General features: G+C 37.4%; 2 protein-coding genes, 1 long non-coding RNA gene and 1 pseudogene across 3 annotated transcripts; 1 reads left to right on the forward strand and 3 right to left on the reverse strand.

The window, feature by feature from the left end:
• The first annotated feature begins 223 nt into the window (after positions 1-223).
• Positions 224-1,242, forward strand: LOC145776962 (uncharacterized). The gene is made up of 3 exons (XR_014290298.1): positions 224-371; positions 555-735; positions 1,096-1,242. It is a non-coding gene; the product is annotated as an uncharacterized LOC145776962 (long non-coding RNA).
• Positions 1,243-21,116: 19,874 nt separating this feature from the next.
• LOC145776714 (uncharacterized) lies at positions 21,117-23,334 on the reverse strand (annotated as a pseudogene).
• Positions 23,335-26,011: 2,677 nt separating this feature from the next.
• On the reverse strand, positions 26,012-26,731 carry LOC145776715 (uncharacterized). Its single transcript, XM_082587941.1, has one exon. The coding sequence runs from the start codon at positions 26,729-26,731 to the stop codon at positions 26,012-26,014; it is 720 nt and encodes a 239-aa protein (XP_082444067.1).
• Positions 26,732-41,194: 14,463 nt separating this feature from the next.
• On the reverse strand, positions 41,195-44,497 carry LOC145777601 (uncharacterized). Its single transcript, XM_082589026.1, has 3 exons — positions 44,288-44,497; positions 43,252-43,470; positions 41,195-42,699 (listed from the first exon to the last, which is right to left on the reverse strand). Exons 1-3 carry the CDS (start codon positions 44,419-44,421, stop codon positions 42,480-42,482), a joined length of 573 nt encoding a protein of 190 aa, XP_082445152.1. The 5' UTR covers positions 44,422-44,497; the 3' UTR covers positions 41,195-42,479.
• Between the last annotated feature and the right edge of the window lie 26,448 nt (positions 44,498-70,945).

The following is a 70,945-nucleotide window of genomic DNA, read 5'->3' on the forward strand; positions in this document are numbered from 1 at the left end:
AGAAATTGTTTTCCATAAGTTTACAATATGTATGCTGCCTGCTGGTATAGTGATTCCCAGCTACATGCACTTTTAGAACGTCCCATGTATAATTCACCAAGTTCATTAACAAAAAATGTTCCTTCATATATACATTGTTGTTTTCTTTTTCAGTTACTGGCTAGAAATGCACCCAAATTTGTACCCTGAACAATTCCTACCCCCAATTCGTACACTGAAAAGATCGAGAGAAATTTTTAAAAAAAAGCCGAAGTCATGCCAAACAGAAATGGTTACTTGTGATGCTGTAACACAATATGACGTATTAGATTTTCGTGCTTGTTCATCAAAAGGATGCCAAGCTGCCTTGAAGCCAATGAGTGCGGCGAAAGGTAAGAAACTTTGACTCTATAATATAACATATTATGAAATAACAGTAGTGTACATTCTAATAGCTTTGGAAAGAGAAGTGATGCCAAATAATACTGTAAAAGTTGCTTTTCTTGATTTGGAATATGTTTATTGCAGCAGTGCAGCAACTCAGGCTAATGCCCTGGTATTAACACAATCTGTAGATGTGACCTGCAACTTGCAAGAAAGAAAATGAATTCCACCAGATTACCTTACTTCCACTTCCAAAAAAGCAGGAATGGCTTTGCAAGACATATCTTTTGAAGATAATGAAATGCACTATCCAAATTTCTCAATAAATACATTTTCGGAGGTGTCTACCAATGAACGTAGTGAAAAGCCGGGGTAAGTTTGTAAAATTCCAAAACAAAACTTCGTTCCTAAACTTTTCATCAAATTTTCCTATAATTTAAGTGATGATCCACTGGGATGCACGGTGTGACAAAACATTTTAAATAAAGTAAACAATATCACACCAAATCAGAAGAATCGGTTTATTTAAATACAGAGCTTTCGCCACACAAGTGTGGCTTCATCAGTATAAACTTATTCAAATAGAAGTTTGTAAACAATGATATATCTGTTATAGATATTTTATGAATGCTTCCTGATGTATGGAAACACACACATACTGTAAACGGAAGTGCTCAATCTTTTCTTTAAAATAGTGTCATTGATAAGAATTTTTAATATGTCATTGAGCAGAACATTGTACTTCAACAATTGGAAGGTGATGGTATTGACCTCATGTTAGCAGGAGATGGAAGGGTAGATTCTCCTGGACATTGTGGGAAGCACGGCACATACACGATCATGGACACAAGATTGAATAAAATAGTGGATTTGCAACTTCTTCAGGTATGGACTTCAGCCAGTACATTTTATACTTTAGCTAGCAAATCCAGCTTCTTTTACATGACTCATTGAAAAGCCAGTGTGTCTTATAACAAATTTACGTTTATTTTACGTATGTTTGTACGTTATAGTTTCTCTGCTCGGCGCGCTTTCCATTGATTGTTTTCTCTGCAAGCCCATTTTCATAAGAGCTTTTCTTGCTGTGTTCAGTAAAAGGGACTTTTGTTACTTTAAGTTCTGATCGTGTGAGACTGGTTTAATTGGTTCGTTTTATATTGTTGGCTTGTGTTTTGCAGATGTTCTTCGTCTCTTTACTCTCTTACTTCATTTAAACCTAATAAATGGTCGTTTCAGTGTGAACATACCCAGATAACAAATCAGTCGCTTTTTACATTGATTCAACGTCTGCAGACGTTGAACCAATGTAAAAAAGCGACTGATTTGCTATTATGTGTACTTTTCTCAAAACTGCTCGTAAACAGGCCAACTTCGCCCAGAAAGCAACAATGTAATGATGATTTATTGATGCTAAGCTATTTCACTGAAAACAATTTCACTGAAACAAACTCACTGAAACAATACAAGTTGTATTTGGCTGTACAGTGTACAAATTGTACATGCTTCCCATTGCCAAGTCAAGAAAAATGTACGGCCATGGCCGTCTCCCATCAAATCGGCACATAGGCTACAACACTCGCGGCCATTTAAAAAGTATAGCTTTGGTAGAGAGGTACTTTTTAAAAACCATAGACAGACAAAAGTTGTTTTAAAAGTTTGTTTGTTTAAAAAGTTGTTTTGAATTTGAAGGAGTTACCGTAACAAGAGTAAATGTAACCAAAAGTTGTTTTTACAGACGTTATAGGCACATTGCCTATAGACCAGTGGCGGCTCGTAAAAGGGAGCTGTGGAGCTGCAGCTCCCTCTGCGATCTGACATCTAAATAGAACTTGTTGAAAATACCCTTACAAAAATTTTCCACAACGTCCACATGATGATTCAACTTACCTTCGCTGTTCTTGCACAGTCTCTATATTACTAGTCTGGAAGCTCAATGGCGTTGCTATGCAAGGGTATGTCTTAGGATTTGAGACAGCGCCTCAAGTGGAACGTTGGAACTTTGCAATTCGTAGCCAAAAGTCTAGGTTGAAACAAACTTGAAACAAACCAACCAGCATCTCTTGGACCCCTTGATAGAAAGAGGTTGAAACGCTTCACAAATTATGCAGTGAAGAATCGAATAAAGGTACTAAAGTATGATGTATGTTTATTCCCAGTATGCTTAACAACCCAATGATTTTTAAAGTAACATAGCTATTAATGTTTGATACGGATGCATAAACAAGACATTTTTTACGGATAAATGCAGATTCTCAGCCATCTACCTCAAGACTTAATTTCCTCTCCTCGTCATTTTCCCAATAAATTAAGTCGAATCTGCACTGAGAATGACGAGGAGAGGAAATTAAGTCTTGAGGTAGATGGCTGAGAATCTGCATTTATCCGTAAAAAATGTCTTGTTTATGCATCCGTATCAAACATTAATAGCTATGTTACTTTAAAAATCATTGGGTTGTTAAGCATACTGGGAATAAACATACATCATACTTTAGTACCTTTATTCGATTCTTCACTGCATAATTTGTGAAGCGTTTCAACCTCTTTCTATCAAGGGGTCCAAGAGATGCTGGTTGGTTTGTTTCAAGTAATTTAAGAAACTGTATATCTTCTGCCTTATCTTCTGGTAGCAATGTTTTGTTTTTGCTAATAAGATTTTCGGCATTCTTAGCAGATATCATAAATCGTGTTGTCAGAGTTTCTCGAAATTTAATTAAGGCAGCAGATCCCTTTTTGTCATGTTTGTATTTCTTGTATTTATCAACCAAACGAATAATTTTGTTTTGGATATTTTGTTTTGTCATCAGTGGAATGCAAGCAGGCTGCCATACTTTTGCTGGACATACTGCTGTATCCCAAGCTGCGAGCTTCCCACTCTGGTGGTTACGAGGATTTAATTGAAGATGATTTATGTATTTCTGAAGAACATCTCCAGTAGTTGGTCTAAATTGTCCTTCCTTAAAATGTTTTAAAGGCTGCAAATTACCAAGCAAACCACCATTGTTTATTTTACTCTTCCTCAGCTCCATGATGGATACATGAATACACACGGAATATCAGACAGCAGAAGTGTATGCAATACGTTATATAATCATACAAGATACAAGTAGAAAATGCTAACTGATCAATAGTGAAACCTGAAATGCATTACAGAAGGTTATTGTTAAGTTCAGCTGACTTAATCCATTTTTTGCCACATGATTTAGATACATAGACTACATTATGCTGGGTGAGAGATGCTATTGAAATTGTGGCGGACTGTGACCATCTTGCACTTGATCAGAGCTCTTTCCGAGCAATGTAGCGTGTATTCTAACATCAATTGCAATGGGTACCCAGATATTAGCTACATTGAGATGATCGGTTCCACGTTATACTGTTTATGACTCCAGGCATTTAACGTTTGTGGTGCCTAAGGAATACATCTCATTGTAGGAATGAAGCGACTGCGACAAAATCATTCATGCATGACTGTTCGTATCAATCTTTTAATAACTTTTTTTCTGTTGCTCTGAGACACTTTTTAATATATTTTTTGAACTCCTTACCCCCAAAAACCCCTTGACAGCAACTTTCACCATTTTTCTAGTATCATTTGGCAATAAATTAACAAAAATCAGTCATGCGTGACTGCATAATCTGGGTACTTAAACGGTCATAACTCTGGTACCGATTGTCCAATTTTAATAATTTTTTTTTTAAATTCTTCAGCAGAAGAAATGCTTTCAGATAATCTAGATATCAGGATACTAGGTTAAAAGTAAAGGGGTTTTAAAGGAGATTTTTGTAATTTTTATGAAAAGTTGTTGCTAAGCAACAGCAAATAACTTCCCAGACGTTGATCGAAAAAATTTTTTATGCATATTTTTGAAATCAGCATTGAAAACCCATGCAGAAAAGTCACAATATAGATGAAAACAAAAAAAAGTCCGGGGATTGGGGAGGTCTAATATATATATTTATAGACTTTGAATAGACAAAAGTAACCTACTGTTTAATCTTGAGTTTAGGTCAATTTCCATTGGCAACAAGTGCCTTCCTTTAAACTGACCAGTGCCTAATATTCCTGGCAGAAAAGTTTATCAACTAACCAGCCTTTCAACAACCTATGTTTTGGTCTTCTGCTGAAAAAACTCAAACTCACATCATCTTTTAACTACTTGTAGTCATGCTAACCTAAGCCTCAGAAAAGTAAACTAAACGAAATTTTCTAGATAAATACTGTAACTAACATCCTAAACATTCTACATTAGTTAAAAACAAGTCTGCAACAACAATATCTTGCACAATTTCACCATTGACAGTAGACAATATACCTGTATTTGCATACCTTTGCTGCTTTGCTTTCATAATATTCCAACGCTCCACTAGGGGCGCTGTTTCACGAGCGACGACAACTGCCTTTTTCGTTAGCCTTCCAGACTAGTAATATAGAGACTGTGGTTCTTGCATATTCACTCTTTAGCATTCTTTTTAAAAATTTGAATGGAAACTCTGCAGTGGAGCTGAGCAACAGTGCTTCCACTTTGAAGGATTTTATCCCGAAATCGGGAATTTTCAACGCTTCGAAGGATAAAAAAGGGATTTGAAGAAAAGAAGGATTTTTTAGGGATTTTTAACAATTTTACAAGGAAATTTTGTCTTAAAAAGGGATTTGTTCTTTTTAGCAATTTTAAAGAAAATTTTATTCATATTCCCTTTCAAAAGTTCTAAAAACGACTGGAATAACGATGATCAGCTGGTTTCCGTCGCCACTCGCCATCCAGAAACCCTCTCATTCTCTCTTCTTTCACCCATTCTCGCCCTTCCGTCGCTTCTCGCTTGGTTGATTTCTATTCTCGGCATTTTGGGAATTGGAGTTTAGTTAGACGCATAGACATCTTATTATAACTAGACCGCGCATCGTCACTTCTCTCGTTTACGATTTTTGAAGAAAGCAGGTTCAGACGTCAGCCATTATTAGTGTACCTATTCCGCGCGTTTGCCAATGCTTTTGTAGGGACCCGTAATGAATTTTCATTGTTTTGAATTCAATTCAATTTATTTTTCCTTGTCAGAATGCAAAACAAATGATATTGTGAAAAAGAAATACAGGAACAAAACCAACAAAAGGAAAAGGTGGCAAAACTATTATGGTTTAAGACGTGCATGAACGGATTTAATATTGCGGTATATGAATCGATAAATATACAGTAGTTAAGCACGGCCACCAAACCTGATACTTTAAAACAAGTAGAAGTAGATGAATTAATTAGTTAAGAATCAGTCGCCTCCTCGTTCCTGAAACAACTGGAGCGCCAATTCTTAAAGCAATGAGAACACGACTGAACACAACTTAACTTTCTACAAAATGTAATTCTCCTATAATATTTGCGTTTCTTAAAAAACTCAGTTGTTGTGAACAAATAATTGACAAAACAAATAGTTTTCTATGCAACAACACAACCGCAGCTTTTACCAGGATTCTGTTCAATAGAGATTGATGGCTTTCGATTTTCTCCGTTGTAGCAAAACGTTGCATTATGACGTAAATTCGTGTGATTTCATCAACAATAACTTTTAAAGAAATAGCTTCAGTTTCAAGTTGCTGTGAAATAACAACTAATAAATATCTCCGCAATTCACCTAGTATGACGAAATCTTTATATGATTTCACCTTTGCTGTTCTACAATCGCAAACATATTGTTAGAATTTGTTAATTTATGCTGCCAAAATGTGCGCAAAGATAACGTTATGTGCAAGGTGCCGCTTTGAACTGAGTTCACACACTTTACCTGTTCAACCCAGCTTCTTATCATTTAAAGATAGAAGTGGACTTTTTAAACCTTCTTTCAGTGTTGTATATATTTGTGAAGAAACTGAATTATGCATTAAACGGTTACTAACTACCACAGCTGGGAGATTACCTCTTCATCCAGGCATTGTGGAAGCTATTGCGGTAGCTGTGCTTGGAAATATAAACCATTCCAAGATATTTACTAATCTCACGGATCTTGTGTTTGAATGCACCGTTACCGATAATCACATTTTTACGCTAGTCAAAACTGTGTCCAAATGTTATTTAAAAATTAGGTTTTACCACATTGGTAAGGAAACCTGCAAGCAAATACAAGGCAAATTGGTTCGTAAAACGCTTAACAAAACAGTACTTTTCAAACACCAATAAACTACTTCCTTTCGACATCACATCAGTATTGGTGAATATTTAATTTGTTTTGATTTTGTTGAGCTATAGGCCTACGTTATAGCCGCTATAATATAGCGTATCATTTGCTTAGGTTTGATGTAATACACTGTTTGTTGCTGTTTTTACAATAGGCTAATCATCAGCTCAGCTGTAACGCCAAATTGAATACGGTAAGAGTTCTGCTGAACTGCTGGAAATGATGCATTCAGTGTATCGTATACGTGCTCTCGCATCGCAGTGTTTTTGCTTTATATTATAGACTGTATGTATAATTCTGTACAATTTAACACATGCTTTTATTCATTTCATAGATGAATAAAACCTCTATTACACCAAAGTTCTAAATTATAGTTAACAAGTTAGTTTTCTGCAGAAGCGCAACCAGCTCAGAAATGTTATCGTTAACAGCGCAGCTTTCACGCGAGTTTGAGACACTAACAATGGCCGCCGCCTTTTTTCAATTTCTTCAATCGAAATACGAGAAGCGCAGTCTAGTTATAATAAGATGTCTGTGGTTAGACGTAAGTTCAGTCAACGAGATAGTTCAGTGAGTGAGTTAGTGTTAGTTTTAATTCTTTTAGTTAAAATTTGGTAGTCCGTTGATTTACGGTTGAATTTGAATAGCAATGACAAAGTTTAGTGAGCTTCGACGTACAGTGGCATGATAAGCTTAAGCTAGTGGTATCCTTCCGGTTTAGAAAAGTTAGTTATAGCCTATGCTAATCTATTATGGCGTGATAATACTAGAGCTAGCTAGGCTGTGTGTAGGATATGTATAGTGTACAAAGTCGGACCGAGTCAGTATCATGAATAGGCCTAGTATCTTAAAGTTTTTCATCAGTCTCAGATGATTGTGAAGATGTTACTGACAAGGAGAAAAAAGAGATAGCCTAGCCTATAGAGTTGAACAAGTTAGCACATCAAGGAAAACCAAACTAGACACAAAAAATAAATTTATTAATGGATGGATATTGGATACGGTAATTCGTTACTGGACATTTACCACCTGTACATTTTCAGTGTTAGGGAAAAGTTAGGAGTCTGGGTGGGAAAGATTAGAGTGGTACCGGCATCGTAATTGGTAAATGATGTCCAGGACTCCGGGTGGTAAATGTCCCAGAACCGACTAACTGACAAGCAGTTTTTTGGCTGGACAGTGAACAAAGGAAATAAACCATGTTATTGTAAAATATGTGTAGCCTACTATTCTAGTAAAACAACGTTGCTTCGACATATTGAGCTATAAACAATAGGCATGAATAGGCCTAGGCCTGAATTTTCATCAGCTTCAGATGATTGTGAATATTATGTTACTGATGAAGACCGAGAAAAAAGATGTAGAGTTGATAAAGTTAGTGCATCAAATAAAACCAAAACTGCATACAAAAATAAATTTGTTAAAGGATGGCAAACTGACAAGCGGTTTTCAGGCTGGATATTGAATAAAGACAGCAAACCATATTGCAAAGTATGTGGCACTTTTGTGTACTGTACCAAAACAGGGTTAATTCGGTACGCTGCTACAGAAAAGCATCAAGCTAACTTTAATTCGGCAAGAAACACTGTAGGGGTCTCGGCAATGTTCGAAAGAAATAATGACACTAAATCTAATGACATTGAAATAAAATGATGCTCAGATTCCATCCTATAGCAGGCCTACTCAACAGTATGTTCTGATTCATAAAGTTATGAAATATGTGTAATTTCTTGTAATAACTAAAATGACAACCTTTATTCAGGTCATACTTTTGAAGGACCAGTCGGTAATAAATTTCATGAACAGCAAGGGCAACGCTGATGTAGAGTCAGTCTTAGAAATTTAATTTTGTATCAAGATTATCACCTATTCAGTCTGTTCCAATGACTATTGTTCCTCTGTAGCCTGAATGAGTGTAATTTGGTTCATTTTGCCTTTTTTTTTCACCACTTAGGCTACATATGCAGTGCCAGTGTTCACTGTTCACAATTAGTAGGCTAATGTTTTTAATAACTGAGTCTGAGTGTTAAGAGTATTAACTGAGTGTTACTGTGCTCCTATGATGTAATCACGTGGTGTTTATACTACAGCAGGTGTGAATGTGTTGAGATACTTCTTGTGTGGTGTATTATTTATATTTCCTGCCATAATGCCACTGGACATTAATATGTCAAATTTATGGTATTAGATTGGGTTTGTCAACTAAATCAGCCATGCTACTGCCTGCAAGGTGTTGTTTTTTGTAGCAATTTGAATAGCCTACCGTACCACTTCTTCAATTCATTGATTTTCTGTTCTTTCAGGTTAAAACGTAACTTAGGTGAGATTAAAAACTTTAAAGTTGTATTATTGGCACCTTTTTTAACTTAAATAACGTCAAAAATAGCATCGCCTATCAAGGAAATTTTGAAGGATTTCCGACTGAGAAAAAAGAGATTTTTCAGGACAAAAAAGGAAATTGAAGAGGATTTATCAATTGTCAGAAGTGGAAGCACTGCTGAGCAACCAAGAAGCTCCACGAAGGGTGTTCTTTCTATTATGACGATTTGGGAAAACCCCAATGACGCGAACACAAACGCAAGCAAAAGCGGTAACTCTTGATAGCCTCTGGGAGCTGTGCTCCCAACAGTTTGACTGTGTTCCAATGTTGCTCAGGTCAGCACGTACACTGCTGGTTTCGTTAGACAGCTTACCGGTCATTGACGATAGACTATAAAATGCAGAAAAGTTTTATTATTTGACATAACTTAGCCTATAATAAGCTGTTCATTGGCTAGATTTGCCTTATAGCATTTCAGGACTTTGTTATACCAGTCTACAGTGAGTAATTTTTAGCATACATGGTTGCAAGAGCAATAGGCAGGTAGGGCACTTAAGACTAACCTGTGGGATGTTGAACCAGTCTGAAGTAGGCTACTATAGCCTGAGCAGTAGCGCACCCAGAAAAAAAGTTTGGGGGGGGCTAATTCAGAAATGTCGGCCGAGAGATTTGCGACAATAGTGACAGTGACAATAGGCCAATACCCATCCCTTGATTAATATTTAAAGGCACTCACAGCCAGTAGCGTAGCCAGGAATTTTGAAGGGGGAGGAAGGGTTTGACGGCCGGCGGGCGAAGCCCGACGGCGTGTTCGCCTAAGACGACACCCAGCGGCGGGGAGTCTGGGGGGCCTCCCGCAGAAAATTTTGAAAAATTACTTTGAATTGGTGCATTCTGAGAACATTTTCAACAACAATGTGGGTATGAATATTCCTGTAAAATGGTGCTGTCTGGTGGCATAGCAAAAGGATAAAATCATGTTTTCTTCGGCATTTTTTCGAAATAAAACTAAGTCTCTATGTTTTCTTGTTGCTAATTCCTGGCTGAGATATTTGAATGTTTGGTATTGGCAAAACTCGCTCTTTTAATGCAGTTTCGCTTAAAATTAGGCAAACTTTGTTTTAAAGACATAAAGAAACTGAAAGCATCATTCTCAATATCGTGACGTAACACGCGTGCCGAAGGGGGGGTGTTGAAATCCCCCCCCCCTTGGCTACGCCACTGCTCACAGCCCACAACCCACCGGTTGCCGATACATCAGGATTCGTTCTCTCAATCAGATTAGAAGTTGGCCTAGTGAACCCCATGCTACTAGCACCATCAGCTTCCTCATCCCTACGTCCACTCTTGCAATCTTCTATAGATCTCGACGTTTTCGTCATGTATGACAAAATAGAATTAGATTTTCGTTTGCCAACACAAATAAGTGCGAAAACAACAACTAGCACGAAAACACTTTGAAACAAAACACTAAATTTGTAAACAATAAATTTGATGTGGACGTTTTTTCTACTTACAAAACATTCAAATTTAGTTCGTATTTTCAACTAAAGTCCCAGACGCCTTCGTCTCTCTGCTCAAACGTCGTAAACAGTTTTACATGTCCGTGTGATTCGGCATTGACGTACCGTACGGTACATCGGTACGTATGTCCACCAGACATTTGACCACGAGAGTACAGGAGCATCTGAACTTTATAGGGAGTTAAAGAAAAGTGCCATCAAAGACCATATCATGGAATGTTCTTTTTGCTCTGATCGAAAATTCTCTGCCGACTCATTTAAAATTTTACGCAAAGACAAATCCCAATTTGACACCAAAATTTAGGAAGCACTGTTAATCAAACGCTATAACTCAAATTTAAGCAAACAATTATTTGCTGGCCGAGTCCATTCTCTTCAACATTTAGCCTACTTGATGTATCACCTTCCCCGTGGAGCAAGTTTTTTCGTAGGTAGTTATTTATGTAGTTGCCTTTTCCTAATGTAATTTTACCTTCAAGAAGTTGAAATTTATTGCATTTTTATAAATATTTTCAGATTCTTGATGAGGGCTTAAGTTAAACCGAAAATGTTCAACTGTTAAAACTATTTTTAAGTTAAATATGTAAAATATATTGTTATAATGCTCAGCCCTGTTGTATTGTTGTGTCTTATTCATACTTAACCTGTAAGCAAAATGTATAGGCTAAATGAGGAACATACAAAAACTTAATTTTTGTGGCGGGTTTGGGGGGGGCTTGAGCCCCCTTAGCCCCATGCTGGGTGCGCTACAGAGCCTGAGTACCGTATTGATATATTCCTAGTTTCTACTGTCTTATCCCTTTTGAATTGTTAATTGTGTAGCCTACTGTAGACAGGTAGAACAAATAAGGGTGCTCTTCCACAAGACGCCCTGTTGGTCAACCAGACAAAATGATGACGTCACACACATTGGAATGGACTATTATGAAGGAGGAAGTGCGGGGTGGAAATGCAATGAAACACACCAGAAGGAAATTGTCTCCCATTTATTGATTTGTTGTTCAATTTAAAGAAATTTGCAATCGTTGAAAAGCACAAGCATAGATCTAACTAACTAAGTTAATACCAAGTCCCAAAATACTACTAGCTCCATCTGGTGGCCACTTAAACTTGACCAAATTCAAACCATTATCAAAAGTTTATTTGCAATGATAAAAACATTAAACGACAACCAATTAAAGAACATGTTACTGTTTATTGAAGTGCTAACTTTCATTTTTATATCTTATTCAATATGCGCGCAATCGTTGTTCGAAGACAGCCCCCCAACGAAGCTTTTGCCAAATGCATTTCAATGGCGAATCGATCGTCTTCCAGTTCACGCCCTGCATGTGCACGATAATTAATTGTCTCCCATTTATTCATTTCTTGCTCAATTTCAACAGATTTGCTATTGTTGAAAAGCACAAGCATAGATCTAACCAACTAAGTTATTACCAAGTCCCAAAATACTACTAGCTTCATCTGGTGGCCACTTAAACTTGACCAAATTCAAACCATTATCAAAAGTTTATTTGCAGTGATAAACACATTAAACGACAACCAATTAAAAGAACATGTTACTGTTTATTGAAGTGCTAACTTTCATTTTTATATCTTATTCAATATGCGCGCAATCGTTGTTCGAAGACAGCCCCCCAACGAAGCTTTTGGCCAATGCATTTCAATGGCGAATCGATCGTCTTCCAGTTCACGCCCTGCCTGATCACGATTCTTCTTCTTGCGTTTAAGATCACGATAATTAATTGTCTCCCATTTATTCATTTCTTGCTCAATTTCAACAGATTTGCTATCGTTGAAAAGCACAAGCATAGATCTAACCAACTAAGTTAATAATAAGTCCCAAAATACTACTAGCTCCATCTGGTGGCCACTTAAACTTGACCAAATTCAAACCATTATCAAAAGTTTATTTGCAATGATAAAAACATTAAACGACAACCAATTAAAAGAACATGATACTGTTTATTGAAGTGCTAACTTTCATTTTTATATCTTATTCAATATGCGCGCAATCGTTGTTCGAAGACAGCCCCCCAACGAAGCTTTTGCCCAATGCATTTCAACGGCGAATCGATCGTCTTCCAGTTCACGCCCTGCCTGATCACGATTCGTCTTCTTGCGTTTAAGATCACGATAATTAATTGTCTCCCATTTATTCATTTCTTGCTCAATTTTAACAGATTTGCTATTGTTGAAAAGCACAAGCATAGATCTAACCAACTAAGTTAATACCAAGTCCCAAAATACTACTAGCTCCATCTGGTGGCCACTTAAACTTGACCAAATTCAAACCATTATCAAAAGTTTATTTGCAATGATAAAAACATTAAACGACAACCAATTAAAAGAACATGTTACTGTTTATTGAAGTGCTAACTTTCATTTTTATATCTTATTCAATATGCGCGCAATCGTTGTTCGAAGACAGCCCCCCAACGAAGCTTTTGCCCAATGCATTTCAATGGCGAATCGATCGTCTTCCAGTTCACGCCCTGCCTGATCACGATTCTTCTTCTTGCGTTTGAGATCACGACAATTAATTGTCTCCCATTTATTCATTTCTTGCTCAATTTCAACAGATTTGCTATCGTTGAAAAGCACAAGCATAGATCTAACCAACTAAGTCATTACCAAGTCCCAAAATACTACTAGCTCCATCTGGTGGCCACTTAAACTTGACCAAATTCAAACTACTATCAAAAGTTTATTTGCAGTGATAAAAACATTAACTTAAATAACGTCAAAAATAGCATCGCCTATCAAGGAAATTTTGAAGGATTTCCGACTGAGAAAAAAGAGATTTTTCAGGACAAAAAAGGAAATTGAAGAGGATTTATCAATTGTCAGAAGTGGAAGCACTGCTGAGCAACCAAGAAGCTCCACGAAGGGTGTTCTTTCTATTATGACGATTTGGGAAAACCCTAATGACGCGAACACAAACGCAGGCAAAAGCGGTAACTCTTGATAGCCTCTGGGAGCTGTGCTCCCAACAGTTTGACTGTGTTCCAATGTTGCTCAGGTCAGCACGTACACTGCTGGTTTCGTTAGACAGCTTACCGGTCATTGACGATAGACTATAAAATGCAGAAAAGTTTTATTATTTGACATAACTTAGCCTATAATAAGCTGTTCATTGGCTAGATTTGCCTTATAGCATTTCAGGACTTTGTTATACCAGTCTACAGTGAGTAATTTTTAGCATACATGGTTGCAAGAGCAATAGGCAGGTAGGGCACTTAAGACTAACCTGTGGGATGTTGAACCAGTCTGAAGTAGGCTACTATAGCCTGAGTACCGTATTGATATATTCCTAGTTTCTACTGTCTTATCCCTTTTGAATTGTTAATTGTGTAGCCTACTGTAGACAGGTAGAACAAATAAGGGTGCTCTTCCACAAGACGCCCTGTTGGTCAACCAGACAAAATGATGACGTCACACACATTGGAATGGACTATTATGAAGGAGGAAGTGCGGGGTGGAAATGCAATGAAACACACCAGAAGGAAATTGTCTCCCATTTATTGATTTGTTGTTCAATTTAAAGAAATTTGCAATCGTTGAAAAGCACAAGCATAGATCTAACTAACTAAGTTAATACCAAGTCCCAAAATACTACTAGCTCCATCTGGTGGCCACTTAAACTTGACCAAATTCAAACTACTATCAAAAGTTTATTTGCAGTGATAAAAACATTAAACGACAACCAATTAAAAGAACATGTTACTGTTTATTGAAGTGCTAACTTTCATTTTTATATCTTATTCAATATGCGCGCAATCGTTGTTCGAAGACAGCCCCCCAACGAAGCTTTTGCCCAATGCATTTCAATGGCGAATCGATCGTCTTCCAGTTCACGCCCTGCCTGATCACGAAAATTAATTATCTCCCATTTATTCATTTCTTGCTCAATTTCAACAGCTTTGCTATCGTTGAAAAGCACAAGCATAGATCTATCCAACTAAGTTAATACCAAGTCCCAAAGTACTACTAACTCCATCTGGTGGCCACCTAAACTTGACCAAATTCAAACCATTATCAAAAGTTTATTTGCAATGATAAAAACATTAAACGACAACCAATTAAAAGAACATGTTACTGTTTATTGAAGTGCTAACTTTCATTTTTATATCTTATTCAATATGCGCGCAATCGTTGTTCGAAGACAATTTTTCAGACCTATGAATCATTTTGTTTACACACACGGATGCCTTTAGGAAAAAGACTTCGTGTGGTAATGAAAGAACACGAGAATGCAAGCCCAAGTCATTTCATTACGGTTTCGTTACTGACCTTTGATCCATATTTAAGCCTAGGTTTATTAGGCTTAGCCTAAGTGTTGTGAAAAAATTTCTTGGCTAAGCATTGAACAAAACATAAGTATCCGCACCCACTGTCTCGCTGGTTGTTGTTGCTTTTTATTATTTGCAGAGGTTTCTCCATCCAAATAGGCACAATTTTCTGGCTCCTGCACTTAGAGCTGACATCACTTGCTTCCTCAACCGAGCTTTTCCAGTTGATGTCGACTGCGGGCCGAGTGACAACAATTCTTCCACGACCTCCCAAATGATCAAAGTTCTACACCGCTCTAGAGCACACATCGCTTTCCTATTGATCAGTGTTTGTTACGTTATATGATTCGGACAAGCCATTACATCACCAATTAGGCTATTTGTGTGCCTGATCCTAATCCTTTCTATGACTTTAGCATTTTTTCTATATAAATGGGAGACAATTAATTATCGCGATCACGCAATGTGAATCCAGAAAGACGATCGATTCGTCATTGAAATGCATTGTGCAAAAGCTTCGTTGGGAGCCTGTCTTCGAACAACGATTGCTCATATATTACATAAGGTATAAAATGAAAGTTAGCCCTTCAATAACCAGTAACATGTTCTTTTAATTGGTTGTCGTTTAATGTTTTTATCATTGCAAATAAACTTTTGATAATGGTTTGAATTTGGTCAAGTTTAGGTGGCCACCAGATGGAGCTAGTAGTATTTTTTGGGACTTGGTATTAATTTAGTTGGTTAGATCTATGCTTGTGCCTTTCAACGATAGCAAATCTGTTGAAATTGAGCAAGAAATGAATAAATGGGAGACAATTAATTATCGTGATCTCAAAACAAAAAGAAGAATCGTGATCAGGCAGGGCGTGAACTGGAAGACGATCGATTCGCCATTGAAATGCATTGGGCAAAAGCTTCGTTGGGGGGCTGTCTTCGAACAACGATTGCGCGCATATTGAATAAGATATAAAAATGAAAGTTAGCACTTCAATAAACAGTAACATGTTCTTTTAATTGGTTGTCGTTTTAATGTTTTTATCATCGCAAATAAACTTTTGATAATGGTTTGAATTTGGTCAAGTTTAAGTGGCCACCAGATGGAGCTAGTAGTATTTTGGGACTTGGTAATAACTTCGTTGGTTAGATCTATGCTTGTGCTTTTCAACAATAGCAAATCTGTTGAAATTGAGCAAGAAATGAATAAATGGGAGACAATTAATTATCGTGATCTCAAACGCAAGAAGAAGAATCGTGATCAGGCAGGGCGTGAACTGGAAGACGATCGATTCGCCATTGAAATGCATTGGGCAAAAGCTTCGTTGGGGGGCTGTCTTCGAACAACGATTGCGCGCATATTGGATAAGATATAAAAATGAAAGTTAGCACTTCAATAAACAGTAACATGTTCTTTTAATTGGTTGTCGTTTAATGTTTTTATCATTGCAAATAAACTTTTGATTATGGTTTGAATTTGGTCAAGTTTAGGTGGCCACCAGATGGAGCTAGTAGTATTTTGGGACTTGGTATTAATTTAGTTGGTTAGATCTATGCTTGTGCTTTTCAACGATAGCAAATCTGTTGAAATTGAGCAAGAAATGAATAAATGGGAGACAAATAATTGTCGTGATCAGGCAGGGCGTGAACTGGAAGACGATCGATTCGCCATTGAAATGCATTGGGCAAAAGCTTCGTTGGGGGGCTGTCTTCGAACAACGATTGCTCATATATTAAATAAAGTATAAAAATGAAAGTTAGCACTTCAATAAACAGTAACATGTTCTTTTAATTGGTTGTCGTTTAATGTGTTTATCATTGCAAATAAACTTTTGATAATGGTTTGAATTTGGTCAAGTTTAGGTGGCCACCAGATGGAGCTAGTAGTATTTTGGGACTTGGTATTAATTTAGTCGGTTAGATCTATGCTTGTGCTTTTCAACGATAGCAAATCTGTTGAAATTGAGCAAGAAATGAATAAATGGGAGACAATTAATTGTCGTGATCAGGCAGGGCGTGAACTGGAAGACGATCGATTCGCCATTGAAATGCATTGGGCAAAAGCTTCGTTGGGGGGCTGTCTTCGAACAACGATTGCGCGCATATTGAATAAGATATAAAAATGAAAGTTAGCACTTCAATAAACAGTAACATGTTCTTTTAATTGGTTGTCGTTTAATGTGTTTATCACTGCAAATAAACTTTTGATAATGGTTTGACTTTGGTCAATTTTAAGTGGCCACCAGATGGAGCTAGTAGTATTTTGGGACTTGGTAATAACTTAGTTGGTTAGATCTATGCTTGTGCTTTTCAACAATAGCAAATCTGTTGAAATTGAGCAAGAAATGAATAAATTGGAGACAATTAATTATCGTGATCTCAAACGCAAGAAGAAGAATCGTGATCAGGCAGGGCGTGAACTGGAAGACGATCGATTCGCCATTGAAATGCATTGGGCAAAAGCTTCGTTGGGGGGCTGTCTTCGAACAACGATTGCGCGCATATTGAATAAGATATAAAAATGAAAGTTAGCACTTCAATAAACAGTAACATGTTCTTTTAATTGGTTGTCGTTTAATGTGTTTATCACTGCAAATAAACTTTTGATAATGGTTTGAATTTGGTCAAGTTTAGGTGGCCACCAGATGGAGCTAGTAGTATTTTGGGACTTGGTATTAACTTAGTTGGTTAGATCTATGCTTGTGCTTTTCAACGATTGCAAATTTCTTTAAATTGAGCAACAAATCAATAAATGGGAGACAATTTCCTTCTGGTGTGTTTCATTGCATTTCCACCCCGCACTTCCTCCTTCATAATAGTCCATTCCAATGTGTGTGACGTCATCATTTTGTCTGGTTGACCAACAGGGCGTCTTGTGGAAGAGCACCCAAATAAGTACCGGCAACTCATATTGTATTAACCCTTTGACCGCCACCAAAAATTTACCCTACCGTCACGCATGAGTGATCACGAGTTTGTTGGCCCTAAATTTCTCATGTATGAATCTTCCCTCAATAACCTTCACATGAATGTCGAAGAGCAATTCTTTCTCTTTTCAAAAATGTAAAGATTATTTTATACAGTTATATTAATTAATTTTTGACCTCGCAAAGTTATCTGCATTTTTTTTCATACTTTTCTCACTTCAACCCCAAATAAAAGCTAAATTTTGAGCTCTTTTGGTGTTGAAATTTAATAAAATGTTTGAAATATTATCGGCAACACTGAAAAAACAGTTTCTAGCGCGACGGTAACGCTCTCTCGTCTGAAGCGAGCGCGGAAAATCCAAGCAAAAATTTTTGTCCAAGTTTGGCAGTAAAAATCTCAAAAAGTCTAAATACAAACTATATTTTTTTTTAATATATATTTTACTTCTCCATTGCTTCATCTTTGATTTGAAAGGTCAACGAGCATCAACGATGCCACCGTTCGCAAGATATTGTGGTTTTTAGACTTGCACTCAAATATGAGTGCTGGCGGTCAAAGGGTTAACTAAGCTGCTAAATTGGCTACACTGCCTGACTATCTTTCATTTTACCTACACATAGCTTATGTAAGATTATTGTTTCAAATTGTGCTATCATCATTATACTGAATGTTAAAGCTTTTTTGATCTGATCATGGACAGCTCTGTTCAATATTTGCAAAGTACAACTTTCAATAGGTTATCATTACAAGAAAAGAACAATATTAAACTTGAAGGTAGGCCAACGCCTTCCCTTGAAATTTCACAAAGAGCACTATCCAGCAGTAGTAGGCTAAAGGTTATAGGCTACCCGGCATTTTAATCAACATTTATACAAAACTAACTTGTGGCTATGTGGCTGCAGTGCAAAAAATGCATTATTTTGCTTTCCATGCTTACTGTTTGGTGGTGATACATCATGGACAAAGTCTAGAATTAAAGATTTAAATCATATCAATTGAAACATTGCAAGACATGATAAATCACAATTTCATTTGAACAAAATGGTAAATTTACCTCTTTTAGGTACAGCTAATATTGCTTCCCAGCTTGATTCTGGATACAGATATAATCAATTGCTTGCCACAATGAGAAAGTGATAGAAAATCGGCAAATTTTATCAAAAATTATCAACTGCATCAAACTGTGTGAGAAATTTGAGTTGCCACTCAGAGGTCATGATGAGGTAGCGATCCATTATTGCAAAGAAGTTGCTTGCAAAGTGGTAGCTACACTAAGATTTAGGTTTTAGTTTTTTTTTCTTGTTAGGTTACTAAGCACCTTTTCATTATGTTCAGAGCCATTCTTAAGCTAATTTTTATTGCTACATACCATCTAACACTCATCCTTACAACGCTGTGATTTTACTTTTATGAGAGTTCATACCTGCTGTATTAACTGTTTTTAATTTCTCTGAAATCGCTTCATTCGCATGATGACTACGTATGAGTGGTGCAACGATCAATGCATTCCAGAGGTTAGTTGTAATTTTTGAAGTTTTGTACCATTAAATATACAATTTTTAGTAAATGCTATATCTCATAGTTTTATGCTGGAAGTTTCATTTGGACTTATACGGAGCTGGTATACAAGTCCCCCCCCCCCCCTGGTAACTCATGACAAAGACAGAACTCGACCAAACATATAGGGTGAAACTACTTTACCTAAGTTGCTTTACTGTTCACACACTTCAGTCCACATGTTTTGGTCAATTCCTCTTTGTCATGAGTTACCAGGGTGAGGGGGACTTGTATACCAGCTCCCAAACTTCTTATAAATCGTCTCAAATCAGATTTTGACATTACAGGAATGGCACTTGACTGGTTCTCTCATCTTTTTGACCGAACTCAGTCTGTAGCAATTGAAAACTCAATGTCTTCTGCAACATTCCTTTCTTCTGGAGTTTCTCAGGGTTCTGTTCTCGGCCCTGTCTGGTTTTGCCTCTACAAACCTCTGTTTGACATCATGAAGCGACATGGGCTTTCATACATAGAGTTTTACAACACTCATATGCTGATGATATATATACAATTGTATTTGCATGTTACTGATGAAGATTCATCGTGTTGTATTAAAAATCAAAAATGTTTGGTTGATATTTCAAATTGGGTGTTCTATAGCCTACTGTAGGCTAATATGTTAAAACTGGATCAAAAAAAATGTGAGTTTATTGTATTTTTTCCAAAACGGTGTATTTCAAAGTTTAACGACATGACCCTTACCCTGAGTAATATTATTCCTTCTTCTTCTAATTCAATTAAATTGCTTGGTGTATCATTAAATCAACATTTGTGTTTGGAAAAGTTTGTCAGTGACACTGTTAAATGTGCTTTTTTCATCTCAGAAATATTGGTTCCATCAGACAGTTCATAAATATTGATGCTTGTAAAACTTTAATTCATGCACATCCAGGCTTGTTTATTCAAATTCATTGTTAAATAACATTGTGCTATTTTGCGTCTTCAAAGAGTTCAGAATACTGCCGCTCGACTAATTACTTTAACACGCAAACATGAGCATATTACTCCTATACTAAAATCCGGGACTACAGAGAAGGGGACTTACGACTGAAAAACAGCATGGGCCTTAAGAGGGTTACTACCGCTGAAACGAAAATCGACAAAAGAAAACATCTAAACGTCTTTCTGTTTCATGTAACAACTTTTACGGGTACTCAGCACAAAATTGAGTAAGCTGTGGCTATATTTACACTATATAGTGTAATAATTACCTCAATAGTGTTGCCAGATAAGGAATTCTGCCCTAATTTGAGAAAAGTTTAAAGCTGTTGAAAACAAAAACTTGAATTTTGTAAAGTTTTTTAGTCCTGGGCAAAGATAAAAACGCTAATCTTATTTCTAACTCTAACCCTTACCTTAACCCTTCCTAACTTTAATCCTAACTCTGGCAACACCTGATTGTAACCATGGCATTAAGTGTGAAAAAATAGCCCCTTCCAATTGAGTATATGGTGAGGAAAAATATGCAAACACTGATAAAACGTAACTTTAGTATAAACATTTCACTATAACATTTAAAATCATAAGCCTACATGGAATCGCCAATACTATAAGATCGTATATATTCATTTTTTGGAAAATTAAACAAAGATGATGAATACTGCTGCAACGCCGACATTGCTAGGCCTATGTGTTTCCGGTGGCTCCAGGTCCCCTGCTGCCATGGGCAAGCATATTAACCCTTGAAAGGGGGGTGTCACGACTGCCAAGTCGCTCATTGTTGCCTGGTTTTGGAGGATGTTTGAAGTTCCTTGATTGGGGTAGGATTTCTACACAAACAGATAGAAAATAATGTAGTGCAGTCGAGCAGTGATACATACAAAATATACTAATCTGCATCGTATTTATGACCTCAGCACTCAACAGTAGCATTTGCTAAATTCTGGAGTTTTCTACTGCGGTAATCGTTAAAGCAGGCACGAATTTAAATAAGACATTATAAATTTATTACCTATCAGTTTAACTATTCACCTGCATTTACTTTTTGTTGCTTCCTCCACCTTGAAGTTTTCGAATTTTGCGGCTTGGAACTAAACTTGGAGGAGCATCTTTTGAAGAATTGAAACGTTTTAACTCATTTTGTGCAAAGCAATTAAATGCAGAACGAATAATCCATTCAAAATTGCAGTGTTCAGATGAACATCTTTGTTTTAAAGCCGTTCCAAAACTTCCACTTGCTTCGACTGATGTCATTAGGGCAGAAGTGAAAGCGAAACGCTGGTTTCTCAGAGTGAACAGCTTGTGTTTCACGGCTTCATCGGCTACAAGAGCTGTATAGCTTTGAACAGCCAAAGCAGTGACAGCAAAGCATAGCTCTGTAGGAGCAGACAAACCTCCACGATCAGCTAACTCAAACAGCTGGGCATATTTCTCTGGAACACAGTCTTGGATTTTATGTACATTTACATCTTTCACAAGCAATTCTTTGCAAGCAGAGCACTTTCTTCGGCGAGATACACTACGTCCAATGTATCCACTAACAAAGTACGTAACATTAGCATCAACATCAGATAAATCATCTATGCTAACTCCAACAAAGAAATCCACTAGCCATTTAAAAGAGGAGTCGTCTGAAGTTTCCGGGGGAGATTGCTGGTCAGAGGAAGCCAGGCGAGATGCTGATACCAAAGCTTGCTGTTGTAACAAACTTAAACAACGAATTTTTTTTTCTGACTCGAGCAGCTGCTTTACTGACATGAAGAAGTTACCTCCATTGGTTTGACGATACCAACCAAAGCGCGATTCAATCGGATCAGACATAAATTTTCCACTCAGGACATAATCGAATCCATGCTTCTCCTGGAGGTATTCAGCAAGTTTCGGAACTGCATCCATGCTCTGAATACAAGCGGTAAACGTTTCAGTGGTAAGGCCGTTATTGCTGGACTTTTTCCACTTGATGAATATATCGATTGCTTTCTTCAGGTATAACAATCCACCTTGATCTTTAGAAGAATTTCTCATGGGAGCATAGGCTACATCTCATCTAACTTTTGAGTAGCTGAAATACATCCATTATATATGTCAATTACTCAATCGGTGTTCTACCTAGCTTGGAATGGCCCGTTTCGGTGAGTCCGATTCGGTTAGTCCGATTCGGTGAGTCCGATCCCTTAACGGGGGATTTTTTCAATTTTTTTTTAAAATTATCGGGTACCGTAGCCTAATTATCATTGCCGTTTTAGGGTTAGGGGTTAGAAGTTAGGAACTCACCGAATCGAACTCACCGAATAGTAGCAGACCCACCTAGCTTGCAGCACTCGCCATAACAGAGATGTGAAACTAAGATGCATCTTCTGGTGATGCCAATGTTTTTTGGTTTATAAGTTCTTTCTAAGCATGAGAAATGAGAATAAACAAAACAACATGGCCTGGAAGTTTTTATATGCTTCTTAGATCCATCTAAAAAAGCAGTTGCATAGCATTACCAACAATCAGACCAAGAAGTACACAGTAGTGGCCAGTGGGTTTATGAAACGATTACCATGGAAATGATTTCTTTGTGAATGTCGTATGCAATGTGTAGCTTTGTAACAACTCTATGTAGGGAACAAACCTTTACTTGGTGACTTTACAGACATTATCTTCCAAATATTAAGAACAAATTTAACAAATCGTGATGTTTCAATAAATGCAGGGTTTGATTGCCCATAAACTTCCAAACCACGGACAGTTGACTCACTGAAGACACTTGCAACATAATTTTAAACAAAACCTATAGCTTTCAAGAAAATAACTCAGCGCATGCAAGCGTGCTAAATGATTGGAAGAGATAAACATGTTATTTCAAAGTTTAATCAAAGCAAACATTGCTAATAATTTGGCAATATTAAAAAATATAACACAAACAATTCATTGACATGTAAAACTGTAAATTTAGTGTTACACATATGGCCATAAATATTAAGATACTAACCTTTGTTAAGTAAAAACAATATATATATACTTACTGAGTGCATGTAGAGGAGAAGTTCTTGCTATGCTGCTGGGATTGAGTGAAGCTTTCTTCAATGAAAATGCCACTTTCAGTGTTTTGTGCTCTTCAAGAGCATACAGGTGTTTAATGTGCGAAAAAATTCCAGTACATGAATCCCCAAGTAAATCCTGATATCCAGATGTAGGAATACACATGCGATCCTTATTAATAAAATTGTTGAAAATATTCTTAAAATTGTGTGTGAAGTCAAATATCAGAAACAATCTCTCCCCAGGCCTGGTTGGATGAACAATGCTGTGCTGCAGCTTTCCTCCACACAAGTCAATAAACATTTTTCTGTAAAAAAATACAATATGTTAAAACATTCTCCTTTGTAGCCCAAGGCTATTCAATTATATCAATTATACACCTACCTACAGTATGACCTTGTTTTGCAGCTATTATTATTGTAAAGAATGCATGGAGCTGGAAATACGCACACTTGGCAGCTTAAGGAAACCTATCCTTAAACCCTTAAGTAATGGTAATCTGTGCTATCACCAATTGCGCATTGTAATCTGCAGTTGGCATAAAACCACACATTGTGTTAAAAAAGCTGCTTTGGATGCTGCAAAATTTATTTATAACGAAGTGGCTATTTTTACACACTTGTTGCCACGGTTATAATCAGCTCAGTTGTTGCCAAAGTTAGGATTAAAGTTAGGAACGGTTAGAGTTAGGATTAAGGTTAGGGTTTTGATCTTTACCCAGAACTAAAAAAAATTCCAAAATACAAGTTTTTGTTTTCAACAGCTTTAAACTTTTCTCAAATTAGAGAAGAATTCCTTATCTGGCAATGCTATTGAGGCTATTATTACACTATATAGTGTAAATATAGCCACAGCCTATTTATAAAATCATTTCACTATAATGGTTCTTAGGTGGATGAGTAAGAAAGCATACCTGTTGCATACATGGTTGTCAACCGATACCGCCACAACTACAAGCAAGTCATGTAAAGACAGCATAACCTGTTTAAACCACTTGTGTAAAATTCCTGTATCCAGTCTGTTAACAGGAACGAGACAAACAACATCCTTATAATGGCCATGTGCAGACTGAACCATGAATGCTAACACTGTCTTTGCAAGTATGCCATCTTCAGTGAGGCCAATGAATGAACCATTCGAATACTCTATTCTTTGTGCAGTGTACACTTCATCAATCATTAGAGTTACTACACGTTCTTTTTCGGTCAAGTTGTTGATCAACTTGACCGAAAAAGCCGATCCAAGTACTGCAAGTCAATTTTTCCATCTTCAACGGTGTTGGTAGAAGAGAGCTTACACAAAGTGCTGATGGATGGCAAAACAAAAATGCTACGCAGTTTTTTGTACAGTGAAGTACTAGTCAGCTGCCAAAGAAATGACGTTGTAATTACAGACACAGAGTATCGGCGGGCATTTTTGTGACATTGAAGTAATTGCAATTGTTCACAGATAAATTGGAGCAATGGCAAGTAAGGTTGACTTGCAGATTGCCTTTCTGCTTGTAAGCAGTTCTGCAGTGCAGACACTGCAAGATTAATATACTGCATAGAGAGATCTTTCACAGATGAATCCTGTTCAACCAAAGATTTGCAGAAGGCAAGTATATTTGCTAATTCAGACGGGTCCACGTCTTTTAGGCGCTGACAGTTAGGCGCTGGTCAAATAGGCGTGCACACTGTGGCGTCTGGACATTTAGGTGCGGAGCACTGTGGCGTCCGGTCATTTAAGTGCTATTCCTAGTGAAGTCTGTAGATTGTATCAGCTTGGCAGGGAGGGGCGTAGGACAATGCTTTTCACACAAAACCACTCGGCAGGAGTGGCCGAGTGGTTAGCGCGTTGGGCTCGCAGTCGAGAGCCTGCGTGTTCGACTCCAGCCACCCGCACTTGCTGTTGTTTCTCTGGGCAAGAAACTTTACGATAATTGCCTCTACCCAGTGATCGATTTCGAGTAATGGGTAGTACCAAATTTAAGTCATAAATAGAGTAGACAACCGGAAACAGACATTGCAGTCGGCTGCAGCGTGGGTCAGGTGTACGTCGGAAGCCGTACACCGATGCATAGCGCTCAAGTCCGCTTTCCCGCAATGCAGGATAAAGATAATAAAACAAAAAAAAATTATATTGAACAGGAAAATATATTGTTTTGTTAATGCGTGTGCGTTGTTGGTCATGGCTTCAGTGAGTGAAGCTGCTTAAACGGGCAATGCTTTTTCACACAAAACGTTATATTATAATTTTAAGCAAAAAGTTTACGTAATTTAGCCTACAGTCTTTTTGATCGAGAAATTCCAAAGTAAGTGGTTGCCTAGTCAGTTTTGACTGCCAATTCCAATGAGTGAAAGAAAAAAAATCCACAGCGTCCCCATCTTTAAGAAGTCCTCATCTGATAACTGCGCCGCCAAAATATTTTTTTTTAATTAGCCAAAAAAGGACAGGCAAAGACTATGGATCTGCCATCATTTACATTTTTTTTGCTTGAAATAGGCTACCTTTTAACCTTGGACGTAGGGATACTTCTTTGGTCATCATGGCAAAAATCCCAACACGTGTGTATACGTCCGTGGTCGCGAAAGAGTTAACTAAAAATGAACTCAATAATGTTCGGAAGCTTGAATGATTTATTGATAAAGCTTTCACCAACGCAAACTTCGACTAACAACAAATAAAACAATAATAAATCAATAAAACAACAACATATTTTTCTGTTCAATATAACATTTTGTGTGAAAAGCATTGCCAGTTTAAGCAGCTTCACTCACGAAAGCCATGATATAATTTTCTGGTAAGCTGCCAAGCTGATACAATCTACAGACTTTACTAGGAATAGCACTTAAATGACCGGGCGCCACAGTGCTCCGCACCTAAATATCCAGACGCCACAGTGTGCGCGCCTATTAGACCAGCGCCTAAAAGACTTGCTCCCATTCAGACATAGCTTGTAGATCATTGGAAGCTGAGGCCATCAAATGTCTATACTGCTTTTGAGGAAGCAAAATAGAAGACACAAACACTTTAATTTTTAGATTGTTGAGTACCACAACAGATATGGCTAATTCTGGTGCACCATCAGTTAATTCGCATACAGTATTTTGAATGTAATGAAAGTGAACACTTTCATTTTTAACAACTTTCAAGTATCCTTCAGGCAAGATTGTGTCTTGCAGCTTAAGCAAAAATGAATTAAAATCACACAGAGCATCAAGTTGAAACAATGCAAGTTTTTGCTTTTCTATTCGTTCGTTTTCTTTGTCACGTCGAGAAGAAGCAGCACCAGATGTTGTTGGTCGAGACATAGAGGGTGTTTTTGACAAATGCATTGGTAGGTGAGGAAAAATAGATGGGACAGCATTTTCCTTTAGTCGCAAACGTTGATACCCTTGGCGCCCAAGTGCTTCACGCCGTTTCTTTTTGCGATCATCAGAGACTCTCTTTATGCATTCTTCTGGAAAATGCTTTATGCACACTCTGTGCGAGTTACTTAATGTCCAATCTTTACGCGGAATTGCTATAAGCCATTTTCTTTCCAACTCTTCATTCTTTGGAAAGGCAAACATTGAAATTTTGGCATCTGTCCGGTTAGATTTGTAACCTGACTGGCATTGAGGTACACAACATGTGTTAACCATATTGCTGATAATTGTGACAAAAAATGTACAAATATACAATAAGCACTGAAAAGCATATGTTTGCAGGTAATTTTAGCCTAGAATACATCAGCCAAAATTGTTAAAAACATGTCCTGTCAATAGCCTCACAGCAATTGCAGCTGAACTGTCTAAAAACAACTCAAAAAGCCTAGCCTAAATCACCATTTTATAACGTTGCTTTTTGTTCAAGTCTTTCTCACCATTACTCTGCACACTTGCCTTAACTTTAAATCAAAGCAAACTTAGACTACTACATCACTTAACGAGTTTACCTCTAGGCTCCAGTCTTCAACTGACAAACCAATACTGAACACGCCATTAAGAAGTTCGCGCATGCGCACAACGACCCTCTTAAAGCCCGATCACAGAAACAAAATTTGTTCAGTCGGAAGTCCCCTTCTCTGTAGTCCCGGACTAAAATCCCTGCATTGGCTTCCAGTATTGTATCGTATTCGTTTCAAAATATGTCTATTAATTTATAAAGTTTTCCATGGTTTTGCTCAAAACTATCTGGACACTTTGCTTGTTCATTATAAACCTGCCAGAACTTTGCGTTCTTAATATTGCTCCTCTTGTGCAACCCTTCATGTAAGACACAATGTGGAAATCGCACTTTCCCAGCTCTTGCTGCCAGTGCCAGTTGCTGGAATTGTTTGCCTATTTGTGTAAAAGAAGCTGAAAAATTAAATGAATTCAAAACTCGCTTGAAAACGTTCTATTTCACTGAACATTATAACTGAAAGTACCGTATTAATTATCACCATTGTCATGCACACTGCACAGTGTCCAGGGGCATAGTTTGCACTGTGGATGTGGTGCTATGTAAATGTTAGTATATTATGCGTGAAAATTATTTGTACTTAGCCCTCGTAACAACTTGGTTCACGGCACCGGACCGACTGTAGACACTATCGTCTAAATGTGTAAGTCAGCACATCTCTAAATGTGTTATGTTATCTGTCTGTCTGAGTTAGCTGTGTGTGTCATTGCCATGTTGTTCTTTCAATTTTGTTGCTGCAATGCACTTGCCTTCCTCCGTACGTCAAAAGGGTTGTATCGAAAAACACGGTCACACGATAATATTCAAGGCAAAATTTACGAGAACTATGTCAGTATATTATTTGAACTTAGTCTCTTCATTCACTTCGACATTACTGTTTGATTACATCTTCCAAACTATTATAGCCTATGGTTGGCTACTCAACAAAATAAAGTAAATACAAGTGACTTTACCGCAATAAACAAAGAAAATTTGTTTATTTTAAATATCACCGTATGTGATGTAGTCCTGGTCCTTGGGTACTTACTATAAACTGCAACCAGCAGCAGAAATTTCACTTTGAGCCAGAATGGTGTTACCTCTTAATTGTCGTTGCTCATTGGGACAAGGTGTAGTAGCCTACCAAATAGTATCCCTGGCTGAAGTTACAGCTGTCCGAGCTGTATATATGTTTTGTAAAGGCCTTTGTTTCATTTCAGGTGCAGTAGCCATGCATTTTATTTCGCTGCAGTAATACACACTTTCCTATGCGTGTTTTAACGATCATCGTTTGGCTGCTGTGCTGTTTCTAATGCTATTTTCGTGTGTTTACACTTTGTCGTTGTTTGTGTGCGCTGGAAGAAATTAAATAAACCTCCGTCATAACACCCAGCAGCCCATAACACCATGGAGTTTTTCAAAGAACAGTAGGGCCACACCACCTGTATTTGAGACTTCTTGTTATATAAAATCTACTTGCACCTTAATTATGGAAATTTATGTCTGTGAAAACTCTTTGTAAAGGTAATCAATACATTAATCTCGATTATTTTGATTGCAATTTTTGCTGGAAATACGCTCAGAACGCACCAAATTCAATGTAATTTGTCAAAATTTTCTGGGGGAGGCCCCCCAGACCCCCCGCCGGAACGTTCGCCTTTGGCGAACTCTGCAGGGACATGTCACTTGCAGCACCCTCACTTCTACAGGCCACGAGCCGCCACTGCTATAGACAGTTTGTTCGCTGGATCTGGGGTTACCTTGGACGTTCAATCCGTGTGCCTCTGCCGTCATGCGTCGTTTCTGCAATTAGGTTGAAATTTTCAAATCAAGATAGCGGCGAATATGTTGGATTTAAATATCCTGATTTGAAATAAAAAGTCAGAATTCAAAGTCTGCTTTGAAAAAAGCTTTTCCGTGTGCACAGAGAGAGTGAATTTTGTACATGTACTTGTACAGACAGTAAGCTATACTAGAATCTAGTTCTTTACAAACTAATATGGTACTTGTCGAAAGGTAGTTACTTTCAGTGTTCATTTTATCAACTTCTAAGCCGCTTACAATCGACATAAATACATGTAGTTCATTGTATTTATTGGAAACGACACTACGAACACTTGCTTACAATGCATCTTGCGCAAACATAAGATCGGCTAGTACTCTTATGACGTCACACGTGATTATCGCACGGTTCAGTGAGCACGCGTCGCTCTGAAACTAAGGGCTAACTAAAACGGCCCTACAAAGGAAACGCAATGAAATTAAGGGAAAATTTCAACGACAACTACTTATTATACATGTCTAGAGCACTTACAAACAAAAAAATCGAAAAGTATGGTTTGGGGTTCACTGCCACTTTAAAACTTCACAGCAACTGCTGATAGCTTGGTGCTACAAAATGAGACCTTAAGCTTTTTAATTCTGTTAGTATGTCGGCTACGCTATCGCTTTAGAAATTGCTTTAAAAACTTGGAACATTTAAAAAGACCGTGGCCGTTGTATAGCGACAATACACAAACCACAACATTATTATTTGTGTTACATTTGGTAAGTTGCACGCATGATATCAGTATTTTTGTTAAGCCGCTATAGTTGGGGTTCAAAAGGGACTTCTGCACTACAAGCTACCCTTTATCAGATACAATTCCACTTGTCCTAGATAAAATCAAACTTTAAAAAATTATCGATAAACATAAATATTGAAACATTTAATTTTTGTAATTGAAATGTGTAATTAATTATATCTGGAAGCAATTTTACTGTAATTTAAAAATTTCATAACAATGTAACTGTAATACAATTAAAATTTTTGATGGTTTTTTATAGGTCTGATGTAGTTGAACTGAAAACTATGTAATTGATCCAACTCTTGCCCAGAGTATTGTAAATGACACCCCACCAGGTTGGGAACCACTGGACTATGATGAAGAATAGAACGCTAAACTGTGCAGTAATCGAACTGATGCGTTTAGCGTTATAATTAAAAACGGCAACGAAAAATTGCGTAAATCGAGCAAATTTGTTTTTAAATTGTAAAAACAGTCTTCGGCAACGCCAGAGAGGAAGTTATCTGAGATTATTGAGCTACCCATTAATGGACTTCTAAAAAAGTAATATAATTTGTATAAATTTATTCTCTCCACTTAATCGCACCGATTTAGCTTTTTCCCGATGTGGTCCGATTAATCGGAGTTGCCTGCAATAAATACAAAGATACGTTTTTTAGAGTTTAATTTAAATGCAAATTTTACAATTTTGCACATTTTAGATGCTCATTTTCCTTTAAATGTTCGTTATGCTTGTTTAGATCATTATTATTGTTTCTGAAGTAGACATTACAAAGCTGCGCCGAAAACATTTGAGATAGTTCGATTTTTTTGATTTCATTTGAATAACATCATTGTTTAATGTTTATTATTAGGCCTAGCCTACTCTAAATAGTCGATCTTCTGGTAACAGTGCAGCAATATCATTTCGATTCTAAAGCTATACTATCTTATTAGAAGCACATTTTCCCTTTTTTGACCATCAACGTCTCAGTCTGATGAGCAACTGAGCTACTGCAGTTGTTGACGTTTATTTTGAAGGCTTATTGATTCCCCTCGGTTGCCAGAATGATCAAAACATAAAAATTTAAACAACCTTTTATGAAACATAAACTTTATTTTCCCCTTTTTCGGAAAGTACCAAGTTTCTTGTTATCTCATGCAGTCTTCTCGCGTTCTTGTTGATTTTAAACGACTTGGTTTCCACTTCACTTGGATTGATTGATTAATTCTGTGTCTGTCAGTGGCGCCGCCAGACCTTCAACATTGGGGGGGCAAAATATTGACAGTGCAAGACAGTAGCATAGTCAAAAATTTTGAAAGGGGGGGTGTTGACAGCCGGCGGGCGAAGCCCGATGGCGTGTTCGCCGAAGGCGACACTAAGCGGCGGGGGGTCTGGGGGGCCTCCCCCAAAAAATTTTGAAAAATCACTTTCAGTTTGGTGCATTCTGAGAGCATTTTCAACAAAATTGTGGGTATGAATATTCCTGTAAAATGGTGCTGTCTGGTGGCATAGCAAAAGGATAAGATCATGTTTTCTTCGGCATTTTTCGAAAATAAAGCTAAGTCTCTATGTTTTCTTGTTGCTAATTCCAGACTGAGATATTTGAATGTTTGGTACTGGCAAAACTCGCTCTTTTAATGCAGTTTCGTTTAAAATTAGGCAAACTTTGCTTTAGAGACATAGGTTGATTGCTTTTTTTTGCGAAATTAATACAGTTTTATTAGGTCAATTTTCTCCTTGGTTGATTCAAAAAACGATCTTATTCCGTTAAGTCACTAACTTTTATGCTCTGAAGTCAACCCAAAGTTTAGAAAATGTAACGTCATAGAGGTCATACATCTTGATGAGTGTCAAACAAAAAGCTTTGAGACAATGAAGTTACTTTAGGCTATTTCTGATATATTCAAGTTTTGTTAAGTTGGCAAAAGCGAATGGAGTGAGGTGGTATGGGCATGTTTTGAGAAGGGATGAAGATGATGTTTTGAGAAGAGCGCTGGAGTTGCGAGTGGAGGGTCGTAGAAAACAAGGAAGACCAAAGAAAACATGGAAAAAGCAAGTTGAGGAAGAAAGCAGCAAGGTGGGCTTGACAAGAGAGGACGCGCTAGACAGATCGATGTGGAGGCAGGGTGTGAAGACGATTGCGGCACTTGGAGGTGAATCCGGCCACCCTCGGTAACGGGGACATCACCGGATTAAAACTGGACTACTACCTACTGTATAACGAATAGCTGTTTAAATGTTAATTTAGATCGAACAGGCGATCTCAGCAGTTGCAGATGGCTTGCATCCTTGCACAGTTTGACGAGAAACTACATCATAGGCTACAACTTTTCTTGTAAACAATGTATTAACATCCGTAAGTTCAATTTGAAAGGTTGAAACCCCCGAACCCCCTTCCCTTGGCTACGCCACTGGTGCAAGACAGTGGTATATTATTTAATTTCTCTTGTTTTCTACCAGGGCTGGAAAAAAATTTTAACTTTCCGGGAATCTGTTTTTTAGAGAAAAAATTTCCCGCGGCTTACAATCACGATAATGAGAACCTTATATTTTACTAATCTCCGGAGCTGACGTAAACCTTAAAAGTCATGTCGACATATTTTTGATGCCCCCCTTATTGAAAATTGTTCTTTGTAATACCGCTTTGAAGGAGGATTACGACTATGAACAAAAGAATAAATTTTAAACTTCATTTTGAATTGAAAAGACATGACGTAATGTCTTCCAACCTTAGTTATATATTTTTTCATTACGTAACGTCTTGTAGGAATAAATTGAAAATCAGTATGATCACTCAAAATGAAAGCAATGGGACTACGAATCCTCACTAAACCAATCAATCAATGGTCTTGTTGCACTGAAGATGACAACCTTATATTTCACTGATACCCGGAGCTGACGTAAACTAGGCATAGATCTGTTGACTCAATGCAAACCCTTTGAAGGTTGGGGGGGGGGGGCTGTCAATTCAACTTTTTTGTATCAATAGTTGTATCTCTAAAACTACTGAGGCTGCGACTACGAGATTTCTTGACTTTTCCTAACTTTTATTCACCTCTATTGAGCTGAAATTTTGAGCGAATAAAGGGTATAAATTGAAAGATATAAGGCATTTCTTAGCACATCCTTTGAAATATTTCATATTCTATTGTGAAACATTTTCCCACCAGCTGGATGAAAGTAGCCTAATTAATTTGGCCCATGTCTCGTTAATCCTAACTGTTTCACAGCGTGAAGGGCATTGGCTGTATCATGGCCACCTGGAGATGCGGCCTGATTTGTCACATTTTGCAGATTTTGATTACAGCTACTGCTAGTGCTTGACTGACATTTTTTGAGATGTTTTTACTTTTTGCCGTTACCTAATGACATAAAACTTTTTTGTTGCCTTGGGGAAGCAGTAGCAAATGAGAAAAAGTAAGTTGAAAAACGCAAAATCAGACTGTTATTGAAAATTAACAGTCTGACTAAAGTCTTCGAAATCAAAATTTCTTTGTTTTTCAACATGTGAGAATGTTAAAACCGATTGTCTCATCTGGGGAAAAGAATAAAGAAAGCGTAAAAATCAAATTTTTAGAAAAATTTATTTAAACGTTCGCCCAAAGTTAGAAAAACCTGGAAATTTCTGCAAAATGTGACAAATCAGGCCATATCTTTAGGTGGCCATGGCTGTATGTAAAATAATGTAAAAAAAATTAATCACAACATTACTATGCACGTTCTTCATTACTCTACCAAAAAATAATATGTAAACTCACGCTACAAATTACACTCATAAGTGACTTCAACATTTCAACGTATATGAGCAGTTCTAAAATTCACATAGTTTTAATTTTCGGATATGCTCAGCGTGAATAATTTTACAAAGTGAATCCCAAATTTTGAAACCATGCCAAAATAACAGAGATATCACTCCTAAAGCATAAGAAGAATTGACAGCCCCCCCCAAACTGAGCAAGACTCCAGGAGCCCAACCTTCTAAGGGTTAAAAGTCATGTCGACTTATTCTTGATGCCCCCCTTATCGAAAATTGTTCTTTGTAGTACCGCTTCGAAGGTGGATTACGACTATGAACAAAAAAATAAATTTTAAACTTCATATTTGTATTGAAAATACATGACGTAATGTCTTCCAACCTTATCACATTTTTTTCGTTACGTATTATTTACCACCACCAAACCACTTTTGACGATCGAATTTGTTAATTTATTATTCGGTAAAATGTTTAGAAGATGTCACGTCATTACGCTGATTTGAGATATAATTTCATTCATGACGTCGTATGGATGAAAAACTTTTACAAGTTTTATACTCTGCTGAGATTAAAGAAGAAACATAAATGATAAATATTGGAGAAATTGAGTCTCCTTTACAACTTAAGAATCGGACAACTCAAAACTGCTGAAACAAAACGTTTTGTTTAAGTGAAAGAATCACTGCAAGCAACCAATGCCAAAATGCGCGCGGAAGAAGTCATGGGAGTGTGAGGGATCAAAATTTTAACAGGTTGTTATTTTTCTACATCAATGTGACGTTAGTTAAAACTTTAAAAAGTCTATATCTTTGCTTCTGTAGAAAATCTTTTAATCTACTGTACAATTCAGTCATCAAGGTTTTCCATACTTTTTTTTAAAGAGAGAGCTTTTACCCCCCCCCCCCCCCCCCCTTGCAACTTGAGTTGACTGACTTGAGGTTGGGATCCAAATATTAAAAAAAAAATATTAATATGTATTAATAAAAAAAAAAAAAATTAAAAAGATGATGCCCAAAACATTGGGGGGGCAGCTGCCCCGCCTGCCCCCCCCCTGCCGGCGCCACTGGTGTCTGTTACAACTATTCAATATTTCACATTCTAAGAATTGAAGCAGCCAACCAACAGTTTCGAATCCTCGCAGCTACGACTTTTCTTCCATAGGCCTTTTAATTTTACTCAGCTTTGAAACAAAAGAAACACACCATTGTTTTTCATTCCAGTTGCTTGGTTGATTGTTCCAAAGTAGGTTTTGGAGTTGACAAGAAAAACCCGGCGTTTTCTTTTGGATATACATATGTATGTTACTGTAGGCTATATAGAAACATCCAGTTTAATTACCTGTTCTTGACAGACGTTGGATATATTTTCTTTATTTGTAAACAAGTCTGACCGTTGGTTTGACCCATGTGTAGCCTAGCTGATGCAGCCTGATGGTACATTTAATAAATGTCAGCCAATTAAAAAAATAAATTGATTGTTCTGTAACGAACTAAATGACCGCGGAAGCAATGTAAAGAACAGCTTTAAAATTAGTCTAAACTTCTTGAGAATATAAGCAAAAAATGAACCGCTTTCGAAATGGGCAACAAATTTCTCCTGTGTAGAAAGGAGAGTTCTTTTTGGATGTTAGCACAAGGCTGAGCACTCGGTAGAACAGTGAGCAACTGCGATTCGCTAAACATAACTAACAAGCCTCAGCTTCATGGGCAAAGCACCTGTGTTTATCACTTGTGACTACTCCCAAAAACTATTCAATTTGATTTGCACAAGTCTGATAAAATTTTGGGTTTTAAGTTTTAAATTCGTATTTAGTTTCTTACACTATTAAAGTGATAGCTTCATAATAATTCTTAGCCGCGCGTGTTTATGTGATATTTATCAATATACGCCGGTAGTTTTGAAGATTTATATTACGTGGAAGGCAAGTAAGTCAATCTTCATGTTCACCTTCAGGCATGCCATTAAGTGACCTGCTAAAAACACAGTGGCATGCTCTTGAGCGGTGTCGAACCGGTGCCCTTTCAAACGACGAAATAAGGCTCTCACAACTCAAGCTTCGGTAAAATACAATATATAGAAAATTGAAATGTAAAATAAATGTGTAATCGTTAGAACAGTGTTCACGTTTTTTTTAAGGTTTTTAGGCCCACCTGTAAGTCTATAAAAATGTTGCAAGCGAGCGAAGCGAGCGCGATTGTTATTTTGGAACTAGATAAAGGTCGTCTAGTAGGCTAAGTACTGTACCAGGGCCGGATTAAGGGTTTATGGGGCCCTGGGCTGAGCTGAAAATGGGGTCCTTATCAAGTGACATTTTTCGCTAAAAAATAATGGTGGAGTGGAGCTACAACACGGGCCCAGTTACATGTATCTGTGGCACCGAGCCCCATTCAGCGGACCAGTAGCGTAGCCAGAAAAAAAATGTGGGGGGGCCAAATATTTGATGAATTGAAAAGAACAACAAAGTGTTTGATTTAAAGCCATCGCCAGTTGATGTGCAGTGGCGTATCCTGGTGGGTTGAAGCAATAAAAGTGGTAGGGGGTTAGAGTGTGCCGAAGGCACGCGTATTTTAGGGGGGTCCGGGGGCATGCCCCCCCGAAAAATTTTTGAAAAATTACACTCAAATAATGGATTATAGCGCTTTCTGAAAACACGTTTAGGGTAATATTTGTATGAAATTGATTAGCAGATTAACAGCTATTAACTTATTAAAGATAGCTCTTACACACGAACGGGCAAAAACTGCGGCTAAAATTAGAGAACACTAAAAACTCAGCTACACAAAAACTCAATAGGCCTAACTACACAAAAACCCAACAGAGTAAGCCATTCTGAAATTGCTTCCACAAATTACAATAGTTCAAAGAAACGTAAATCGCGTAAATTTTGCGCGATTTACAATTTGCAAAATTTATTGGTGTCTTTCTGTGTGTCTAAAACAAGTCCTTGGGGGTGTTAATAGCCAGATGTCTTGGAAAACGATATAAATTTCTACAAACTTTATTATATTTTCAACAAAGGGCTCAACTTTGGAATCCAAACTTGGAAAATTTGGGGAGCATAGCCCTTTTCGCCCCCCCCCTGGCTACGCCTATGCAGCGGATCACCTTCTTGTTTCCCTCGGCTTGCCACCCGGTGCAGTAGGTGGGACATGTCAGTGTATAACTCCGTTGCGGAAGAATGTGTCAATCTGTGGTGTACGGTATCAACGAACTTTAGAAGACTCGATAGAAGAAGAAGAACCGCATCATATCTAACTGACCATCTTGTATCAGATAATGTCTTCAAAACAGGCAAACCATCTAGGAATTTTCGATGGACTTGCCAACGATGAGTAGACGAGAGCCATGAATAAAGGCTTTGCAACAATTCAAAAAGCTCAGCGGCAGAACGGCATGTTTCTACAGCCTATACAGGACATTTAGGCTACCGATTAAATTAAGTGAATGTGCTGTGCAAGGGACATATTGAGCTACACTACATTTCTCGCGCAGAAGAGCTTGAAGACCGTTATACTTGCCACTCATATTGGCAGCATTATCATAACTTTGACCCGCAATCCGTACCATTTTCGGATATAAAAGTATCAAATAAATATGTTTTTTGTTAAAAAAACGAAGAAAAATTGAATAACTGGGATTGGGCAGGGGTGCTGCAGCACCGCAGCACATATGGGTGAGCCGCCCTTGCTTGTTTGAGATACGAATTAAAGCAGTAATCTCCAGCTGTGCAACTAAAAAAATTAGTAGATTTTTTCTTTGAAGTGGGGCCCCCACAAGTGGGGGCCCTGGACTTCAGCCCAGTCCGCCCCCCCCCCCCCCCCCCCCTTAATCCGGCACTGTACTGTATATTGATGGCAGAGCACTGAAGCCAAATTCCTGTAAACGCAAAATACAAGCTAGATAAATCACAAAAATTACAAAAGAAAACACAATGCAAACATTTAAAGAAAAGAGAAACATGTTTAAATGCAATTGGTCAATAACCAAAAAAAAAAAACAATTTAGTTAATCAGTTCATAGGAATCTTTCGACAATTTGGATTCTCAAAACTACCATTTCAAAGGGATATAAAATAAAATAAACAAAGAATTCACAATCGAAATCACATCGGCCTTTACTATCTGGCTTGCAGTTTGCAGGTTGACAAAGCCTGTGTACAGTGGTGTAGGCCTACGCAGGATTTTTTTCAAGGGGGGAGAGGGGAGACATTCAAAATGTTTTTCGAATCAAAACAAAAATGAATGTAGAAATCGCCCATCCATTTGCTAATAATAACTTGTAGCGGTTATATTGCGTAAGATTAGCCTGCCATACACTGTGTAAGATTAGCCTGTCACACACCAGCACCCGTGGCTCAGTGGTTATCGCCTTCGGATCTGGTGCTGGTAGCCCTGGATTCGATTCCAGGTCGGGTCATACCAAAGACTTTAAAAATGGTACCGATTGTGTTCTTTCTTGCATAACGCAGTGAGGATCAATCGGGTAATAATCTGGTGACATATCACCCTCTTCCAATCTGCCTTGAGCCAGCATGGAAGCAGTACGGCTCATAAAATCACATGGAACCCTGTCAAGTAACCCATGTTGATGCGCAATCTGCTGCAAGCGGAGATAGCGAATGATCACTCAGCTTGCATTGACGATATTTTTTTAGTTTGCAGCAACTAGCTCACCCATTTGGATAGATTTTGAATTGAAAACAAAAAAAATGTGATATCAAACCCTTGACGTCGCATATAATGTTTTACGTAAACGACGTAGCCTAGTCAGCTTCTTCTCTCTTCTTCTTCTCTTCTCTTCTCTCGTTTGACTTGTAGTAGCTTAGATTGGCAATGCCTCATCGTGCAGCCATGATACGGTAGTTGGGTCCAGTTTGCGAATACCAATGATTCCACTGGGGGCCGTAAGATGGGGCATTTGTGGAGTATATGTTGCATTGTTTGTTCTACCGCTCCGCAGACACATATCGGCGTATTATGCAACCCCCGCCTAGTCAGCTGACTCAACTAAAGGAACCACGCGTATTGAGGGTATACGTTCAGTGGCGTAGGCAGGATCTGTTACTGGGAGAGGGCAGCGTTCGATATAACTTGACATTTTTAGTTATTAAGAGTAGCCTAATGCTACTTTATAGTTTGACCAAGGTTTAAGGTGTAGCCGAGACTATCTGTTGGTAAAATATAAACTTTCACGGTCTTTGCGTACCGTATGTCACTGTAGCCTACTTTTGGATTGACTAATCAGATATGCATGAAAAGCATGATATTAGGCCTAAACGGATAAGTAAAAACTGCAATAGTTCGATTACCAGGCGATGTCTTCAGATTAAAGTATAAATCGAACCTCTCTGTGAAAGTTTAAATATCGAATGCAATTTATTACAGCACTTTAAACAAAAATTATCCCATTCGGCATGGTATAGGCCTACTGAAGAAAAAGGCCTACTCTACTGCATAGGGTCGTGTGAGCACCACCTCACCCAATCCTCTTCCGAAATTCACTAGTGGGTCTCTACTTTATAGTAAAGGTGCCTAAAATGTTTTTCAAATCATAGGTTGTAAATTCGGGTCAAAAACTTTAGACTGACTCCACAATCTGTTGGGACTTCATCTTCGACTACATAATAATGCATTGGGCTATGGAATTTAACTAAAATATCTAAAAGATTTTCATCATCATTATTTTTAACCTGTGGTAGCCCACTGTGCTAAGCTGTTGTCTTCGCCTTTTCTTGCCAATCTAGTCGATCGTGTGTTTCTTTATGCCAGTTTGTTTTTCACTTTCCACAAAAACTAAAAACTAGCAAAAAATGACTCAGCGAGTTTGTCTTAAAAAAAAATAAGGCGCTGGGTTGAAATCAAAACAGCCTACTTCAACAAGGTAGTTACAAAAAAATTGGCGATGTGGAGTTTCCTTCCGTATGTAAGCCCCTCTCCTCATAAAAAATTTTAAATTAAAAAGATCATTTCGAATGCAAAATTAGGCTATACCTTAATTAATCCCTGCCAACGCTTCTGGGTGCCGTTGTTGGACATCTTCGTCGTTCCACGAGCATTTTGGACAAGTCTTATGCTTATGAACCGTTGAAAGATATTTTCCAAGAAAATGAGAGCGTAGAATTATTCCTTCCGTAAATCCAGCAAAATAGCATCGGTTTACCGGTTTCGCTGATTTAAAGTAGTCATTCCAAATGATGATCAACACTACAAAACCGATAAACGCAGCCTAAGCTATAAAATGTTGAGTTTTTGTAGCAGTATTGTCACATTTTTTAGGTAAAATTGCCGAAAAACGCTACATCAACTAAATATTAATATGGGTGGCCCTAAACAGAGATGTGGACCCAAAAACCGGTGTTTTGGAAGCGGTAAATAAGGCCTTGCATGGTCTAAGAATTCTAAGCTATTGAATATCGAGTTTCTGCAGCAATATTTGATTGAAATAAAATGAGTAGGCCCTAAAGATCATCCAATGCCTCCCCCCCTCTTTGCATACGCCATATGGCTGTATGTGCAGATCATTATTGTTTAGTTTAACATTTAAACTAAAATGAATAAAAAGCCAATTTTATGTCCAATTTCAGGTAGCCTATGTCATGTGATATCTCTTTCCATGATACAGCCGTGTACTGACAATGTTCATTAAACTGGTTGTCATTCGATAGAACGTTCATACAGCGATCACATGAGCTGATGATCTATCAATATCAGCCTACTTCAAAATTTTGAGGAAAGTATTTCTCCAAACAAAAACGAAACTACAAAATAAAGGACTCGTGGAACAAAATGACGTAATTTCTGAAATGCACCAGCACAAAACTCACGGTATCTAGGCTTGTCAACATTCGTGCGATTGCTCTTCGATCTTTTGCAGATACCTTACTTAAAAACGTAAACTTCCTGTTAAAGTTGATTCTACCTGACTTCACCTACAAGCGCAAACCACAGTCAATTGTGTGTGATTGACAAAGCATCAGTATAAATGTAGATCACGAATTTTTTTCATAGTTTAGCATTTTTGTTTATAGGCAGCAGAAAAATGCTTAAAATGTGAACATACTTTAAACCAGTAGAGCTTCGAAGAGAACCTTGGTCACGTGACCTTCCTTTTCACCTAAAAACTTGTAGGCTACCTACTGTATGTTTTCTACGTGTTTGCACAATTTTCTTGCTCGTTTACTTGCTCAATTCAGTGTTATTATCTTAACCGGCGGCATCGGAAACGCATGTTCTCAGGAGCAAATTTATGGGGTAGAAACTTTTATTAGCCTCTTCGAAAACTATGAAAATACTACAACATTCCAAAGTAAGCTCGATGCTTACTCAACCAGCTAACAATCAAATTGACCTATTCCAGTGTTACTAGACCTATGAATGGCAACATTTTCTCATTGTGTGGAAAGATGGGGACATCTTAAAGGATTTTCAAAATTTTACTAAAAGACTCACAACACTATAGCCCACAAACTCTCGTCAACAAGTAGGCTGTATGTCATTGAAATCCCTTGTGATTATGAAAAAGAATCCTTTGAGAGCTATCTTGAATTTTAGACCAAGCTTTTACAAAAATCCAATTTAAATTCGATAAATTTGATAAAAAAAGAGGTAATTTTTTGTTTTAAAGTACACAAACGTGACTAGAGAGTCAGCCTCCCAGACCCTCTGAAAACTATTTGCTTCTTTCGACATTAACTTTTGCCTTGTTATTTTTCTTAATCATTTTAAAATGTTGAAACTTTGCCAATTTTGTTTTTAGATCCGCTAGTGCTTTAAATTTAAGAAGACATTTTTGGTAAATTATACAGTAGGCTATGTATGTTAAGGAGATCTTTGAAGTGATTGATACAGGAACATAAATGCAGGCAAAAGTGGATAATTATTCGTGTAATAATTTTTACTTTATGATATTGGTATGATACAGCCGATTTTCGAACAATATATTAATGCATCATCCAGTAGGCTACACCTAATGATAAATTAAGCGAAACGTCTACCATATTAAAAGCAGGATTCATGCAAACACTGTATAAATTTAAAACGTTTATTCGTAAATATCCATACGAAACAAATCCATATAGCAAATATCTATAGGAAAAATGTTCCGACTGGAAAATAACCATCGCTACAGAAAGTATTCTTCAAATGCTTTAGGCTAACTCTCAGAGTGGATATTTTCCGAATAGATGTTTTCCGAGTGTTTTTTCCAGTTGGGATATTTTTTGGTATAAGTATTTTCTGTATGGATTTTCCGTACGGATTTTTTCCTATATTCATTTAAAACACACACATGCATTTATATTTATTTATAAACGTAACAATAAATTCGAAAAATGTAAAAGTGGTTACTGGGGCGTAGCCAGCACAAAATTTTGGGGAAGAGGCAAACAAGTAATTTTGCACTTGTGAGTGAGCCTAACAAAAAGGCGGAACACACACAGGGGGTGTGGGGAGCCTCCCCAGAAAAATTTGATAAAATATCTTAAAAGTGTTTATTCTGAACGTAATTTTAGCTTAAATCAATATTAAACCTTTGTCAAATGATGCTCTAACAACGTGTGAAATTTTTATTAAAAATATTTCCTGCAAAGGGGGGCAATTGCCCCTTCGTTCCCCCTGGCTGCGTCCTTGAGTAGTTGTATTTGAAACATGTCATAACTAGGCCAAAACCAAACTGCCAGAAGCGTCCTGACTCAGAACCAGTACGAAAGTTCTCAGAACTACTGTCCTGTTTGTAAGATGTCGCAGCGAAGCAAGGTTAACGGTGGAAACACAAGAGAGATTGCAATAACATTAAACTTGTAGAATTGACCTTGCACAACAACAAAAATGAACGTGATCATCAAAATAAAATAAGGGAAAGCAATGGTTGTGTAAACAAACACATTTGATTGCAAGACTTATTGTCGGTTTCTTCTTTATGAGATCATCATCAGATTATACGTAGGCAACAATGGAAACACAATCACAAAATTTTCAGTAAAAAAATCTTTTAAGATGAGTTAAGTGACTAATAATGTAGCGGAAAAAATTAAACGAATTAGAAAAGTTTTTGTCATAAAATATAAAAAGCATTTGTTTTGCAATCAACAATTCATGGCATAAATTAAAGGTATAAGTTGGCCGACATTTTAGAGACCGGCCAAGAACTGAAATGTTTGGCATCATCTACGATTCTGGTTGCTCTGGTCTATATTCGCAAGTACAACCATAATAAAAGACTTGTTTCTCGACTCCATATTCTCTATCGTCTTCTGTGTTTACTTTGACGTAACGTTCAATCTCCACATTGACACTTCTCATATGTCTATTTGGCGTCTCACCATCTTCGTTAAAGCAATAAAGGCAGAGACATTGACTCTCCAGAATGAATTGATCATTTCCGTACCTTGAATTTAATAAGTTATACTTAATAGCCTACTTATATATGATAATAATAATAATCATGTTTTATTTTGCGTTCATTGCGACCACCTTAAGATCATCCAGATAACAAAATCCGTCATTTTTAACGTCCGCAGACGTTAAATCAATGTAAAAATGGCAGATTTTGCTGTCTGGGCACAGACTCAACACCACAAGCAGTGGGAAGCCGTGTAGTTATCGCTTCAGCTGTTTCCGCTCCAGCACTTTAGCATGCCAGTCTGAGCCAGGGGTCTTGCTGAAACAAACCTGCGTGCTCTGGAGTGGTGTAGAACTGAAAACGTCCTTAGATTGCACAGACATTCTAACCACTTGGCCACGAAGCCAACACTTTCAGTTTGGAGTTAGATTAATTTCTATATTTCTATATTATATAGGTTAAAGTATATTTGAAGCAACAAAATCACTAAACTGCAATTGCAGATATTTTCGAATGCATTAAACCAATAAAGCATTTTTTTTCTCACTGATGTCAGACATTTAACTCAACACTATCAGTAACATGCGATATACGTACCGCTTTGTACTGTTGTGTACTACCCATCTCCAGGGAGATAAACTTCTGTCAGCAATTTTACCCTTCTTTACATTGGAAGGACAATTACCATCATTTACACTCTTTCTGGTTATGCCATCCTCTTCAAATTGGACCATTTCATATTTGAATTTCCCGTTCTCCTTCAGCATGTTCTGAACTGCTTCCTTGTACTGACCAGATAGATGACTACCTTCGTTTCTGCACACCAACCAATAAAAGTATGACAGTTTATACGAAAAAAATCCCCTTGACTTTCAATTCAAGCTGAAACGCCCTGTAGCCTAACGATTTCTAGACCAGTGGTAATCTAATTTAAAACAGGTTAATTATTTTTTACTTTTTGTAAATAAAGTTGCTTAATCCTTAACAAACTGTTTCATCCACAGTGTCTCCAGAAAAGGTTCTGGAAGGCATGCAAAAAATGTAAACCAGTGATATTAAGAAAAAGTAAAGTGACAAGTGACATTCACTTTATTAGATAAGAGCCCACTGCCTCACAATACCCTGCATACAACAAATCAATAATGAATAAGAAAAATACACTTTTTCTTTCACTACAGTGCCTTTACAATTGAAAAAAAATAGTGATGATCCTCGCAGTATTGGTAAGCGTCGATGTTAAACTTTAGAATATTGATTGATCGCAGCGTTCAACAATATTTGTGGAAAAAATTAAAACGACTTTTACAATTAGCACCCAAAATCTAACCAGTACCACAGTAACAACATTTAGCCGCATAACGTAAGCTTACAATAATTTCGTTCTTTGGGTAATATAATAAAACACCTTCAAATTATGTTATTTGGAAATGCAGCGAAGTTTCTGAGTTAAAGGTACCTTTTGCTTAAAATGGCCAGTGACCAAATTCAAATTTTCTTATGCAAACTTGAACAGGGCTGTTTCGAAACTTAATGTAGCCTACTGTGAAGTAAAATTAATTGAAATCGGTTGATTCCGTTTGGACAAATAAAACAAACCAGTAATGAGAATATGGAAAAAACAAAAATCATTTACCTTGTAGGCCTATCGCATTTTGAACTCTCAGCATTAATATAGTTGCAATTATCCATGCTGCCAGCCCATCCACGTTTTGCGCTCGTCAAAAGCAAGATTATTACAAGGTGAAAAGATACCATTACAATTTTCATTTTCTTTTTTTTTTCTCGAAATTTCACAGTATTCCCTTGAAATTCAAATTTTTTATTTAGACTTTAATTTGCACTATACACAGTTCTAGTTGTTAAATTGAGATGAAAGACTGCATGTGGGGAGCTTTATAGTTTTTGAAAGTTAAGTGAAAAAAGAGTTGAAAAATCCGTGACGTGATTTGTTTGGAAACTATCTACAAGTTTTATTTTTACTTCCTCGCTTAACGTTGCACCAACTATTTTCTAATTTTTGAACAGTGTGTAATATTCACAAGCACCCTCAGCAGAGAATCTTTTATCTTACTTGATTTACTCTTGTTATATAACAGCTATATGGAGGAAACCGCGTAAAAGATTAACACTTTTTGTTCTAAACGTTCTAAATTTTAAATTGTTCTGTGCACCTTTTGTAAACTTCACAAGCAACTGCTCATAGCTTGGTGCTACAAAATGACACCTTTAGCTTTTTGATTTTGTTAGTATGCTGGTTACGTTATCGCATTAAGAATTACTACACGTTTGTTACAACCATCCCCTACGTTAAAGCTATGGTTGTTACAACACAAAGGGATGGTTGTAAGACATATTCAAAAACAGTAAAAAGCCAACTTGAAAAAAAGTAAAATGTGATTGGAAAGTAAAATGTCACTTAGCCACAAGAAAATGATGGTAGGCCTATGGTTACGCCAGGCTTGAAAACACTTTGGCGCTCCAAATAGCACCATATTTAGGATGCGTGAAATAGACTTAAAGGTTACCATCACAATCGCAATTTGGTCAAACGAGCATCAGTCCGCCTTCTGTGAATACTTGTTGGACCTAAATCACACGAGCATTTCATCCACTTTTCACAGGTTTTGAATTTTTTATGTGTCCACGTAGAAACGTTTGTCTTCTTTTAACGTTGTGTTACGAGCACACCCAATCTCAGGGCTGTGTGCTTCCCCGGAAATTCACTTGTGGGCCCCTATGTTTAGTGATCGCTCCTTAAAATTGAACCAAAAACCATTTAGGGTCACAAAATTCTTCAATGCAAAGAAAAATTTACATTCATCATTTTAGCAAAGAGTAGCCTAAACAACTCTAAGATTTTCTAGAAAATTATAGGTAATACTTAATAGGCGGATCTAGAAAAAGTTGAGGAAGGACCAAAGTTTTAACAGAACAAAATTTATAACATCAATAAACAATGCAAAATTGATTGTCTGATAAAGTAAAGTTAAAAGAGGGTGTGGGGGGCTTGCCCCTAGACAATTTTAAGAAATACAATCTTGTTTTGGTCACTTTTTAGGAGTAATGTTTTTTTTATGATGATGCACACTTTATATGAAGACCAAATTCATCAAATTAAAACTGGATTGGGGTAGAAGTTTTGGTTGAAAAATTAAGTTAGCCTACCATTTCAAAAAAGATTTATTTACGGCTAAAAAGAATTTCAATAATTTAGCCTATTTCTTGAAGGAGTGTATAGCCTAGTCTGGTGTAGCCTTTCAGCAGACTAGAACTTCGAAATTTATCTGAGTCCCTACCTTTACCAATAGAATTTTCATTTCATAACTTATCTCGATTAACATTGAAAATTATCAATTTAATTGTTCTAGGCTATTTGAGTGAGCAGTGTTTACTTTGGAATATTGCATCATTTTGTTATTCTTTTGGGACATAAAAAAATTTTCACTCCCTTAATTCTCATCTATGCATGCTCAATATCGCCGAGGTAAATAAAATGTGTATATGAGTGAGCGAAGCGATAAGAAATAACAAAAATGGAAAAAAATTCATTTTAAATGTTACCGGTAAATGTAAAATTACAAGCCGAAAAACGCTGCTCGATCAAAATATGAGTGGGTCCCTAGGCAGAGGTAGGCCCCTAGTCGGGGGTTTGGAAAGCAGTAAATACCGTCTTACATTATTTAAGTTATAAAAGATCGAGCTTCTGTAGCTGATATTTTTATTTTTTAAACGGTCAAAAAACATTAAACAGACTAAAATGAGTGGCCCTAATCAGCTGTAGGCCTCCTAAGCCAGGGGGTACGGGTCGCAGTTAACACGGCCTGCCTGGTCCTATCCACCATCTTCAACTTAGCCTATAGCACCTACATGGCTTGGAGTTAGAAGTACAATTGCTGTAGCCTATCAAATTATTTCTATGATAATTTGCTTTATTGGTATCAAAGAAAAACCATAATGGCTCAAACAAGATATTAACTAAGCAAAATCTACAAAACTTTACAAAACTGAACAAAAAAAATCGATTTTCCGTAACAAATTTTTGTCGCTTCCAATCGCCTCAAGAAACAACACATACGTGCAGGTTTTTTTTTAAGGTTTGGTTTGGGTGACCGGCTGACCGCTAAGTAGTTTTAAGAGACCGCAAGTGTTTCATTTAAATACCAAAAAATAGCCAAAAAATAGCCATAACTACATACAACCAACGCAACATAAAATGAATTATTCGACAACGCACAGCTTAAATGATTGTGACAGCGACCAAACAGCCTGCCCAACACAGCCGCCAAACAAGTTTGCTGCACAATCAAACAAAGTGTGCTTGTTGGCTTCTGCTTGTTATGTTTCCACACGTAAAAACTGATCATTATGCGCCATAAATCAGAAATAAACATTGACGAGTATCGAAGGTGCACTTCTTTTGTGAATAACTCTTTGATTCAGCTGTTAGCTGTACCTCCACTTATTCTTTTTTCCGGACTTGAACTATTGATCGTAGGCTATATTCGTACTATCGACAAGACATAGCGAGAAACAACCATTACTTTTCTACTGTAGTTGCAAGTTCAAATTTTGGGAAACCGCTGGAGAAATTTGGGGGACCGTTTCGGTCCCCCAAAACACCTTAAAAAAACACTGCATACGTGTACAACAGGGGTTCCTAACCTGGGGGCCATGGCCCCCTAGTGGGTCATGAGCCTTTTTCAAGAGGGCCATGGAAACATTTAAAAAATAATAATTTTTTTAATTTATCATCTCTAAGTCCACTCCAACACTATATAACAAAAGAAACAAATTAAAATTTAATAAAAATACTGACACATTTTTCCCAAATCTGTGGGTTTTCAACAATGCTACTTCTGAAGACAAAGCAGTGCAATGTCTTGGATATTTAATATGACATGCGGCTTGCTCTTTCCAAAACCAAATCAGCAATTAAGACATTGTCAGAGCAAAAACCAGCTCAACCATTACATATGTAAGTTAATATAACTAATTCATGTACTATCATGTTTATTGTGTGCAGAGATGTACGCGCATACAAAAAATATTGACGCCGTCAGCGTAAACTGAACGTCAACGCAAACGTTCGAAAAACCATACGCCGTATGCGTCAACGTAACTTGTAAAAAAAGTTGGCGGCGTCAGCGCATACACTAGCGTAAACTCATTTTGTTTGCAAGGTGCCAAACATTCACACGGTATAAACCACTCGAAACAATCAAGTTTTATTTTGAATTTCCACGCAGAAACACAAGCATCTGAAAGTGTTCATCTGACATTTTGCTGCGTTTTGTTTCAATATGTCTTTTGCCCATTGAAAACATTCTTTCAACTGCAGCGCTGGAAGGTATCGGCGTGTTGTAGCGAAAAAACATTTTGCAGTTTCATAAAAAAAAATGCAAACAACAGCAAAGACATTAAAAAGTATGCGTTGACGATATACGCTAAAAAACCGCGAAAACTTTACGGCGTAGCCTCAAGCGACAACTATCCAAAAAAATGTGGCCGTAAGCGTTAGCGTAAACAAAAAGTCTACGCCGCAAGTCTACGGCGTAGAATTTGCGGCGTATACGTACATCTCTGATTGTGTGTTGTATTTATATCATTTTATCATTGTAACTACCGGTTACTGTATAAACAAGTTTTTTAATTAAAATGACGTTTCTTAATTTTTTCAAAAGGTTGAAAAAAATAGGGGGCCATTGATTTTTCAAAGGAGACCACGGTGTAAAAAGGTTGGGAACCCCTGGTATACAGAAACAAGGCAAACTTGATAATGCAATCACGTGATTTTTATGATGGCAATAGAAAAAGAAAAATTGAGTGCTACAACCATACCGGCATTACTTTCATACCCGGTCTCTCCTACAGCTAAAGATTTATTACTGCCTCCATATAAGCTAAAATCTCTTTCAATTTCATAGAACGAACTTGGTTTTGAACTTTTTTGTTGCTATAACAAGTCACAATTTTGTGCTTGTTCTGCAGCTATCCTCTAATCACAGGCGTGCGAACCAGGAGTGCAAGGGTGGCAAAATTGTGTTACTTTAAGCCGTTGCCACAAGGAATCAACCAGATTCATATAATTTGATAATTTTTGGGCGCCAAATAGGCATGATATAACAAAGTTGTTTAAATAAATGAAGTTAGGATGTGAAGCAACTACATCATGTTGACTTGGGCAATTTCGTAAAAGGTTTGCTCAAATGCAGGATAGTTTCATATTTTATGGCTGCCCAAATTAACATTGTTCTGGTAATAATAATGTTTTGGTTTTATTTGTGATCTTAACAAATAATAATAATGTTATGGTTTCTGAGATCGATTCCAGGTCGAGTCAAATCGAGGGCTTTAAAAACGGCACCGATTGTGTTCTTTCTTACATAACGCAGTGAGAAAAAGTTGGGTAACAATGTAATGAATTTGTAAACCTGATATAAATTCAAAAACGAGCCATGTCGCTAAAAGGACTTTAGCTGTTGTAAAGCCGCAATAAATACAATTATGACATCATTATTAGGCTACTAGGTGAGTCTACTACTGAAATGCATTCGACCACAATATTTCACTTTGACTTATTTTGTCTTTTTTCAATACAAGTTTGGTAAAAATACAACAAACATGATACAGGTTTAAGTAATCTCTTTGTCTAGTCAGGCCAGACATTACCCCGGGGTGGTAAGAGGATGGACTTTCAGCCCCAAAGGGATTAATCGACGAAAACGAGTTTTCATAAAAACTGAATCCCAGTAAGCTAGGCCATATTATTTCAGTAGTGCTACTCAATGTGTAGTGTGGAAAATTTTGGTGAAACATGAAGTTGATGTATATACATAAGGTCCAGGGTTCTACACCTAGGTAATTCTTTTGCAACGACACTTATCAACTGGTTCGGTTGTTTTTTCGGAGACTACACATTACATGCCTTCGCCATTCATCCATTCCTGACACAGACACACCTCAAAAGTATGCTTTTGCTGAGACATAACTAGGTGAGAGTTAAAGGTCTCAGATTTGTTTGAAACTTTTCCGCTCAAGCATGGACCAATGAAAGCAATAATATCTCCATACAAGTACAGTACAACTAACTGTAGACCATATCAGCACCAACTTCATCATATCATGTCTTTCAATAGAGCAGAAGACCTGTGTGTTTTGGATGACGGAACAAAAATCGGTTGTTTTTTAGTAGCCTCTCCCTTTAGTCGAGACAAGCACCGACATCTTGAAGAGTTGAAGAAGTGATAAGATTCAATCTAGTTAGAAACCGGTTCCCATACCAATTGTTGAAGGTCATTTTCTTATTTGTAGGCCTGTAGGTCAAAGCGATTTCAATTCATCTGTCTATCAACGTGCAAACCTATAGGCTAACAGCCAATGACTGAAGGCTGATGTAATTTTGATTTTTAACTCTAGGATAGCCTAAATATGCGTTATACCTCTTTGAAACGATAATTTTGAGAACCCAAGTTGCCAAAATGTGATGCAATAACTAGTATTAATACCACAAAAGAGTGCTCACTGCTCAATGCAAAGCAGACTCAATTCAAGTCAATCATATTACTGTTAACAAAGTAACATTAACAGCCTTTTTCACCCTCTGTGGGATCCAGAAGGTTAGGGTTAGGGTTAGTAGAAATCGGTATTTAAAGCACCAAGCACCTTAGCACTTATTACCGTTTTTTGCATGCTAAGGCTTTTTCATTAAAATTAGTACACGCACAAGACAAGACTGCCATTTAGCCTACACGTTTAAACATGTACAAGCACATTGCAATTTATTGAATGTGGTTTTTCTTGATAGGCTACAAGAAGAGTAGGATGAAAAACTGCGCTGCAGACAGGTTAGTTTAACGTTATATTGCGTGTAACAAACAATGTAAGAAAAACTTCATTGCTGTCAACCACTTGCTATACTGATTTCTCTATTCTTGGCAAGCTGTCATGTAAGAACAGACAGCTTACAGTGTTACACCTAAAGATGTAGAAATGTAAGCTATTGCTCATTGTAGTAGACTAGGCCAACAATAAATTTCCAAGTGCACTGTAATGACATATTTTTTGAATACGTTAAACATGTCCTTCAAATGCTGTTAATTCATTTTTTGTTTTTGGTATTTTTTTTCTCATTTTGGGTCATCAGGTAACTTCTCTCCTACTTCAGCTTAAATACAAACTATCCGAGGCGCTTTCAAAATCAGATTGTATCCTGCATCATGGAGCGATGACTTCCTTTCTCCTTCAATAGGCTATACATCAAAATGATTTTTTTGTTCATTGATCGAATAGCTTCGAACTTGTTTTTTTCTGCTTTATTAAAGCAATGTTTCTTAACCGGTGCGCCGCAGAGACCTGAATAACCAAAGGTTGTGCTGTGTGTTTTCCTAATTTCACATTATGACAATATTAAAAACTGTTTTTTTATAAAAAAAATTATGTTTTTCGGCTTATCTCATGACCTATTTTAAAGATAATGTAACTATGAGGCCTATGAAGAGAAGTATGGGAGTGGCCTTCCCAAAACGTTTTGGCTCGCTTCCCTGGCACAATGAGCCATCACATTTCCAGAGGATGACATGTGTGCCCTGAGGTTTCAGTGGCTATGGAAGAATTGTGTCTTGTTAAAATGACTACTTTGGTTGTTACTTTCATTCTGATTTGTACTTCCCGTTTTAACTTTTCAGTTGTATACTACAGCAATGCTGTTTTGTTCTTTGCTATCAATATGCCATAGCCTAGACTCGGTATATTGTAAGCTGCAGCTCCAGGGATTCATGGACTTTTATGAATCCATGTGTGGCTCCGAGAAGAAGCAATCGTATGCGGTTGTTGAAACGTCAGAACAGATGTAAATTACAATGTCTTTTTATAGTTTAAGACTTTTATAAACAAACACCTGAAAAATACCTAAAACTTGTCTTAGCATTCTTTATTCTTGACTAGTTTTTGACACATGTTTGCGAAGAAAACTCTCAAATTGAGTTTTGAGATATGTAGGCTATGTCATCACGGTGATTGGGGCAATAATACGTTTAGGCTATGCTTACTAAAAATCAAAATCTTAATGTTATTGCTCTAACTGCCTTGACCCCACAGACATCACAACAGATATTTTCGAAGTTCACAACCCGCTTTGGGCTACGCAACTGCTGAGAATTTATTGACGCAAAGTTTTTTTATTGATGCCAATACGATAAAGTCTGTTTCTCGGCAGTCGAGTGTAGCAAGAACTCAGCGATAGACACGTGTTTCGCCAATGAGTTCTTGCGACACTCGACTGCCGAGAAACACATGTTGTTAGGAAAAAAGTCTTGATGGCTATAGTGTGGATGCTACACCGGTATGAATAGCGAAACACAATGCTCGCTGTTCTATAGTGAATAGTCAGGTAGTGCTGACGCAAGGAAGATCGCTCCTTCTGAACGATAAAGTCTATTGTTCAAACTGTGCAAGAGTGTAACTAAGCACGTCTTACAATAAATCTAGTGATAAACGTGAATATTCAATATAAAAAACATGCAAGCAACTTGATTAAATCTAGAACACTAACCTACTATTTTTGGTTGCATCACCAATACTTCGAAAATTTGTTGGTTTTATTTTGGTTTAAGTCTTCGTTCCTTTGAATTTGAAAATAAATATTGTACCGATTAATCGTATTCAGGCTTAGGTTGAACACTCGGAAAGAAATAATTAGATAAACGAATGAGTGTTCATCACAGCAATATGTCGTTTAATTCTTTGGCATGACATTTTTCGTCTTAAATTCGTTTCAAATAACTCTTTTTTTTAGCTACAGTAAATCTCCACAAGTGAAATAAATTAAGCTAAATCGTCTGCGCAAAAAAGTTTCGTGCATAGTTGATAGCAAACTCAACTCATCCCGATCATAAAAATGCAGTTTAAGAAAAAATGGTGACACTAAAATTTGTGATTTTTGCTTGCGTTTACACCACCTTAGGTAAACAGTAGCCTATGTAGTGCAAAGATTGATAACTGTGAGCTAATGAAGCACATACGGTCACACACAGGCCCGTTGAGAAGCTACTTTGAGCCCAGTGCCAATGACATTCCGAGGCTTCCAAAACAAGACACCGCTAAACAAATGCACTATAATAAAAATATACGCAACATTTTCTTTAACTTTTCGGCTCCTAAGTTTTACGGTCCAGTAATCCAAAAATAATCTTGGACCCCCTGTCAACTTTACTGGTTACACAACGTAGATTATAAAATCAGTATAAAATATTAAGCAGTTTCACGGATGTGATATCCGTTAAGCAATACTATTAAGCTACAAACATAGTGTCACTTTGTTCGTTTAAATACAAAGAGAAAATAGTAGCAAACTTGTGTAAGAATGCAAACAGAAAACAGAGTCATGATTGAATTGACAAGACGACTAAGCGAGTAGCGGAAAAAGTCAAATAAGTTAGGAGAGCTTTTATCACGAAAAAATATAAAGCTTTTGTTTTGTAATCAGCAGTTCATGGCAGTTCATCCCGCATGTACCAAAGATACCAGTCCGGCCGACATTTTAAAGTCCGGCCAAGAACTAAAATGTTTGGTCCCGTTTACGATTCATCTGGTGGTAGCGGTCTGTATGCGCAAGTACAACCATAATAAAAGATTTGTTTCTCGACTCTAAATTTTCCGTCTTTAGTAGCTACTCTGACGTAACGCTCCATTTCCACATTGACACTCATCATAATTCTAGCTTTGTCTTCACCTTGGTGGAAGCAATGAAGGCAGAGACATTGACTCTCCAAAATGTACTTGTCGTTTCCGTACCTTTAATTTGAATGTGCTCATTTATATTCCGTTTTAAATATTTAATTTATGAAATTTTACCTAAAATAAACAATATTTCTGTGCAGATAGTTATTAGAACATACATACATGATTAGAACATGCATTATTAGAACATACATACATGCATTATACATACATGATTCGATGAACCATTGAAATCATAATTTTAAGTCTTTTTGTCTGCTGATGACAATCGTTATGTGTTAATTTTTAACATTAGCACATTACAGTACATACGCACCGTTTAGGATCGTAATTTATGACCCATGTCCAAGGAGAAAGACTTTTGGCGCCAACCGTGCTATTGGATTGGATACCAGAATGCCGAGGGGCACAAGTTTTTTCACTTGCTTCACGCACTCGATTTCCGTCTTCATCCAGCTTTACGAATGGAAAACTTGAATTCGGGTTTAACAGCATCTTTGCTTTTTCTCGCTCGTATTCCAAGCACAAAGCATCACCTTCACCCCCGCACATCTTTACGCCCCTTAAAATCAAAGTAGATCTGTGAATTTTGACGTAAATGCAAAAAGCGTACAATGTCGTAGCCTTGGCACAACAGTCGCTGTTCTGGTTGTATCGTCTTACTGTACACCAACAAATAGAAGTGTAATATATCATACTTATAAGATTGTCTCAAAATTAAGTAATCTTTGAAGGCTTTTAAATTGCAAGTGACTTTTCATTGCAAGCTATATAGGTTAATGTATATTTTAACTGTGAATCAAATTACTGTCACTAAAAGAAATAAACAACAATTTTCCCTCTCTAACGGCATACATATCTAAAAAATTTAAAATGTATGCACAAATGATACCGGTGACAATGAGAAATACTGTAGTAAATACAAATTAAGTTGAATCCATTAGATTACAATACAATTTATAGTCTACTGCCATATCGCCAACCAGAACTGGCTCAAAAACATACTTTTTATTATTAAAGCCTTCAGAATTCAACAGCCTCGCGTTGGCATCTTCTAAGATTTTCTCAAATTTAGAATTTAAAAGCACCCTCATCTTTCAATAAGTGACTAATTTGTGGGCTTGTAAACAAAATCGAAAAAAGCGTTGTCTGGATTCAGGGCCCAAAATATACCTTCAACCACCACAAAATACTTTCAGCTACAGAACAAGTACTGATTTGTGCATTGCCAACAAACTAGGTCTTTATACCCAACTTGACTTGCAGGCTGAGAAAAACTAAGGTTTAAATTAAGTAAACTTTCATAAATAGTGAAATGGTGATGGAAGAATGATTTTATAAGGACATATTACTATAACCATCTTAGTAGACTACATAATCTTCAATTTTAAAGTTATATCGACCTGTACAAAGTAGGCCTAGGCTATTTTTACGGAATGTAGAAACTTAACACAAAGTTTTGAAAAGTAATGTGCCGTTGTTTAAGTACCGTCAACGTCATTAACTTTTACCAAACAGCTCAAACGAACTGATAAATTAGTAAAAGAATGAAAATAACTTACTCTTCTTCGGTATCGAAATTTTCGGCTGGAACAATGTCATCTGGAGAATTGCAAACGTCTTCATTATTGCTTACATAAATGCAATCTTTGCCATATCCACATCTTGTTATAGTCAAAACCAGGACTATTGCAAAGCTGAAAGAAGCCATTATGGTTTTCTTTTTGAAATTTCTCGAAATTGTAAAGTATTCACGTAAACGTTCAACTTTCGGTCACTATTCAGTTCATATAGGCTACGCTCCTAATGTTAAATTCAGACAGTGCAGTGAGTAAATGCAGGTTGCTTCTTTATACTTCTCTTGAGTTAAGAAAAAAAGTTTGGAAAAGTACGTGACACGAATTTTTTGGATGCCATCCACAAGATATTTGCGTCATCAATCAACATTGCCGCAATGACTCTTCACTTTTCATCAGAGTAAAACTGTTCAAGAAAACATAACAAATAATTTCTTTTTGATTTTGTTTAATTTGCTTTTGACATACCTACACAACAGACATACTGAGCCAAATGTCTTTACACATGTACATGTGTAAAATGATTGGTAATTTGATGAAATGGACTTTCTTAAAACTTTTTGTTGTGGCAACGTGTCACACGTTTTTCGTATTTTTAGGCGTGCTGCAATGTGGTAGTCTACTCGCCAACAGCCATTGTTGGCAACCTACTCAGAAAGCTTTTCACTTGACGATGCTGTACATAATTGCTACAAAACTAAAATCTTACGTCTGATTGTTTTTGCGTGGTCAACTGGTCGATAGGGAAATTACGAAGTTATTGTTGCCAGTTTGCTTCTTTCGGGGACCCTTTCATTATAGCGAAGCCTACCCAACTTGTTACATGCTATAGATAACCAGCTTAGTGGAGAAGTAGTATCGCCTTTAGCTCCAGTGCTGGTAAATCTGAGTTCGATTTCAGGTTTGGTCATATCAAAGATTTGAAAAATGGCACCGATTGTGTTCTCTCATGCATGACGCGATAAGGATACGACGGGTCATAATGTGGTAGCATCCTAAATCTGGTACAAAATTGAAAATGAGCCCTGTCGCTGAAAAACCTTTGCAGTCGTAAAGCGACAGTACACAAAAATCATAACATACAGTATTGTGTAGAACTAGGCGATAACCGGGAGAGATTGCACACAAAGTGTCTTATGCATTCTGCCGCGCAATATCATCTATGTCAATTATTGCGGTTTGGAAGGCAAATTGTACGTAGCTTGAAGCACATACTTAATACTTCATGGAGATTTGTCTGAAACTTTAGCAAGAGCAACCGTGATCAAAAATATCAATATATATCAAGCCCTGAGCCTGGTAGATTTCAAAGAACCAGGTCCCCGTTTGAAATGGTTGTTTGCTGATCTGTACATTTAACTTCTTGTAAAAATGCAAAAAAAATCACAAAATTTCAAATCTTTGTTATCCACTGCTTTATTATAAAAGCTGGCACAGACTCTGACTATCTATATTCTGCATAACTGGCTCAAAGGAAGTCTTTAAAAGTCTTTTCAATTTCATGCTTGCCTTGATTAAGAAGCATAAGCCTTTGACACGACCAATGGCTTGCATTTTCTCTTCCTTGAGGATGCGGTAGACGATAAGACATCTTCACATTTGGATATGATCAGCAGACTCTGTTAAATCATTACACAATCTGGCTATCCCAATGCAAAAATTATGTTGAAATGATGTTATGATGCCTTTTAATGTTGAAAATTTTCGCATATTTTATTCACGGTAAAAAGAAAATTGAAATTTTGAAGTGAGATGTATCGGCATTGCATTAATTTACTGTACAAACAACCCAAAAAATTCATAGGATAAATATATTTATTGACGTTTGGCATAAATGACAAAGCAAGATGATCAATATTTAATGAATATATTATAGGTTTGTGCATGCAAAATTATACTCTGTCTCAGGCAATAATCAAAAGACACGTTGCAATCATCAGAACAAGTTTCTCGAAATCATTCGTTTTTATGAGAAATTATCAACATTAATTCATTGGGAACATAAAAGACGATGGATGTTCTGAAGATTACAATGTGTAACAAAATTTTTATTTCGATTATCGGAATAACATTTTCCAACACACAAATAAATCTATAGATTTAAAAGCTTGGCAATCACCAACAATTTATACAGCATTGCAGTCAGCTGAAAGTGTAAAAATCAGTAAATATTTTTAAAAGACAATTGACTAACACAACGCTTGGTGTCGACTGATGATCTCAAAAGTTGAGCTCTTAAGAAACTGCTTTGTTTCAACGACGGTAGGTATATAAATAAAGGGTGCGACACAACAGTTGCTTGGTTCTGTAGATGCAACAGTTCATTTTACATTTAAAAATGCTTTAAATCCAAATGAATAGTTTACTAAAACAAGAGTTTACTCAATCGGCTAGCAAAGTTTGTTCCCTTCATTTCTAACATTTACTAACCGTTTAAATTCATATAGCCTATTCTTATTTTTATTTTTAATTATCACCATTGACTGCTTAGATTTTAACATATTGCTATATACAGTATATAGGCAACTACATTATGTTATTTTATATAAAAGTGACATTTTTATGATCAGCAAAATACAAAGTAAAGTTTGCTTTATTTTGGAAATGAAGCATGGCGTTTTCGTTGTCGACTGTATTCTCTTGCAAGTTGAAACATTGGTTTGACTCTTGCCAGCCAGAAAATCAATCCTTATTCACACATATTCGTCGTCTGCAAAAAAGGATTGATTTGCTGCCTGGGCTGCAGTTAAGATCTTCTATAGAACACAAACTTCCCTATGACCTGCTATGGGTATTCTGTTGTGAACATGATTTCAAATTTGTTTTGTTTTAAATCTAGTAAAAACCAGTTTTTGTTAAAGTTTTATTTTGGAAAAGCATATAAAAATATTTTTATCTACAAACTATATGGTTGAGGTAAAAGTATAACCTGCGCTAATGCAGCAAAAACATTGTGAAAAAACTTACTTGCTTTATTATATAAAGCTATGAAGATATAAACATGTAATGTAATTTGATATAGAAACACTGTAGAATTAAGTCATAAGTTCCATAATTAGTTGCCGGGAGTGGAAATCCTTATCACTGGAAAGCCACATTTGCAACTGAGATTGGTTTCAAGCTTGTTTTCAATCTCTTCTCCGTTTTCAAGGGTGTACTTCACCATCCGAGAGATTTTGACGGGTGTGACTTCGGTGTTGTAATCAAGCATTCGTTCACTCAAGCTGTAGCAGAAAGGGCACAAGCACTTGGCTTCTAAAACATCTTTTGGACTCCTGTCAAAAATAAAGAAAATAAAATATGCTGCGCCAACAGAAGTACGATTAGTCTAAGTCTATCAAGCAACTTTATAGACTGCAAAACATTGCTAAATAGCCAAATAGCTTAGCACAGCGCTCTTCAACCGTCTGCACGGTGCACAAAATATCCAGGTGTGTAGGCCTACCAGTACGAAAGGGTACACAAGGGTGCATCACAAACTAGTTACACTAAACAGAAGATTTTTACAACCTTTGTAAGCAAAAATGAACCACTAACCCAGATATTCAGAAAAACGGGATTTCCAACTAGGTCACCTTAACTTCCAAGAAGAAGGTGCGTTAAGAAAAAGAGTTGCCAGATGTTTTTCAAAGTTAAGCAGAAATGCTATTTTGAACAGGAAGTCACACAAATTTTATTTATTTAAAAAGCTGTTTAAAATTTGAGGTTAAACAAAATTAGTCTAACCCAATTTGTAATCAACTCATCTTGCAATGATATTTTTAAACTTATTTAATCTAAAAAGAAACTAGGCTACAGGTTTAAAAGAGATTTTTCTCAACCTTTGACAGTAAAAGAAAGAAAATTAAAATTACGTCTTAGGACTATAAAGCATCATGTGTCAAGTGATAAATCCTAATTGATAAATTCATAATATCTTTCTGGTTATAAGTTATGTATGTAGGCCTAGATTGAATTTGTAAACATGATTATGCTTTAATGAGTTTGATTGAGATAATCAAAAATTGCTTTAAATTACTTTCGGGATAATAATAATGTTTTTATTTTCACGATTACAGATGCAATACAATAGACGGTGGAGCTGTGTCGAACCCACGTCCTTTCGAACATCGCGCAGACGTTCTCACCGCTCGTCTACGCAGCCGACAAGTAATGGTCAATGGGCAAGACTTGGGCTAGCATGACTGTTAAATAACACTTGCCCGAAATTAACACATTAGCAACTTCATGATAAAACAGAAACATTTTTAAGAGCAACTGCTTCCACTTATTAATGGTCATCTTGGTTTATTGGGAAAAAAAATAAAAACTGTTTCAATGCTGAACAGAATTCCACACTTAAAGCATAGCCTATTCTTGAATGTTACAACCTTTCATACAGAACTTACTACAGAACTGAGAGTTAACTGATTTCCCGTCAGACTTTGGCATGGCAGCATTATTTAAAGAGGTATCGAACACTGACTTTTGGGTTCACTTGTTAATGACCAGAGTATGCAGTACTGTAGAAGCAAAGCTAAAAAGGCAATTTCTGAGCTTCTTCAAAAGCCAACAACGTCTTTATGCGTACCTAAGGCTTTTTGTTTTTTTTTTTTTTGTGTGAAAGCAAATCTTAAAAAATGCAATCACACACATAGATGAGGGATGCAATTAAAAGGGAGAGCATTGCTCGGCTTGAGTTCTGTTAATAAAATGCAACAACAATAAAGTCATTTAATATAATTTTGCTTGCGGAATTTATATACTGTAGCGTATTAGGCTCTTTACAGTGTGATTTTCAAATCGCGATTCACCTCGGTTTACCATTTAAACAAATAGGGTGCAGGAGTTTATCACAACATTTTAAGGGGGTTATCATAACAAAAATGGTTGAAGAGCACTTGACTAGAATTCTAGATTATGTAGGTTAATTGTGAAATAACTTCAGTCTAGGGCCTGATTAAAGCTCACGGGGGCCCAAGGCACAGCTAATTTTAGGGGCCCCTATTGGCAATCGCTTTCGATGCAGAGTAGCAGTGCTCAAGTTTTGCCTAGCATTGCCAGTAACTTCGCCAAAGCGTGACGATTCGGAATCGTTATTCCATTTAGCAATCGTTACAAAATTTGAAATCGCTTCTCAAAAATAACAACTGTGCTCACACTGGCACAACAACTTTCACTATCTACGTCTACGGTACTAAAGTAAAAAAAATGGGGGGCCTGAAGCTTGTGCCTCGTGTGCCTCATGGTTAATCGGGCCCTGCTTCATTCAGTGAAGCATAACATAGATAATTTTGTTGTTACCAAACTTTTTCACTAACCGAAAGTCAAGTTGACCTACTAACAAAAATGACATCAACGTTGAAACGTTATTTTTATGTGGGAAGGATCATATTTGGAAGAGATAATGGATGCTCTTCTTGCAAAAATGTGGAATGTCACTTTTCTCAAAATTGATTTCCATTTCCCAATCAGATTTAGCACTTTTTGATACTTACATGAGGTCACCAATTTTGTACATAAAGATAGCATGTGACATTGTCATGCAAGGTGCATAAGCTTGTGAAATGTAAAAATTTCGAGGTGTCGGATTCATTTTCATGAAAGCATGTTAGTGTGCAACTTGGTTAGTTTTTACTTTACGAACCTATTCTCATCGACGTTTCTTATCCATTTCCAAGGACTCACACTTCGCTGCTTGAAATCAGACCAGTTTGCTTGTGTGATATCAGAAAAGGTTGGACATTCAATCCCAGTAATTATAAGCTCTTGTTCATCTGCAGTCAAATTCGTGACGTTATGAACTTCCAATCCATTCCTGAACTCTTCGTCTGTTTTGAAACGATCTTCGACTTGCTTGTAATACTTACAAAACAAGTTTGTTTCGCATTGACTCCTGTAAATTATATCATTTTTAATGATGATAAATTAATGAATAGCATGGGAAAAAATATGCAAGTCACAGTCAGCCTATCATTAATTTACAATAGCCTACTAAGTTTGTGTTGAATGGTGTGGTATCCTCTGCTCCTGTGGGCTGATGTCAAATCGTAGGCATCGGACAATTTCAAAGCTATTGTGCGCAAATTATAGAGAAGTTTTAGTTCTTTTAATTTGACTGCCGTTGCAGTTTTATTTTGAATCATGAAAAGACCTCCAAGAAAACATCGGTAGCCTACATTTGGAACCAAAAAAAAGTTCTTTTATTTGTGATAGGTCTGTCCGTGATGTTTCTAAGTTTTATGAGTTTGTGGTAGCTTGCAATAGAGTACACTGTACGCAAAACCTTTATTCTTACTAATTCCTTTCATGTATAGCTACGTTATGTGTTAGGTATGTATTTTAATGCATGTTGGAAATTTACTACGCTTGAAGCCACTACTACAAAATACTGTACATAGTTGTTAATCCAAAGCACTTGCATAAAACAATAGCTATAGCCAGCTGACAATATTGCTACGTTTTCTAGAAATATCGGACTACCAAAGTGACAGTTTAAAAATGTTATTTTTAAGCCATTTTTATCAAAAATAAGCAATATCAAATCAACAATGTCAGAAAAACACCAATGTAAGAGTTCAATTGAGTGGTATTTGATGACAGTCGAGAACCACTCTAGGGTAAATTAGTAGTTGTGATAGTGATAAGACAAAACACGTGTTTCTTCTTGTTCTACTCAATTTGCTTCAAACAGATTTTTTAATATTTCATTAATCAATGTCATGCGTGAAATTTCTTGCACTTATTTTGTTGAGAAAAGACGTTCGTTGTCTCAGCAAGAACTTTCTAAGCTGGCACCCGGCTATTTACATCCTAGAACTGAAATTGCCTGATAGTAGATAGTTTGCGGCCCATTAGAATTGCTCAAAGTCCCTGATTCGAGCAGAGGCCTAAGTGATGTATTAAATGAATCACAGCATGAAAAAAATTAAACGCACACTACTGTTTTTAGTGATGTGAGCTGAACTATCATGTGAGAAGTGCACATCCATACGTCACAGCAAAACACGTTTGCAATTAGCAGACGCTTGCTGCTAGGCTTAAAGCAAATGATTTCAAAGTATTTTTAGAGACTAACCAAATAAAGGCATAAAACGAAGTAGTTTGTTCATTTTGCAATGATGCAGAGCACGTGGAGTATAGACAACGTTTCCAAATAATTTCATATCCAATTGGACAAATTTATTCTCGTAACAAAACTTTTTTAAACAAATCAGACCTATTTAGAACTAGGCACAGTTTTACCGGTGGATTTTATAAGAATAAAATAACTGCTTTGATATTTAGATTCATAAAAGCATTAGTTTGTCCACATTTGATAAAAAAATCCTACAAATTAAAAGCTGAAAAATATGTGATTCCAAAGCAGCAAGATTATCGCAAAAATATGCCAAATGTTGAAGGTAACTAAATGTTTGGAAGATTTTTGTTAAATATGTGCCAAATAGTGACTTATGTTTATTACAAAGCTTGAAAAAAGACTTTGTTTGCGCAAACCAAGCGATTACACAAATTTCTGCCGCAAGTCACCTAATTCACATAGCAATGACAAGTTTGATCTAATCAACCTTGAAAAACCGGTATGCCTAAGCTGTTGAGTAGCATACAAACAAGCAGTAAAACTTTATTTGTTTTAACAAAGGTCTTGAAACAATGTTGAATTTTGATAAAACCAATGACAAAGTTATACTTACTCATTGTTACGGTTTCTTGATGCTTCACGGGTATTCATGGCATTCGGAGAAGTAAAAAGGACTGTCATACAAAGTAGACAAAAAATCCGATGCGAAAACGTAGACGAGAACATTGTGAACAATGGATGCTAGAGTTTAATTTGTATGTATCCCAACTTACACTACTTTAACAAGTCTTTGCAACTGTTGTTATTATTGTGATGCTGTGCGTTTGAGCGTTAGTATTTATACTAAATTCTGGGGAGTGATTAACGATATAACTTTTTCTAAAAAGGTTATAATTGGTTACATTTTAATTCTTGAATTTGCGATATTCATTCCATTTTGCAAGAAAGAAAAAAAATTCTTTAGTTTGAACTAATGTGTAATTGCTTTTGTTTCAATGACGAAAAGTGCAAAAAGGTTATTTTTCTGAAGCCACCCTAGTTTCTAGCGCTGTTACGTCGTCAGCTGGCTACACGTGCGTTGACGTCACCTAATGTACAGACAGCGGTAAATCTCTTCCAAAAAATAACTTCAAAGGGTGTTTTTACTCTTGGCGAACAAAATAGGCTTCCTGAAATTAATGTCCATTAATTTTCACTGACAATAAAACTAAATAAGCTTGTTTTACAGTTGACCTTTATCTTTTGGATCATTCAATTGATGGATTCCAAAAATTAACAATGTCAGCTACTTTTTAGTATTTTTAGCGTGCAACAAGCTATTAGATGTCGCAACAAATTACTGAAACTTATTTTTATTACAGAAATTTTCAAAGTTATCAATTAGTTTTATGGTTATTTTAAAATCAATGCAAAATTCGTGTTATCGCTACAACTTGCAATGTTACTGTTTTCAGAATGTTTCGCATGCACAAAAAGCCCACACTCAACTTTTGTAAGTTAATTAAAAACAAACTAGACCGACAGAAAAGTCTCATGAAACCATAGGTCGCATTGTGAAATCTATACAATTGTTTGTTGTTGTTTTTTTTTGAAGTTGCAAACTCTGCCTTCCTACCATTCTTGCATCTTTAAGTTAGTTTAAAGTTGGTAAAAGTTAGAAAAGCTGATTTAAAATTATTAAAAGTTATACAGTTAGCAAAAGTAAAATTAATGTTATTATTTTGATAAATTAGATTTATTTGCAATATTATGCAACCAGATCAGTGTCAGCAAGTTCTTTGTTTCTAGTTTTTCATGCTGAAGTGTTGCTACCAGCCAGCTTATGCATGGTTTAGTGCATTATATTATTCTGATTGAATTCAAGAATCACCATGTAAAATTTTCATAAAGTTATGACGATGTCTTCACCGAGTCTTCAGCATCTTCATATCACGTGACTTTGAATGCTGCGTGATTATGACTCGGTAATTTTAGGGTCCTGGCACCCAAAAGACGTTACCACCACGTTATTATTATATCCGTTTTAGTATATTTTTGAAATAAGTAAAAACAAACTCACATTGTCTCATTATACGACTGATGCCTATCGTAGGCCTATGCCCGTGAAGAACACAGCAAATCAGTTTCTTTTCACAATAATTTAACATCTTTGGATTGTTAAATCTGTACCATATGATACAAGGTGAATGAAAAGGTTAATACATTACCACAACATACAACACGCTGGAATAGGTATTAAATATTCAAAGTACAGATTATGTGACCCCATATTTTGGATTGAGTGAAGAAAGCCAGCGAGAAAATTTTGCAAAAAGAGAAAAAAATGAAATGTTTTAACAAATTTTTTTTTGCGAAGCATGTGACCAAGTGCCCCCCTGTATCCGCTACTAGCTATACACTGTTACTGTCTTTCATCTAAAGATCTACAGCATTTGTATATCATTTATAGTTATGATTTCAACTGCAGTGAAAGTCTCCTCAGTTGTAAGTTTCAAATAGTGCATGATACTTGATCAAAGCAGTTCTACAGTATTGTTAGCCTAATCACACAAAGAGATTATTCGAGTACGAAAGAACGGTGGTTGAAAGAGGATATTTTGTAACCAAATTTTAAAGCACCACTTTATGCAATTACTGTATGGTTGTTAGGCAAGAGAAACCATGGGTTTCCTATAGGTATGTCAAAACATGTACGCTTCTGATGTTTTCTTGCAACTACAGTTTAGGGGAGCCTAAACGGGGTAAAAACGGGGTAAAACGGGGTAAAACGAGGTAAAAACATCTAAAACAATCAAATGCAAAAGCAACTCGTCGTCGTCGTCGTCTGAGCTTCTGGGGCCGAGGGTCGAGAGAGCAGCCAGTCTTTAGTTTCATCATCCATGACGCGCAAACCTTCCACTCCGTTAGGTGGCTTGAAGATGGTACAGTCATTGATGATGTGGTCTGCGGTCTGTTCCTCGGCACCACATTCACAGGAGGAGGAAGAAGCCATTCCCCATTGGTGCATGGTTGAGCGGAAAAGCCCGACGCCTGTACGAAGACGGTTGAGGCGCACCCATGCCTGTCTCTGTAGTGTCAGGCCGATGGGCGTGTGTCGGCGTTGGGGATGAATGAATGGAGTCTGGTGGTGCTTGACCTCCATTCAGAATTCCATTTATGGTCCGCCCATTGCCCAAGTAGCCGCAGAGATGTCTTGTTCATCAGCTTCGTTGATCAGAAGCCGAGCGGCTGGCACGAATGGGTGTCTTGATTTCAGTCGGTGGGTGTGCCCGTTTGGGAAGGCAGAGATCTTGTGGTGGAGAAGATGGTTAGGCTCCAGTGCCCGTCGACCGAGGGACAGAGTGGCTTCTTCGCGACGAAGCTCAGCAGGTTGGATGCCAGCGAGAATGGGAAGATTGTCCAATGGTGTGGGACGCAGGCATCCGGTCACTGTGCGCAGGGCGCTGTTTATGACAGTGTCGATGTTGTGGCAGTGAGCACTGCGCCACCAGACAGGTCCACAGTACTCTGCAGAAGAGTAGACAAAGGCTAAGGCTGCTATTTGCAAAGTGTCAGCCCTCGCCCCCGAGCTAGAGCCTGCCAGGCGCTTCAGTAGTCCAGCGCGGGATGTCAGTTTCTTGCGCAGTGACACCAAGTGGTGGCGGTATGTGAGCGATCTGTCTAGTGTCACCCCAAGATACCTTGGCTCGGGGCAGAAGGACAGAGGTTTTCCGTTGTTGTGGACATGTAGCTCACGATCAGCTTCCCGATTGTGTAGGTGGAAAGCTGCCGCCACAGTTTTGGTTTCGCTGAGTTTCAGTTGCCAGTTCTGGAGATAAGCTGAGATGGTTTGCATGTCCTGGCTCAAGGTGTCTTCTAGATTTTCCCACAACTTTGTGGAGTGGAGAATTGCCAGATCGTCCGCATAAGCGTATTTTGCGGAGACCGTGGTTGGCAAATCGTGGGTGTAGATGTTGAAAAGAAGTGGAGCCAGAACCGATCCCTGTGGGACGCCGTTTTTCAGGCGTCTTAGTCTGCTTCGCCGTGGATTGCCGGTGGTGAGGGTGAAGCTTCGATTCCTGACAAGTTCCATAATCATATGGACCATATGTCGGTCAGGAAGCAGGCGAAGCAGCTTGTAAGTAAGGCCGCGATGCCATACAGTATCGTAGGCAGCTGTGAGATCTAGAAAGACAACGCCGGCCTTCTTCTTTGCCTCAAAACAGTCCTCGATGTCTTGGGTCAACAGTGTGACCTGATCTACGGTGGATTTTCCGCACCGAAACCCAGCTTGCTCTTTTGGAAGGAGCGGGTCGATGATTGGGTTGACGCGGGCATAGATCAGCCTTTCGAGGATTTTTAAAGGAACGCAGAGGAGGGATATCGGACGATAACTCCTTGGGTCCTCTGGTGGCTTGTGAGGCTTAGGGATCGCAACTAATAAAGCTCTTCTCCAGATTTTTGGGATTGTGAGGTGGTGCAGGCAGGAAGAGAGGAATCTACGTAACCAGGACTTGAGGGCAGGGCCAGCATGGAGCACAAGCTCAGGGCAGAGTTTATCCGGCCCTGGAGACTTGTGTGGTTTCACTAGGCGGAGGGCGGTGGCGAATTCTTCTGGAGTGAAATCTCCAGAGATTGTTTCTTCTTGTGGTGTTACCACTCGCCACAGGGCAGACACTTCCTTGGCGACAAGGCGGGATGTCTCGCGGTCCTTTGTCTTGTAGACCCCGTTCTGCACTAGCTGGGAAGCGATGGCATTTGCAGAAACGGGGCACTGGCGAGGGGAGTTTGCTGAGCGCCCAGTGAGGTTGTTGATAATGCTCCATGCTTTGCGGCTTGAGTGTGAGAAGTCGATGGTTTGGACGGCTTCATTCCATTGCTCAACCTTCTTTGCGTCCAGCCGCTCAAGTAGTCTGGTGGCGGCGGTGTTAGAAGCAGTACCCGGGTGGCGTTTAGGTAGGAGCGATAGAGAGCTTCACACTCAGAGTCCCAGCATGGTGTATAGCTGGTTCGATGGCCACGTGGTATTGTGGCCTTTGCCGCAATTATTATGGCATTGCAGAAGTCCTGGTATGCCTCGTCTGCGTTGCATGTTTCAGGTGGTGGTAACTTTGCAGTAGACTCATTGGTCAAGAGGCTGTATTGATTCCAATCGGCTTTTTTGAAGTTCCTTCGCTTCACCGGTGAACTCGGGACAGGAGCCACAAGTTTTGGGGTGATGATGAGGGACGGCCGGTGTTGGGACCGCGGGAACTTCTCAAGCACACGTCTGTCTTGAAGAGAGCTGTCGACACTCGCGAAGGCCAAGTCAGGGTTTGTCCCTGTTCCCCAGCGGCCGGATTGGAAACTGGCTGGTTCCTTTGGATTGAATAGGAGGGCAAGATGGTTTGTAGAAGCCCAGTCAGCCAGCAATTCTTCGTCGCTGCTTGTGTCGTTGTAGCCCCAGTCGATGTGCTGGCAGTTGAAGTCGCCAGCGTAGAGATTGGGAGAGGGGAACGTTGGAAGGGATGATGGCAACATTCGCGAGGGTGGGGGCTTGTAGATGTTGACGATGTTGTAGTCTGAGATACATATGCACACCCACTCAATCTCGGCATCAGTTGGAGATTGGTCGACAAACGTCCACTTCAGGCTCTCATGCACAAAGCAACTAAACAATAAGGGATAAATGTCAGTCTATTAAAACTATTTTACTGTGTAAATGCAAGACAAATAAAAAGATAACCTTTGCACCTGGAAAAATAGTCTCGCAAAAAGTTGTTAAGATGATGGAAACAGTCCAAACGGTACCTGAAAGTTAAATATAACTGTATTTACAGTGCGACTGGTAAAGCATCAGCGCTTGTCAGCTACAGAAAGTGTTGGTGGATTGTTTTGTCTGCCAATGACTCAATAAATTGTCACACAAGCATAAGTGCAGAAAGAATTCAAAACGTTAAAAATAGTTCGCTATGGTGTTTTATATCACGCACTGATAGCACAGGCAGTTCGGCGGAAGCTCTCTGTTGCACGCCAAGACTTCTTTCAGAAATCCATGCTTTCCTGGTGTGTGAAAAATATAAATACATTTTTGCAACCTATCTTGATGATAATTTCTGTTGTGATTTATTAAATTTCACTTTCTTTATGAAAAGTTATAGAAAAAAGATCTAATTGGCTCTTGCCCACAGTGACCAGAGAGTGCATCAATCGACTGTTCGTCAGAATGACAGTTCATTGTGAGTTATGCTTCAACTTTCCCCAAAACGTGTTTTTATTGGAAAATTGGACTGTCATTAAGAAGGAAACAGCTTTACATATTTCTTTTAAATTTACATAAAACCCTCTTTCTATTGATAGCTTTGTTTTCCATTGATTTCGGCAAACTGTCGCCATTACTATAGTCTCCGCTTAGCCTATTAACCCCAAGGTTAATAGACCCATCCGCATATTAAGCCCAATTTCATTTGGTTCGAAATAACTGAATGTAAAAGAACGGCAGAAAATTGTGCCGGCTTAATAAGCCCAATTGCTTAACTTTAATAAAAAAAATACAGGTGATACTATTGTTTTTTTTTTGTGGCATTTATGCTTCCGTCTAGTGGTCAAAATCTTAGGTTGGAAGAGAAAGCACAGTGTTTGTATCTGTTTTCAAAGATGTGTTGACTGTTCTACCAAAACACAGAGTCGTCAATGTCAATGGTAGTCGAACTAATGTACTGTACTTTTGAGTGTCCTGCAGACCACTAGATTATGCAAGCAACTTCATATTTTTTGGCAATATGTAGTGGAACACAATAACAACACGTCGTCACCCGTTAGCACGTTGTCTCTGCATAGTCGAGTGGTGAGAGCCACGGCTCGCGCTCGAAAGGTCACCGGTACGACACCGCTTAAGAGCATGCGACTGTGTCTTTGGCAAGACACTTACAGACATGCCTGAAGGTGGACACAAAGATTGGATTTCTTGCCTCCCCGTCCACTTAATCCAAATCTTCAACTAGGCTACTGGGCGTAAGCCTGAATAGGACAAACACATGTTTCAAAAGGTTGTGATTATGCTCTTCAACAGCAAGTGTGTTAAAACATAAAAACCGTTCTATTAATTAAAGTTCAATGATTTAAAAATACTGTGACTAACTTCTACTGCAGAGCAAGCAAAACGGCAACCCAGCAACAAAAGAAAAAGCAATTTAAACTCAAAAGTGTGCATTTGTGACAGTTTTGAGAAATGGCTTCGGTTGTTTGTCTTGAAACATTTTGATTCATTATTTTCGGTTTCAAAGCCTCAAAAGTTGTAACTTTTTCGGGTAAATTTTTTTACCTTAACTTCGGGAACAGATGCGACTTCCCATTGTTGATTTAGCCAACCGACCGTGCCTTGCATCACACAACTAAATAAACAAAAATAAATCGTTCTATTTAGACATATCCTTTTTCATAACAGTATTTTTGGTTGAAAGAGCACCTTGTTGTTTCCTTAGCTAAGTGACACAGAAGTTCTTTCAGGTGAACAACTCAGCGACAGGAAATTTCATCACCGAAAAATCTAAAAGTGTCCTTGCAACTGACATAGAAAGTTTACGTTGAGATAAAAACTGCACGGGTTGGTTAATATTCAATACACGACTATGACAATTCCAAGTTAAACTTTAGTGCATTTGAATATGACAGATGATGATTCAATTGTTTTCGGTTGCGTCCAAATTACCATTTTAAAGCAATGACGACTCGACAAACTATTTTTAGCTATTAATATCAATACGAGAAGTGGAATTTTATTTTACTAACTATAGCCTAAGCTATATTATTTTAAACAAGTCAACTGGGTATGGCGATTAAACCAGAAAAGAATGACACTTCTATTCAAGAAACGTTTCGTTTCACAAATACGATTTTTCGATGCTTAATGTGTTTTTCTTATTACTGTCTCTGCACATCTGAAACTGTATAGGCTAATATCTTCATTTATCTTCATTAGTTAAATGTCTTTATCAAATTTCTTAAAACTTAGACAATGTTTCTATACCTTTAGACTGCTTAAATCATTAGATCCTGAAAAGGAATGAAGAGTTTTTATTATTTCATTAGACTCATACAAACCAAGAATAAATGTTTTCGTCCCACCTCTCATTGCCAAACCAAGGGTTTGAAATTTGAAAATAAAAAAAATGGTTGAACAGTAGAATTATTTCAATTTTTATCAAGATTTGAAGCTCGTTTTCACAGAAACTAAAGTTTAAAATAAACATTGTGTGGCTGCAAAAAAATACGAAATTTTATGGTAAAAACCTGTTTCTATTCCATTTTTGGCCTGTGGTTTATTTTCGAGTTAATACCTTACTTTAAAAAATGTTAGTTTATGAACCTTCCGACCTAAACAACTATTTTTGGGCACTTTAAATCTTTAAGGTTTTTCACTTGCTCGCTTCGACTGCAGTGCCGTTGTTCGCTTATTTATAGCTTCCCCCTCAGTCTTATTTTGTTTCTCTTGGAAACGGCGTTGACTAAAATAAAATTATATGAGTTAAAAATATTAACATAATGAAGCTGATTATAATACAACAGCAAGACGGAAAGCATCGGTAACTGTATCCCATGAGGCCGTTGGCCACATTAACCGGCCGATCGTGAAATTTTGCCAGTACTTTTCCAGTTTCAGATAGCTGACTATTCAGTTGGCTGGAATACGAAACCCAATCACTTTTCCCGTCGTAAATTTGCAGAAAAAGAATAGAAAATCTGAGAACAGCTTTTCATGGTAATTTATAACCGATTATGCCGATTTTCAAGCTTCCTTTATTGAATAATAAAAACCCTTTTGTCCTGAAAGACGTGTTTATCTCGCTTTTGGTGAAAACGTTGAAAGTTAAATTAAATTTTGTGTGATGCTTAATAACGAAAAGTTGAGATTAACTCATGTATAGCAACATGAGTTGTCTATACAAATTTCTCATTG

The sequence above is a fragment of the Aplidium turbinatum genome, chromosome 9 (assembly GCF_918807975.1).
Source record: "Aplidium turbinatum chromosome 9, kaAplTurb1.1, whole genome shotgun sequence".
Taxonomy (NCBI): Eukaryota; Metazoa; Chordata; class Ascidiacea; order Aplousobranchia; family Polyclinidae; genus Aplidium; species Aplidium turbinatum.

Coding starts and splice junctions, on each gene's coding strand:
- LOC145776715 (XM_082587941.1), bottom strand. CDS start 26,731: ATGGTTAACACATGTTGTGTACCTCAATGCCAGTCAGGTTACAAATCT.
- LOC145777601 (XM_082589026.1), bottom strand. CDS start 44,421: ATGAAAATTGTAATGGTATCTTTTCACCTTGTAATAATCTTGCTTTTG. Junction 43,471..44,287: donor AAATGCGATAGGCCTACAAG/GTAAATGATTTT, acceptor GTTGGTGTGCAG/AAACGAAGGTAGTCATCTAT. Junction 42,700..43,251: donor GTACACAACAGTACAAAGCG/GTACGTATATCG, acceptor ATTAAATTCAAG/GTACGGAAATGATCAATTCA.